The sequence below is a fragment of the Haliotis cracherodii genome, unplaced genomic scaffold (assembly GCF_022045235.1).
Source record: "Haliotis cracherodii isolate W230 unplaced genomic scaffold, xgHalCrac1.p SCAF_16, whole genome shotgun sequence".
Taxonomy (NCBI): domain Eukaryota; kingdom Metazoa; phylum Mollusca; class Gastropoda; order Lepetellida; family Haliotidae; genus Haliotis; species Haliotis cracherodii.
Genome location: NW_027266271.1, coordinates 14,168,397 through 14,240,485, shown reverse-complemented (window position 1 = coordinate 14,240,485; position 72,089 = coordinate 14,168,397). Strand labels below are relative to the sequence as shown.

Sequence of the window (72,089 nt, the reverse complement as noted above, 5' to 3'; positions counted from 1 at the left end):
TGTTTGTGTGACTGCATGTACAAGTCCAGACGAATGCCGATTTATAGTGCTAGCCCATTGACATACCATGCCGCAGTTTAACATGAATACCCCACTCAGACACAGTATACCGACTCCGAGACGACCAGTCCTTGTTGTAGCCCCTCAATGCCGAGCGCCAGGCAGGGTAACAACACGTACCATCTTTTAACGTCTTTTAGCGTCACGTGTTCGATGTGAAACTATATAGATGTGGAAACTATATGAATATACCACTGACCATTAGTGATGACGCCAGGTGTAGGCACGTCCTGCTCTACCGGCAGCACCCACCATTCACACAATTTGCAATCAAGTGATCGATGAAAAAGAAAATCCAGTGCAATTTTAAGTTAGGTTTTCTGTGTAATTCTTCTCAATAAGTACATGTTTTAAGTGTGCAACGTCGGGACTATGCTATATTTACCACCCCATGAAGTCTCTCTTTCCTTTTTATAAAGCAGCGTAAAATTCAGAAGAAAGCATATATGCAACCATAGAGGGCGTTTACAAGGGCGTCACTGCCCTGGTTCAAAATCTGAATTTAATTAGTTGAAAAGATGTTTAAGTGTCGATACTGCTGAAAGGCAGTTACTCACAGACAACAGCGCGATCTACATTGTATACAATACATGCATCTCTGTTATGCTTTCAGATCTCTTTTCATGTGAATGTGTTTTATCCCTACCAACCGCCCGTCACATCAAAGGCGTGGCCTTCACACTTTAGAATACACAGCCGGGCAAAAGTATAGACTTGAAAATTGGATTTGTTCAAGCAGCAACAAATATTATCAACACGTAACCGGGCTGAAAGCAGTCGCTTGAACACCAAGACACTGTAATACATGTATCAAACAATCTTAGTGGTAAATGAAAGTATACCGAATTTAAAATTGAAAGAACTGTTGTTAAATTAGATTTATTGTTTAAATTTATACCTAATTACTGCAACAGTTTGCAAAATGTAATCTGTGGCGTGTGTATAAAATATTTGTTCAGTGAAGTATCTGGTTAAGAGGATACCTCCACATCACCCCTACCATTTTAATTAAATTATGTTAAACAAAATAAAAACATGTCGGAGTGCCACCCCACTTCATATTTTGGATATAATATCGCTGATTGATAAATGTGTGTCGAACAAAGCTAATGTACATATTTTCAAAAATAAGATGTCAAAGATCCCATCACCAGTTGTGATTTATGTTGTTTTTTGTACAATTTTTAAATCAAATTATAGAGTAAAAAATAAACCACGTAGAAGTAGTCTTTGAGCGCTGACTAAGCGCCAGTACAGTTCATGTTTTGGATATATCGCTAATTTTCAGATATATTTTAATTGAAAATCAAACATAGTATCTAATCAACTGATAGTTTCTTTTGACCCAACATTTATATCACCATCGATTTAACTCTCGTGTGTTTCTTTTTTTCAAACATGGGTGTATACATTTTTTGCCGGGTAGTTTATATTCAAAGTCGAACTGTCCCCATAAAGCCCGTACTCAGGGTTGCCACGTGAACAGTGGGGGCGGTCGGGTAGCCTAGTGGTTAAAGCGTTCGCTCGTCACGCCGGAGACCCGGGTTCGATTCCCGACATTGATACAATGTATGAAGCCCATTTCTCGTGTCCCCCGCCGTGATATTGCTGGAATATTGCTAAAAGCGGAGTAAAACAATACTCTCACACTCACTTGAGCAGTGATTAGATGATTCCTCTGAATCCAATATATTTATTATATTTATATTCCAATGACATCTACATACAAGCTCATTGTCCTTGCCTTTTAAAGCATAATCATAATCCACAAGGTCAAGTTGGTTTTACAGAATATGTGTTAACCAACTGGTTAAGGGCATAAACCAGCATGTATGAATCTCTAAGCGAATATGTAAAGAAAATGTGTCTTGACGTTCGGCCTTGACCGTGACCCAGGTTTACTCACATGCTGGCTTGTCACACATTGCCCCAGCATGGCCTGGTTGACATCTACAGACTTCATCACCGTTATCGTTTACTATACAGGTGCCGTTAACACAGCCTGGGCAGCCACTGGACACAAGAGAGCCTGGAATATACAGCACAAGTTCATGAGTTTAAAAGATAAATTTTGCGACCGCCATCGCCATTGCCCTATGGAACTCAAAGTCTAAACAGGGTCAATTGTGACGTAGCAAGCAAATGACGTCACGAAAACATAATGACGTCATAATAAAGAAATAAACGACGAGTGGAATAAAACATTGAAGGGCGCAGCCCCGAGTGGTTTATGATCCCTTCAGTGTTTTATTTACGATAAACAACGACCACGAGTCGTTTATTTCTTATGTGAGATTTCAACATTACGTACATCATCTTTAGAATCTTAATGACATGCTATCACAATCATTAGCTATCTTATAATGTTTTATACATGTCGGCCAATCGACTAGTATGGGTTTTCATAATACGGCAGCTGGTCAATCAGGCAGCCATATTCTAGTAATGAGTCAAACTGAATTCTTGATCCCCGTTGCGGTTCCAGGGAGAATAGGTACCAAATAACCCATGTTTTTCACAAGAGCCTAAAGTCGATCAGGTGGTCAGGCTCGGCGTGTGTCCGATGAGGATGCTCATAACTTCAATCACTGGTTTACCTGGTGATAAAGTTGGGATATTGCCCTCACACACCCCTGTACGTTTTAAGCATTTTAGTCAGCATTGATGTAGAGCCATAGATACATATATGAGACCCATGAAGATCCGGGGTAGAATAGGTCTTCAGCAACCCATGCTTACCTAAAAAACCCGACTATGTTCGTCCCGAGAGGCGACTAACGGGATCGGGTGGTCAGGCTCGCTGACTTGGTTGATGCATGTCATCGAATCACAATTGCGTGGATCACTGGATTGTCTGGTCTAGACTCGATTATTACAGACCGCCGTCATAAAGCTGGAATGTTGCTGAGTACAACAAACACAGAAAACAAACAAACATTTTGAAATACAGTGGGTTATCAAGATAACGGGTCACAGTCAATGAATAACATGATATCCGAAGTTTACCCGTCTGTTGTCGATTATTTACAGACCGCCGCCATACAGTTGGAATAATGCTAAATGCGGCGTTAAACAATAAACAAACAAACACACATATATGAGTTTCATCGTACATATTATACATTGCAAGACTTACTGCTATTAATGCTACAGTCCGCAGACTGATAGTCCGGTGGACAGGCACACACGCCGGTATCAGGATCACAGATACCTTGGCTACAGTTCTGTCCCAGTCTGGCGCAGTGGTAACTCACAGGATCTGTGGAAAAATGGTACGTCAGGGTGCGAGGACACTGACAGGGTCAATTGAAATAATGCATGACTAATACTAGTTTTTAGCGCATTGGCGTTATTCTAAGGTATCCCTCCCTAAATATCTACCATCTCAACGAAAGTATTAAAAATGACGACTAGTTGTCAACTCCTAACTCTACGTCATATCTGATGTGTATTGGGGCTGTTAGGTGTTGTGGAAACATATGTTTTACCCTTACACTAATAGTACAGATTATACAGTAATGTTTACGATTGATACGTTCTAAACCTCAAGTTTGTTCCTTTTTTTTACATTTTTCAAAGGTTCCAGACCCCTGTTTTTTACAGACATATCAAAGAAAACAATTTTCTCATTTGACTCAAGTGTTTATGGACATGCCTCTTTGACATGTTATGCCTACTATGAAGCAATTCCGTCTGTGAGGATTTGAACTTATCAATCAACTCACGAATATTTACTGTGTTTACATTTCACACCATTCAACATATTGTATGGTAGACATGTGGAGGACATTTCCAAATATGACGCATCAGTGATCAAAATAATAATATCAAAATGATATCAAAATGATATCCGGTGAAAATAGTGATGTGAGATGAAATTCCCGTGTTTGTTTAGGTCAACAGTTAACTTGCCTTTGCGTGTGTTTGGGCCACTGGTGAGACCAGTGGGGCAGGAACCGCTTTTTCGCGAACACCTGTCATTGTCATTGATTGATAGTGAGTCATCAACACATGCTTATCGTAAAGAAGAATCGTATATATCTTAGGCCTTTTTCACTTATAATCAATCATGACTTAGCTATCCTCAAAGTACTTAGATTATGAAGAACCCTTACCTTCGTTATCAATGATGGAGATGGTGATATTGATAGGTTTTTCGCCAGGTGCTGAGACATGTGAAATGAAAAGGGTAAACGTCTCTCCGGGATCATAAAACTGAAATTGATCCCCAATTCTATCAATTTATAAAAAAATATACACATCATGAAGATATCGCCACTCACAGTACATGTTTATGTGGTGGTTGAACAATACAGTTAAAATTATCTTATTTAGCTTGAATGTGTTATCAATAACACAAATACCGAATTATGTACTCCTTGTACCTGATGGCCTCACACTGCAGAGTTGTGGCTTCATGTGATGAGTGAATGAGTGAGTGAGTTGGGTTTAACGACGCTTTTAACAGTATTCCAGTTTTATCGCGGCGTGTCAGCTTAATGTGGGAGGAAAGCCTGAAGTGATGTAGGTCTCAGACGTTTACCCCTTCGATGAAACCCACGAGCACGGGTATGGTGCTGACAAACCTAGAAAGAAAATCGGGGCGAACCGGGATTCGAATCCACAATCATAGGTTTCTGGTGTGCCCAAAGGATCGCAACTCTGCACATCGAATCGCGGCGCTTCAGACACTTGGGTCACCCGTGCCCCCTCGTGTGATGAGAAACACATCAATTGATGGGATAGTTAAAACATGTTGTAATACAGATCTGTGTTTTGACAATGCGAATGCGACTTACTGAATCATCTTTAATTTCTATGTCAATTGTAATAGTTTCAAGACTTGTGACATATGGTGAAGCCGTTCCAGACTGCACCAGCGTAAAGTCCGTCCCTGCCACAGCTGTCCCGTTGAGCGTCTCGTACTGGATGAAAGCGTATAAGTAAAAGCGACGAAACCCTTTCATCATAATCGTAAGAAATCTAAAAACTGTGTCAATTTTTTTAACTCATAGCAAACTGGTGCGTTTCCCGCTCCAGCGGTGGCACCCGTCGAAACCACATGCAAAGATAAGATAAACAAATGTTAACCTGACCAAACACTGGTATGTTATAGCACAAGTCAAAATAGGGAATTGCATCGGACATAATTGTTGTCATTGATGCGTCCAACTCTGAAATACCCTACATATGTCTACCTTTAAACCTTTTGATAGCTTCACGAAGACCTTGAATATTGTAGCCCTGAGCAAAACACTTTTGAGAAGAGTCACATGGTGCTATTTCAAATCTTCATAGAAATACCATGTCCAATTGTATCTAAAATATTCAGAAATGTGGACACCAAAGGCTGGAGCTGCTTGAATGTTGACACTAGACAGTCAGGTGACACGATGGAAGAAGAAAATGCAAAACAGAATTTGTTCCAATGGCCAGATTTGACCCTCCACTCCCGCCAATAAATTGTTCAGCATGTTGGTTGTCTTGAAATAAATAATGTGTTGTGAGAAAAATTAAAATGGCTCTCTCTTTTACAGTAAAAAGACATTGGGCGCTTTTGAAGCAGACTAGGAAAGAACCCTCGCCCCTTGTGAGAAATTCCTTGTATGATTCTGTCTATAAGGTAAGAAGGATCTTTGTCGTCGTTCACACACCCAAAGACTATTAATTATAGAAACTTTCTGAACCTGGGTTGTACTACGGTGAATGAAAAACAATGGTGTTATACACTGCTTGTACCTAAAGTGTTCGCCCCATCTCTCACATACATTCCTACGGGTATGCAGCAAGTGTATTAAGCCAACTGATTGTGTACAACAGTGTACGAAAAACAAAAAAAGAACAAATGGTTTTGGTACAACTGGTATGCTGTGTAGTTATTGGTAAGAAAGATTTATGCCTGCAAAATTATTATAATATTGTTTTACCAGGAACAGCCAGAGGGATGGAGGTCCTAGAGATGTGGTGACAGCAATGGTGGCGATCCCTGCGTTCTCGGGCAGTGTTGACGGACTGATAGTTAATACACCTGCAATAAAGCAGTCAGTGCTTGTAACAGACAGCTGAAGTAAGGATATTATAAATCGTCATTTGGATCATTTGTGAATATGTATTAGTCAATCTGAAATAAAAAAGAGACCAGTGGATGAACAAACACCTTTTCACCTGAAGGCCAAACTGGACGAGAGATTCATTAATACGTCTTCAAGTAATATTGTGATGTAATTGTGACAAAGCTTCTTGAAGAATATGGAAAACTAGTGGAAATGGCAAAATGAAATTAATATAATTACGGATGGACTGTGTAGTCAAGCTTATAATTAAATTCGACAACGAAAACATGTTTAATCTACATTAGTTTAACCCAAGACAGTTGTATATATCAAAGCAGACAAACATGACAAGATTGATAAACGTATGTAGGAATACATACTGTTGCGTGACATGAATCTGGTGATTGTATAATTTATGCACATAACTTGACACGCCTACAACGTCAGTGGCCAATCAACGGAGAGTAAGATCAATACAATGTCCATAGGACCTGTCAATCAAGACAAGAGGCGAGAAGCAGTGTCACACTCAGACTGTCACGAGCCGGAACAAATATGTCCGGGAGAAGGCGTCTGTTTCAAATGACATGGTCAGTTAACGCCAGATGCAAACATTACTTCCCGATTACGACAAAACACAGTTGGAAACATGCTAGTTAGAAAAGAAACCCGAAGACATGAAAGTTGTGGAACCGAGGTGAGCGGGAACAAAACCGGATGGCGAGCCTGCACTTTTGTAGGTCTCAAAGGGTTGTTTGGACAATGAATATGCAGGAATTTTGCTTAATGTCTTGTGCATGACGATACACGTCAGCAGAAAGGGAATTCCCGTGACTGTAATATTGGGATTCCCCGACAATCCGTAGTCCCCTTGGTGGGCGTGGCTTAATTTCTTTTAAAATATATTGGGAAATGAATGCAATAACACGTGACCAATTCAGCTAATCCGACTGCAGGAGTTTCAATGAACACAAGGGAAATTTATCTATTATCTAAACAAACAAAAACCAGCTGCCATGGTATTACATTATTTTTGTATCTTGTAACGACTCTGTAAAACGTATTTATCATGTCAGCAGTTTGGCATAATCTAGTTATGTGTAAGTAATGTTAGTGTCAATATATTTGTAGTAGTTTCTGTTGGCATCAAATGATTGAAATACTAGTGACAAATATCAAGTGCTGCGTGGCCGGATTGGAGCTTTCCAGAATTAGTTCGTATTAGAGTTATCCGCCCTGATTTGACCGTTCCCGAATGTGGCAGTTTTCTGAAGGCTGGCTTTACGTATAGAAGAGTAACAAGGGGGCGATTCGATATCTTTTCGAGCCGACTTGTTTCATATCTACTTGCCAAGTGGGATATAAGAAACACCGAATTTCAGCCAGCTTCCAACACCTTTCTGGATTCATGAAAGGAGACAGATCTCTTTTAAGACATTTGGCCAAATCTGTCAAATTAATTACTAATATCAATTCTAGTGCATGTCACTTCCTGCCGGGGCGGTCGGGTAGCCTACTAGTTAAAGCGTTCACTCGTCACGCCGAAGACCCGGGTTCGATTCCCGACATGGGGCCAATATGTGAAGCCCATTTCTGGTGTCCACCGCCGTGATATTGCTGGAATATTGCTAAAAGCGGCGTAAAACCATACTCACTCACTCACTCACTTCCTACCAGTTTCATTAGACGTTGTGTTGTCTTTTTTATTGTAATCCAAAAACAGTGAGTTTAAATCAGATTTTTTATTGCTTATTCTTTAATCTTGTGTGGCCATTTGCTGATTTGTGGGTTAACCTCTGCTTTTCAATTATGAAATCACCTCGTTACACTATAGATGAAATTCGTGATCAAGGCAAAGTTCACGATTCAACTTTTTCATTCCAGTGTGAATTTACGACCATTCATTCATTAACCATGACTATTGATCAAGGAGTACAATGTTCATTTGACCCACAGATTGAAATCCTCTAACTGCAATGACCACTTTAATAATATTATGTAGAGGTCGTTGTCTTGACAACATATACAATGTACAATGTGTAAAAAAATAATCCATGTGACGCCACGTAAACATAACACAGTGTTAGGAAAACGTCCTGGTATTGTGTTGATTTCAAAACTGAAAAAGGTTAGACCAAGCTACTATTATATCATGACGATAGGGTTATTCTAAGAAGAAAACCACAGTTTTTTAATCTCTCTAAATATTTCGATGTTACACGGCGTTAATCTACTCTTTGGCCCAAGTTAACAATATTTCTTTTATATATCCATCACTCTTTCTTTAATAATTCAGCTTTCCTTTGTGTGATATACAAATCTCTCGACTATTTATTATATGAGATTTGTGCGAACATGAATGTGCGTGTTTTTAACATCCAACCATCTTTGGAAGACAAAACATGGTGTCACTAAAAAATGACATTGACATACCGTGTGTTTTACCGATAAGACAAAGCAGGACACAGAGCGACGCTCCTGAAGCCATTGCTGTAGTCCACATGCGTCGTCCAACACACCAAGGTCTGCGAATACGTGAATGTGGGAATAATTTCTCACAGAGTACCAATATCAAATTACAAAAATCTTGAATTATAATTGCCAATATCATTCATATACTTAAAGTACTAATTACGTATATATAATCACAGGTGTATTCGGACAGATAGAGACAAACCTGCATCAGGATGTAACTATCAAAAAGAAACGCAACGTGTTTTGTGTACAAATTGTAACATCACTGAAAACGAGACAGTGAAGGGTTATGGAATCCAGATAGAATCCGAAAGGAATATTGAGAATTATTATGCTCAACAAAATAACAATAAATCTCGAATAATAACACAGTGTTTTTTTTAAATTATTGCTTTATGTTTTGTATTTTTGGCCGTGTGACATTTATTCTAGAAAACTGCCTGTTACGTAAACGATGCTAGGTAGAAGGTAGGTCCATGCTCAAAGCGCTAACATTATTACGCCGGTGTCGATTTTCATTCTCAGCTCCCTTGTGAATTTACAACCCAAGCTGACTTGTCAGGCGCTGGAAGGTTAACGGTCACATTACCATCAAATAAATAGTCTATGATGATATAATTTCGGGGAACATTGCGTCCGGTATTCCGTGCACGTCAAAGGTTTTTGAGGTGATTCCAAACATAAGGGTTACAAAATCATGCCTTGATTACGAACTACAAGACATTATTTAAGAATGATAATGATAAACATAGTACCTGGAGAAATCCCACAATCAGGTTCTGTTGGAAAGACACGGCGTATGTAGATAGTATCCATACAAGGAATGCATATAGATAGTATTGATAGGCAGTTACTTGGAGTATCGCAAGGGCCTATGAGTAAATCGTCATAGGGATGGTCTTGTCATCAACTTCCTAGTTGGAATTTTGCATATACTTGCCAGTTCAATAGCAATTTATTCAAGGAATCCTTTCAAACTTTCAATGTAAATACAGTTACTGTAACTATTTTATTGCAGAACATCAAGCATCAAACGCCACTATTTCAATAGTGACGGGGATGGGTTTCTTTGGCCCCAAAGAGCAATACCTTTTGGACCTTGTGCGTGCAAGCGTCTTTGTTACAGACTAATAAAGGTTTTTGAAATTATGTTTTCGACTTTATATCCACACTGTATTATCAATAGGCATTGATGCATTACAATTTTAATTTTGAAAGGCCGGTTTCTACTTCGTCGGTCGCGTTATTCCACTGCATTTACCGTATAGTGTATGGGGCGCATTCGTCACCACTCGCCCCTTTCCGTAAACTGCAAAGAAGACTCACCCCCTTTCGATGAATGTTATGATTGAATATACGACAAACCAATCAGAATGCGCGCATGATTTCAATTTCTTCTTCATAGAAGCCCTCAGAAAAAGTTTTTGATTTTAACACGTCCCATTTTAATTCTGAAAACCCAGTAGTCCAGAAACTCTACGGTCTTTGCCCAGTCTCGGACGAAGGTATTTACAAAATTGAACATGCTGCTTTCATGGGAACATACCAACGAAGAAAAAATGAAAAAAGAAATGTTCAAAAACCCAATATTTACACCATGTCGCCCATGGGCGAGAATATGTTCCTTTACTTAAAACACATGTTTTTGTTTCGCAAATACATATATGTATTTCTTTCAAGTATCATGACACAAAATTTAACTCATTTTAACTTAATTCAACAATTTTATAGCGATATTGTAATATTTCGCCCATGGGCGAGAAAAGGGTTTGGCCGAATATTTTCCTTTACTCAAAAGTCTTGTTTTTGTTTCGCAGTAAATACATGTATATCTTTTATATATCATGACAAAAAAATTAACTCATTTTAACTTAATTCAACGATTTTATTGCGATATTGAAATATTTCGCCCATAGGCGAGAAAAAGGTTTGGCCCATGGGCCTGCCCATGGGCGAGAATATGTTCCTTTACTTAAAAACCCATGCTGTTGTTTCGCAAATACATAAATGTATATCTTTCAAGTATCAGGACACAAAATTTTACTCATTCAACGATTTTATAGTGATATTGAAATATTTCGCCCATGGGCGAGAAAAAGGTTTTGCCCATGGGCAAGCCAATGGGAGAGAATATGTTCCTTTATTTAAAACTCATGTTTTTGTTTCGCAAATATATACATGCATATCTTTCAAGCATCATGACACAAAACTTAACTCATTTTAACTTAATTCAACGACTTTACAGCGATATTGAAATATTTCGCCCATGGGCAAGAATATTTTCCTTTGCTCAACAGTTTTAGTTTCGCAAATACATAAAAATGTTATAAGGATGACACATGATTCAAATCATTTTAAATTCAACTAATTTTTGGCGTTATTAAAATATTTCGCCTATGTTTTTGTCAGTCCCTTTAAAGAATCAACTAATTGTGTACAAAGTATATTGTATCATGTGAAATATACTTTATATTATATCATTACTATTTAAAAAGGGCCTTTGGTTGGATATTTCCATTGCAGAAGTTACACAAATTTCACCTTTTTTACATATTGCAACGATCTTTAATGAACCTTACCTCTCAAAACGCTTTGACAGTAACTGTTTATCATATACTGAGTCAAATTAAAAACTCCACATTTTTAAAAGTAATCCCATATATGATATACAACGGACACGTGTATCAGAGAACGTAATTTTTAATCATTAATGTCCAAAGAAGGATTTTAATTAACGGTCGTAACCATAATTTGTTCCAAGCACCTGCCATATTCGGTAGTAACATCAACAGTTTAAATCATAAGTCCCAAGCACGATAATCTGATGGCACACAAGTTCAGTGCGTTGACAACTGCCACACAACGCCTCCACATGGACCCCGTGATGCTTGTGAACACGTGATTGGGAAGACGACGCCATTGTTGCTGCAAAATGGTGCCAAGATCTTGCAAATTCTGTGGTTGGTTCTGGAGAGTACGCAGACTTCTGCCAAGAACATCCCAGACGTGTTCGATGGGATTGAGGTCGGGATACCTTAAAGGCCTGTCCATGACGTTGACTCACGCATTCTGAAGAAAGATTCCATGTCAAAATTGCTGTGTGGGGTCTGGCATTGTCGTGTTGGAAGATCAAACCGGGTCCATGTGCTGCCATAAAAGGCAGAAATTCTGGTGCCAGTGCCTGGTCGCGGTAAGCAGCAGCGTTGAGGTTGCCACGGATGACAAGAAGCCTTGAACGTGCATTGCCACAGAACCCGTCCCACACCATGACACTTCCGCCTCGAAATCTGTCAACTACCTGTACACAACACTGGGCGTAACGTTCATGACGGGGCCTCCACACCCTCGCCCTACCATCAGCAAATCGAAGATTAAATCGGGATTCATCGTAAGTTCTCAGACGGTTTCGAACAGTTTGCGCACTCAGTCTACCCCTAAAGAGTTTATTTCTGGTTGATGTAGCCGTCAAAAATCGGTTACGGAGGTGACGTAAGACAATCTGACGATCCTATGCATGTGACGTCACACTTGGTCGACCCGGCCGAAGGCGATCAGCGGTGGTTCCCGTTTGCTGTAGACGCGTCTGTAAATCATAAACAGTCCATCTACTACAACCCATCGTCCTTGCGACTTCAGCTACGGACCTTCCCGTCTGCGTTCATGTCGCACATTTGAAAGGCGAGGCATGACAAATGGCCGTAAAGACTTTTGTTTTCTTGTGTTTTTCTTTTTTTTGTTAATTACTGCTAACAAGTATGGCTGAAAACACGTGCGGTATTATGGCCACGTGACCAGTTGCACGTGAAAAAACACTTTTGCCACTATAGTGCTGTGCACATGATTTTGATCGATTCACCTGCACAAAAACGGGTGTTATCTGAAGACAATACGTGGCCATTACTGTTTAAATACACAATAAGGGCCCGCAATGATAACTGGTCAAAATGTTAAAATTTTAGGATTGTGAAGTTTTTAATCTAGTTCAGTATACGTTATGCGCGTGTACACCAATTCATTGGCGTTATTTTCCAACGAATTAAAGTTAAGTTTGTTTCTTTTTTATTTCCCATTTTATGTCTCGTTGATACATCACACTGGGAAATTAATTGACACTAGGTATGCAATATACAAGTACACATTAGTCTTTCATTGCATAACGTCTGGTTGAATATCTCACACTCTAATGAAATCTCGAAATAAGTATATAATTATATGCGGTGCGATGTTTACAGGCGATTGAGGAAAACTTGAGTGAATATTATGACACTAAAGCAACTTTTAAATGCATTGTCAATTTTGGTATGAAAATGGTAACAGTTCAGAAAATACAAAAATAGCCTTCTCATGAATTTATATTAGGAAAACACTGTATTACTCAAGTTCTGTATGTATTTTATACGTGTAAATCTTAGTCTCCACCAATTGCAAGCGCATATATGTACATACAGTAAACTACGTTTATAACGAACACGTTTACAACGAACTGACGGATATAGCGAACTTACTCTTTTGTCCCGACTATTTGCTGTAGTTATGATGTATATATGCTTATAACGAACTACGGTTATAACGACCTAAAATCAGTGGTCCCTTTGAGTTCGTTATATCCGTAGTTTACTGTAGCTATAATTTATACATAATATATTCAATAATTGCATTATATGTACCTCGACACAGACTGTGGCCTGGGTGTAATAATAACGTTCAGTTCAGTTCAGACGCTAGGGACAAAGGACAAATGATCTTCGAATATTTGCGACAATAGGTTGCACTGAATCGCATCGCAAACGATGAAAACAAAACAGTTGATTGTTTAGTGAACCAGCAAAATTAGCATGAAGCACAAGTCATAACGATTAGTAAGATATACTGAAAATATTGATAACAGTATGTGGTCGTAATCTTAAGTTATATGTCAAGTGATAACACTTCATAAATAACCAAAAAGCCACTTGCGGACTTACGAATGTCAATGCATTCAATGCGAAGTCATTGTGAAAGGTCATGTTAGTCAGAAGGTGAAAGTGAGCAATTTTACGAATTACAAATAAAAAACAACAATATATAGTCGGTTCGCTGAATGTGAATTTATTTAAACATCGTTTGTTTATTAGGTATTATCACAGGTTAACACAAAAATGCAATTATATTTATAACAAAATTAGTATATTTATAGAGATCTAGCGATGGATATGGGTCTGGGATCTGGGTTAAAAGCATTTCTGCCATGCTTGATTCTGATTTGTAAGGGGGCACGGGTAGCGCAGTCGCCTTAGGCGCACGCCAGATGCCTATGGTTGTGGGTTCAAATCCTGGTTAGCCCCGATTATGTTTCTAGGTTTGTCAGTACCATGCCCATGCTCGTGGGTTTCACCGAAGTGGTAAACGTCTGAGAGCCGCATCACTTCGAGCTTTCCTCCCACATAAAGCTGAAACGCCGCGATATAGCTGGAACACTGTTAAGAGCGGCGTTAAACCCAACTCATTCACTCGCTCTGATTTGTAAAAAGAGGTATCCTTTTTCCCATTGATACCTCTTTAAATTTAGCCGGATCATACAAAACTGTGCGTATGAAAGTATCGATCTATCGACAGCCTTTCCGAATGGCCGCCGATAACCCATTAGAATGTTTTATACGTCCGATATCAGAACAACAGCTTATCAAACATGATGGAATCTATTTCACATGCACAATTGAGTTAGGAGTGGTTGGGTAGCCTTGTGGTTAATGCGTTGGCTCGTGACGCTGAAGACCCGGGTTCGATTCCTCACAGGGTTACATTTCTGGTGTCCCCCGCCGTGATATTGCTGGAATATTGCTTAAAGCGGCGTAAAACCATACTCACTCATTCACAATTAAGTTGAACACAAACTAACCACTGTGTCAGGGCCACACCCTGATCAGACACAAATATGAGCAGTCTCTCTCGTGTCGTCGTCGGCAGCTACAAACGGCCACAGTCCAGGGTTTTTTCCGTTGGCAATTGTTGCGTCTGTAGATCCTCGCATTAATGTTGAACAAAACTACAACAGGTGGGACTGTCCTCTGGATTGATGTAATTTTTAAAAAGCACTCTACTGAGAACATCTATTTTGGCAGCCAGGGACAGCAAAGAGTAAAGTTCAGCCAGGTCGACATTCAGGGTAGGGAGTCATTTGTAATATGTATTACTGTTGGGGAGATATTTCAAACTAAATGCTACATAAGTATAACTTCAATATACCCCAAACCCTCTTATTTAATAGCGTCAGTTGGAGAAATATATTCGTTCAGCTTTTTTTAACTGTTTCTACAATCTGCCACCCCTACAACGTCAGATGTCATGTCGATTTCCGAGAAATGACTTGGTTAAATCCAAACAGTTCAAATATGCAACATGGTGCGATGAAATTAAATATATTTCTACGGATATCATCAATTCGTTTTTGAAGAACTGTGTATTTTGAAACAATTATTTTGAATTAGTCATGAATAAAAATAAAATAATCTTGAACGCGTTTTAAAAGACTACCGTATTTTTTTGTAATAGTAGAATGAATAAACATTTTGTGTTTTGACTTTTGATGTATTTCCACTGTAGATAAGATACGTCTTATTTAAAACTAAAGATCTTGGTTTCAATTCAAATACAAGATATTTAATCTACAGTGGAACTACAATAAAATCGTCATCCAAAGTAAAAAAACAGAATTTAAAAATAAAATAATGACTAAACTAGTTTACTATCACATATAGAAGTAATCCATCTCCAAGCAAAGAATTATCGTAAATAAGAAAAAAAAAGAGAAAAAAATACCCAATATATAAAATATAGAAATTGTTGACGAACCTAAAATAAACCAATTAAAAACATTACTGGTATATTGTCGTATTTCTGAAAGAAATAGCGGCACAGACCACTTAAAAATAAATACTTTCAGTATCTTCCCGAAACCATATCCGAAACTTGCAGCTGTAACTAGTTTCAAATACCACGCCTTTGAAAGGCATTTAGAAGTGATACACATAAGGAAAAGAATTTATGTATGTCATAATATAGAAAATCTCACTCGAGTGTCTTTTTGATATCAAATGTATCAACACAAGTTGATAAAATAGGGAAAACTCCGAGGCTCGCCGAGGATTTTTTCCACTTTTATCAACGAGTGTTGATATATTTGATATCAAAAGACACAAGGGTGAGATTTTATCTATCACCCAACATCATTCTTCCAACTCAGTTTGTAGACAGTAATTAGCAGTGTCTTAAGTGTAAAAAGTACTGCTTACAGCTTCAGTAGCAGAGCCATTTGTGATGGTCTGCAAAGCATTGTGATGCAATTTCTCACCTAAGCGATATCTCCTGTGGGATCCAATTTTGGACGATAAAAAGAAGTTGACTCCCATAAATTCTCTTCCTTCAAATACCACGTTTGGAACTCTCCAGGTCGGCTCGTTACTATGGCTACAAGATCATAGAATCATAGAATTATAGACAATACACAAACAATAATGCTTTCAATCAGAGTGGTAGAATTTGAAGAATGTCATTCATGTAAGAGCGTTTTGTTGTATTTGCTTTGACTTGAACTGTCTGATGGCAGTGTAGACGAGGATGATGATGACGACAGCCATAGTGATGGAGACGATGCCGAGGCCGATCATGGCGGGCATCAACCATTCTCTGGCACACGTAGTTTCCTCGGAGCTGGTGCCTGGAAACAAGACAATGGATAGCGTTTGTAAGGTGCTGAACATCACTATGACGTAATCATCTAGTGCATCTGAGTGAGTGAGTGAGTTTGGTTTTACGCCGCTTTTAGCAATATTCCAGCAATATCACGGCGGGGGACACCAGAAACGCTCGTTGATGCATGTCATCGTACCCAATGGCCAAGATCGATGCTCATGATGTCAGTCACTTGATTGTTTGGTCTAGACTCTATTATTTACAGACCGCTGTCATATAGCTGGAATATTGCTCAGCGCGGCGTTAAACAACAAACAAACACACTTTAAGTGGTATTTGCTAATGGTTCAAAATGCATTTGATTTAAAGTGCGGCGTTAAACAATAAACAAACAAAATACATAATATATCTCTACTAAAAGGCCAGTCATTGCTATAAATAAGTGTAAAAAATGTTAAACAATCTAATTAGTATTACGGAGTACGTAAAAAAACATTGTTCCTCATGGCATGTAGCTACTTAGTTCTTCGTGGTATTTAGCTACCCATCTGGGTGGGCTGTATATCATCTACTCTCGACCAGACAATGGTTGATAGTACGAGTACCACACCCTCGGGATATGATGACGAAGACCAAGCGGTGATGGAGCATAGAAAAATATCAGGTAATGCGAACGTATTCTCCACCACCACCCCCCCTCCCCCCCCCCCCCCACCCCCCTCCCCACCCCACCCCTAAAAAACTGAAAAGGTATTCAGCGTACTTGCAAGTGCCACGGGCTTGGTCAGTTGGACGATAGAGGTCAAGGTCTCGTCTTCTGATGTACCCGTCACGGAAGCGTCTCGTCGTCGGCGTCCTGTAGCGCAGGTGGGCTGCAACAGCAGGGGTTCGAGTTACACAAGATCCAGGACTTGTTGATCATGTGATTCAATAGTGAGGCTGAACAATAACAGATAAAGTGGTACTGTTAATCCTAACATACGTTTGTGTAGTTGTTTGCACTCAGCAATATCCTAGCTTCACGAAGGTGGTCTGTAAACACTCGAGTCTGGACCGGACAATCCAGTGATTGACATCATGAGAACCGATCTAAGCAGTTTGGGTGTGATGACATGGATCAACCAAGTCACCGAGCATGCCGATCCCGTTAGGCACCTATTACGACAAGCATGGGTTGCTGAACGTCAGTTCTTTACGGAGGATCTAAAAGTTGGATATACATACTATTAGGTGTATTAGCAAAATATGACACGGACACGCGGATTGTGTCGCTGGTCTGTCAGATAGAGCAGGGTAATGAAGGTTCCTTTGTTTTGATATTATGGTAGGCCATGGACTAGTGTCCAGAACGGTCAAGTCGATTATTTAGCAAGAGAGGGTTTGAACTACGTTTTGCTTGGTTTCTTTAACCAAAACTTTCTGCGATCCTTTCATATGACTGGACCTGTTCCATGCAGACGCGTTTCCACTTACTTTGGCAGCAGCGGCTTCTGTTGCGGACACTCTAACTTGTGTGACAATCCCCAGTGCTGGGTCGGACAAACCATCGTCATCACTGAATATGAACACCTCGACCTCAAAACACATGGTATGACGGGAAGCAATGGGATTCCACTCCGGACGCTCTGACAGCAAGCCGTCATCGCTCTCACACCTAGCAGAGCAAACAGAAGGGGGCAGGCGATATACGTCATGCTGGTACTAGGTATTCTTTTATCACTTATACACCTACCACAGCAAGCACTGGAGGTGAGGGTGGGGAAGGGTAGGGGTGAAACACATCATGTTTGTACTTGCACATCAACACTAAAAAACATAGACATAGAACACGTTCTATTCTGAAAGAAATGCGTCATGAACAAACAACTCTTAAGTTATGAACACCATGTTCGCATTAGGGTAGCAAAGTGAATACATATTGCAGAAGCGCACATGTATTGATTGATATATTCTTCTCTTAGATCTTTCCATGTTGTACACACACTTTAATCATAACAAGTACCTTCAATAACCTCCTTGCAAATTGGTCATAACCATAAAGTTTAAAACTGAATGTTTTCTTCCCCGGTGTAACACTGTTAAGATTGATTATTTACAAAAATGTGCTGCTGAGATAGGAATTGTATTGGCCTTGTTCACCCACCCCTCATCATACAAGATCCTTTCTCTGTAGTGTGGTTCTTCTCGAGTGTTGTTCACGGTGATCTTGTGGACAGCGATTCCATTGAAAGCATCCGCTGCCATGAGAGGACAAAGGTTTCAGCATCAGTTTGAAATTTAAAGATCTGTATTTATGCAAAATATGCATGTTTTTATACCCTAAAATCTGTATAAACATAATGTAATTGTTATAACGTTATCGGTAATGATACGACTCTGGCGTCACTCTGGAATGTTATAATGACTTCATGCGACAATAGATGACGTCGTATGAAAATTGTGCCATGATACTAGAAAAGAAGGGCAATGACCACTGGATTTCAAACTTCATTAAAGGCACAATTATCAACTCAAAGAAAAACTATTTCAAGAATATTCATGATTTATCGGCTTTGTTAGTGTATATTACTCAAAAGACGTTAAAGAGTATGACATGACAGATTAATCAGTAATATGAAAGAATCGGGTGAAAGAGATGTTAACGACTGATACGATTTTAAAAGACCTATAGGCTGTTTCGTCTGCAATTTAGACTTGAAATGTATGCTTACAGCCGTTTACTGTTACACAAGCCTTGACGTTTTCTCCAGAGGTAACCGTTCCTTGGATAGTAGTGCCATCAGGCCTGACCACCGTCTGCGAAGCGGGAATAAACAGCGCATCACCTCCGTTCTTAGTCCCCCTAGAGTGATCAGAATAGGAAATACAAGCATGACATCAGTTCTTTAGTGTTCTCATATCCATGTTCTCACATCACGTATGCACACAATTAATTCGAAATAGGTTCTTAATATCCAAATTAAAGTATTCTGTGAGTAGTCTAGCTTCTACACTCCACTAACAGATTAAGGTATCAAACACTGAAGTAGTTAGCTCAAAGGCGGACCTGTAAGCATGTCGTAACTATGGTATAGCTAGCTCCTGATTTCGAGGAAGCTCGGATATATCTGACACGTACCCGTTATCGCTGATGTTTAGTGACTGGCTGCTGAGTGCAATGGCGTCGCTGCTGTAGGTGCAGTTGAAGGTAACTGCCTCGTCAGTGACCAAGTCTATACCAGGCGAGTAGCGGACACTCAACTGCAGCTGGAAGATGCTCATTCCTCCCTGATACGAGATAAAATCGACACATTATACATCGCACTACTGCTCTGGCGAAGTTTACTTAATGCCTAAGGTAAAAAATAAACACCATGGTGTGAAACTCGGCTTATTCCGTTACCTTAAGTATACATCGGGACACAGTGGAGAAGTGATATGGCATGATTTTACTGTCAATGGAATACCTACTTATCACTCGCGGAAATTCGTACACAATAAGTGAACTTTTGGGAAGGGCCCAGATAACCCGGGGGAAGGAGGAAGAAGGCACTTGCTGGTGTTGTTTATTCAGCTTTTTTATATGCATATAGATGTGGGGGCAAAAGGGCCTAGTCGTCTAAGGCGCCGCAATTCATTGTGCAGAGTTGCGTCCCTTAGGCACGTCAGGAACCTATGATCGTCGTTTCGAATCCCCTCCAATACGTAGTCAGCTTAATACCCGGGCTCGTGGGTTCACCAAAGTGGTAAATGTCTAAGACGTACTGGCTTGCATCCCACACTCCCGCGGACACGCCGTCATAGAACTCGCATACTGTTCAAGGCGGCGTTAAACCAAACTCATTAATAGATGTGTCTATCCTTATATCAATGTGAAAAACACACCTCTGTAATTGGCCCAAGATCTCCACAGGTGCCGTTGTATTCGAATATCCCAGCATAGCCCTGACACCAGTCTGCGATGCCGTCACTAGGATCAGCTGGGTTTGGGGCGAGAGTGAGGTTACAGCTGACGGTGTTTCTGTGGTCTGTGACGTAGATCTTGCCAACGAAGGTGTCGACGGAGAAGGGAGTGATACAGACGCTGATGTTGTTGGGGTTACACTGATGGTAGTCTGTAGGTGAGCGGGACATGGAAGGATCAACATCCGTGGTCAGGGTTCTCATTATCGACATTCAAATCATGGGCGAAAAGATGGCCATGCAATCGCATGTGACGAAAAGTTACAAGAAAAGGTCAACTTCAAAGAATAATCAGTGTCGAACATCTTCCTAAACAGATTCCGTAGGGCGGATAATAATGAATGGATCACTGAGAATCAGTAATCAGAATCATGGCAACCTGGGTTCTCGAAAATGGTAAGCGTGACCTGCCCTACTGATGGCACCAACCACTGTCATGAAGTGCCCATTGGTTGTCTAACGTCTAACGCCGCACCCAGCAATACTCTTGCCGTACGCCCTACGCCTGAAAACAATTGAGTGGCAGTGAGGCGTGGGGGTGGGGATGTGGGTGCTTAGAACTGTTTCATATTTTGCTTATCCCCCATGTTGTTATGTACCCCCCCCCCCCCCCCCGCCAACCCTTCCATATAGTAGTAAATAACCAGTCTCTTAGTAAAGTATATAAACTTTTTAATACGAAAAATTAGAACATTCACTTTTTCATCTACCAAACCAACCCAACCCACAGACATGTCGTTGTGTTAATTTTGGGAGAGCACTCTCTTTCGTTGTGTAATTTTTGTCATGGCCCCCAATCAAAATTCTCACACCGGCCTGTCCCTAAATGCCAAGTTGGGTATAGCAACGTGTCATAGTTAAGACAATTATCGCTGTAAGTAGAATACTCATCCTGAAATACTCACAAGCTTTCTGATCGCACAATGTCCCCGTAAATCCAGGGTCACATATACAAGACGGTACACCGGCACTGACCACACACGTTCCCACCTGGCAAGGAAGGTCAATGCATTCTGGCCCACCGATTTCATCTGGAACAATAGGGGATGATATGCGAGTCATCATACATTGGAATCAGTCAAGTTGCACCAGGTATCCCTGGTATCATGGCATATTTAAATAAACTTAAAGGCCTTAGTAAAGCCTTCAATGTTTTATAATTACATTTTCTTTGTGTTCATTGTAATTCCTGCATTCTGATTAGCTGAATTGGTCACGTGTTATTGCATTCATTTCTGAAAATAATAGGCCACGCCAACCGAAGCGGTCTGCGCTTGTTACTACGGAATGTCGGGGAATTCCAATATTACAGTCGATGGAATTCCCTTTCTGCTCACGTGTATTGTCATGCAAGGGGCATTGAAAGAAATTCACGCATAATAATTGTCCAAACTACTTTCTGAGATCGGAGGCCGAGAAGGAATGAAACCGTGATTGCGCAGGCTCACTCGCCTGTTGCTTTTTTTTCGCTAGGCGGATTCATACAGTTTGCGCATCGGTTTTTCGATTCATACCTCAATGATCAGAAAAAATACAGAGTCAATCCTTAAATGGTAGGCATGTCGAAGATATTTCTTAATTTGACGCATCAGTTGCAAAAAAACATAAGTTCCCGTGTGTGTTTTTTTCAGGTGAACAACTGACTTGCCTTTACATGGGTTTATGACAGGTGCCACCGGTGGGGCGGGATACACCCACCTTTTCGCGAATACGTCGTATCATCATTATTTGATAGTGATTAATGAACACAAGCTTATGATATAGTCGGAATTGTACAATTGACTTTTGGTAGCAGTTACTTATGAGTATACAAATACTTTATATTTACCTAAATTAATGGCACAGTTAGGCCCATCGAAAGGGGGGTTGCAGCTACAAAGGCCAATATTAACATCGCAAGCTCCCCCATTCTGACAGAACTGTCCCTGGCGACGACAGTGAGAATTCACTGGGCCTGTAAATAACACAAAGAAAACAGTTTTTAACACCACAGTAATGAGTCTTCCTTTAGTTTGTGGAGGGTGGGGTAGCCTAGTTGCTAAAGCGTTCGTTCGTCAAGCCGAAGACTCGTGTTAGAGGTGTGGTGAGGTGAAATGGGGTTTAACGTCGCGTCCAAGATTATTGCACTTATATAGCGACGTGCATGTACGTGTGTGTGTTTGTGTGGCTGCTTGTACTAGTCCGGACTGATGCCTATTTATAGTGCTAGATCACAGTTTAACATGAATACCCCACTCAGACACAGTATACTGACCCCGAGCCGACCAGTCCTTGTTTTAGCCCCTTAATGCCGAGCGCCAGACAGGGTAACAACAAGTACCATTTTTTAACGTCTTTTGGTATGACGTGGGCGGGGATCGAACCCCAGACCTTCCACTCTCCGGGCGGACGCTCTACCACTAGACCACGGAGGCGGACACGACTCGTGTTAGATCGCCTACATGGGTACAATGTTCGAAGTCCATTTGTGGTGACCCCCGCCGTGATATACCTGGTCTCTGTAGAGACCGCCGCTTAATTTTCTAGGTGTCACAAAATATGATGATCCCTTCTTCGAACATGGTCGGTCATATTTCCTCTTGTTCGATACATGGACTTACTTTCATCGTCAAATATAAAGACGCCGATAAAGATTTCTTCAGCGATTTTGTTTCCAGTTATTTGTATCTCAAGAATCTCTATTTCTTCTGTTTCCTGAAAATGAAATTAAAGACAGTTAATGTTGATCCAAATAACCACTGGCTCTGCACGTCACTTTGCAATCATCACCTTTAAAGTTTTTTAAGTCGCATTTAGGATTATGGCACTAAATAGCGACCTTCCGCATCTCCGGCCAGACATTCTGTCCAAAAGACCACGGAAATGGTGGGATGAAGATGAGGTATGATGTAACTCCAATATTACAATTAACAATTTTAATATTGCCATTTGTTTCTTGAAAGAGGTTAGGATACTTCAGTCGTTGAATTTATTTTGTTTGACATCTTTTTATTCTTTGTCAATTTAAAAGGCTTGTAAACAAGGTCCAAGGACTGCTGAAGATCATAACCCAAACTGCCCATACTTAAGTACTACCTGCTAATCAAAGAGTTCCTTGATGTTACCTTTTCACCACGTCGAAGGATATCTTGTTTGTGTGTGAATATATATATATATATGTACAAAACAAAGCAACGTATAGATCAATATATATATATGTGTGTAAAATCATAGATAATATATTTAAGAAGTGACCTTCACTTTCTGTGAGTTCATTGGAGTATGAACCTTCATAGAGTGAGGTCCAAACTGTATGAACATCGGAGCTTGCGACATACTGAAACACTGAGACCATGATTAACGGTTCTAAATGATCAGAACGAACGCTTATGTATGTTCGCGCTGAAGAATTTCCACGGGTTTCCCCAGGAATGTGGAAGCAGTCCGTCAGTGTTGACGTCATTTCAAGAACACGGTCTCGTGAAAAACGCATCAAACGCGTCAAATTGTGTCGTCCATACACTTATGAACTTCAGTTTCGCGGCCATGTGACCGACCCGTCGTCCAATGACAAAGTCGTATATCATGTCAACCCATAGATCAATATAGATATGTACATTATAAACATATGTAAAACGAAAGAATCAAAGATATAAAATCTTTGTGTGTGTGTGTGTGTGTGTGTGTGTGTGTGTGGTGTGTGGTGTGGTGTGGTGTGGTGTGGTGTGGTGTGGTGTGGTGTGGTGTGGTGTGTGTGTGTGTGTGTGTGTGTGTGTGTGTGTACTCAGGTCAAATTTATGGTCATGCAAGTGTGGATGTGTTTGTATGGAACTGAGTAGAAGCTTACGCTGTGTCTTACAAAGCGTATTGTCTTACCGAATCATCGATGATGTGTACAAGATCAGGGATTGTCAAACTTGTCTGTCCTGCGGGAAATTCAAACTGTCTGTTTTGAATGCCGATATAGTCGTTCCCCTGGAGAGCCGTCACGGCCTCGGTGTTCACGGTAATGGTAAATGCAAACAAGCTGTCGCCTATCCGTGAGAGTGTCAAGGACGCGTTTTGCGAACCTTCCCTCACGCCAACAATGTCAGGGAAGTCTAGAAAGGCGGGGTCACCTGAAAGAGGACATCAAACATGAATAATCACGTTGGACCCGTACACAGATTCCGAGTCAATCTGTGCCCATAAACTCTATGAGAATGGATATGGTTTTACGCCGCGTTCGCTCGTTCCACCAATTCGCCACAGGAGCACTGTGTGTGAAGCCAATTTCTGGTACCCTTTCCGTGACATGGTTTGAATAATGTTTATGTCATATGATAGAGGGGGCACCAGACATTGGCTTCGCTCATTGTACTCATGTGATTCAAGCCATTCAAACATTGCACGCATGTGATTCATAGTTCATGTACAGCATAACCTAGTGCATATTTCGGTCAAACATCTTTTTGTGTTAAACCATTTAAAGTCATTGGATTTCTGATTGTAATGTGGAATGTGCGCATTCTAACAGTAAAATAATAAACACTAAGTGATTCTTATCGGTGATATGGCTTGCAACTATTGGACGGAATGTGGAAAACAGTGTCTTATGTGTATAAATGCATGCAATGCTTTTGTTTGTTTGTTTTTTCACGGAATTGGAAACTATCCACGGATAATGGGGTGAGCAAGCGAATGTGATAGATTATTGGATAGTTTTTTGTTTGTCTGGACCAGACAATCAAGTGACTGACATCATGAGCATCGATCCACGCAATTGTGATTCGATGACATGAATCAACCCAACACCCGATCACGTTAGTCGCCTCTTACGACAAGCATAGTCGCTTTTTACAGCAAGAATGGGTTTCTGAAGACCTATTCTACCCCGGATCTTCACGGGTCGGTTATAAAAGAGCAAGCAACAGATACTCACGGTCATCGTCAGCTATAGTGACTACAAAGTTCTTCAGCTGTTCGCCAGGCAATGAAATATCGAGTACTCGAATGAGGAATGTCTCATCGAGCTCGGGTTCCTGAAATAGATAAAACACTATACACATATATTGGAAGAACAACCCCTCTTTGAATATATTGAACATTAATTTGTGTTCTTTCCGTAACCATCGATTTGCAATAACAAGACAGTTTATAAAAAAACACTGCATGTTATGAGTCGCGCAATGTTTAGTGCAATTCACACTTACCTCTTAACCTGTGTGTAGTCATAAAATGCATGGTAATATATGGTATAGATTCTTACGGCGAGTTGAGTTGAGTTGATTTGATTTCTTTTGTGTTGATTTGAGTTGAGTTTAGGTAAGGATTACTGTACTTTTAAGGCAACAATCATGCACGCATGTGTATATGTGTGGCTGTGTGTACTAGCACGGAGTAATTCCGGTTTTATAGTTCCAGCCCCCCTGAGATACCAAGCCGCAGTTTAACATGGATACCCCACTCAGACACAGTCGAGCTGACCTGTCCTGGTTTTATCCCGTAAATGCGGAACGTCAGGCAGTGTAACAACAAGTACCATCATTTTGAAAAAGTATATTTGGTATGGCGCGGCCAGGGGAACGAATCGACGACTTTCCGCTCTTCTGGCACCAGGGAGGTGTAATCTTTTAATACAGTGTAAATTATACAGCATGACGTAACCCTTACAGAATAATCGTGCATGATTCTCCTCTGTGCAGCTGCAAACAGTGCCGTGTTTTAACAACACTTACCGGGTCTGATAGTATTTGCACCGCAATGGACACCTCCATAACGCCTAAAGCAAGGTTTGTATGGGAAACCGATGTCGAAACGAAGTCCACACCTGCGATGGCGCTGTCCTCAGCGGTATCAATCTGGAACAGACACGTTAGGCCTCAAAGAATTAATTATTTGTTTTTCACATTTTCTTTTTACCAAAGTTTGATTTGTTTGTTTGTTTGTTTGTTTGTTTGTTTGTTTGTTGTTTAACGCAACCAGCTTTATGACGGCGGTCTTTAAATAATCGAGTCTGGACCAGACAATCCAGTGATTGACATCATGAACATCGATCCACGCAATTGGGACACAATGACATGCATCAACCAAGTCAGAGAGCCTGACCACTCGATCCCTACGACAAGTATAGGCGCCTTTTCCAGCAAGCATGGGTTTGGAGTTTGAAAACAGGATAGATAGCATTGCTGTTAATGCTTAAGTAGTCTTCAGTTTCCAACAATTTCTCTTGGCAAATATAAAAATATATAGAGATTATCACCCGTTTTGCTTAAAGTGGAAAAATTCGGAGGCTTGCCGAGGGTTTTTTCCACTTTTATCAACGAGTGTTGATATATTTGATATCAAAAGACACGAGGGTGAGATTTTATTTATCAACCAACATCATTCTTCCAACTTTTTCAGTAGACAGTAATAAGCAGTGTCTTAAGAGTAAAAAGTTCTGCTAACAGCTTCAGTAGCAGAGCAATTAGTGATGTCATTTGATTTGTGAGGTCATGGTAACCAATGACGTTACAATGGTCTGCAAAAGCACTGGAATGCAATTTCATTGCAGCGATCTCAGCCAAGCGGTATCTCCTGTGGGAGCCAGTTTTGCATGATAAATTATATCAACTATATACTACTCAAAAGAAGTTAAACAACACTCGACTCAGTCATGACAGATTAACTATAGTAACTAGAATATAGTGTTCTTTAACTTTGGGTAGTTGATATATTAACTGAAGAGATAAAGTTGTATACTTCCTGGGTCGTTTAAACTGTTATACATATGAAATAATCATATCATCATGACGGACACAAAGGTTATTTTGATCATGAAAGGAAATATTCTCATGTAATGTTTTTCGATCAATCAGGTTGCTGTGCATGCTTATATCGAGTAGAAGTGATGATACATACAGATATGTTCCATTCCGCCCCAGGAGCCGGGGTCACGGTAAGGACGAATTCAGCCAATCCTGTTTCTTCGTCGACAATTAGTGGGGTCAAAGTCAACTCTCCTGCAAGATGAACGTCCAAGATCAGCGTCACGACAATACCCTATCTTGAGTATCTAACACAAGAAGTGTTGCATTTCGTAATCGAATTAAGCTGTTATTAATCTGACATCTGACAGGAAGGTATACTCGCATTAGAAACAAAATTGTACACAATTTATACGCATGGATGTCCCTGACCTGTATCAGAAGTGCGGTGTCAATGTGTCCATGCACCAGTTATCATTTCGATTAATATATGTGACCCGCCAAGACAAAAGGATCCTTCTGGGTGATAGGAAATAATTATTCTGTGACGTCATGAAGAAAAACGTCAACTTACTTCCCTAAAACTCGCCACGTGTGCGAACTGTAAAAAATATCTTCTTCTTTGTTGGCGTTTGTTCGTAATGTAATAAAAACATTACTTAAATGTTTTTTTTGCATACATGTCTACTTTCGATTGGTCAGACATTATATCTATAACCTGCGTCAATTATTGCATAAACATTTATTAGATCTGATAGACAATGGTCCCTACGACTGTTAGTGGACAACTAGACTATCATTCCGATTTCCTGTCTCACAGAGAGGCACGTTTGAAACCAAGTATCTGTTATAAATATGAATTGAAGCTGGTCGAGTTTATTTTTGTGTTCCTAATCTAATGTAGTTTTAAAAAATAACGAGAAGTCAAAATTTGATTTTTCACCCATAGGGTCCCTTAGCTCATGGTGGGTCACAAATTTTGGTGTCACTGGCATCATTGAAGTGTTTTGATCATTCCTATTTTTCCATGAAAACATTAACTGTTGACTAACAGTAAATAAACGAGTGAGTGAGTAAGAAATGGCCTCATATATTGTACCCATGTGGAGATTCGAACGTAGGCCGTAGGCGTGACGAGGGAGCGTTTTACCCGCAAGGATCCATCAAAATAGACTGCCAAGAATTGTATAATTTGATACTTTTCGAATATTCAACGTCAAATTTAAAGTTTACACAACACCGCAACGTTAAAACATTTCGAGGGAGTAACTCTAAAATACACTCCAATGGTGTCTATTTTGAGAGGAGCGAAGACAATATTTCCAAGAGAAATACTATTACGAAAACTGCCGGGAAAAGAATTATACACACATGTTTGATGGTGGCTAAAAATGAAACCAACAAGAAATGATTATTCGATGGTGAAGTTTTTGATACGGGTACCCTAGTTGTGCTGAGGGCCTTACTTTTGCAGTGTTTCGGCGACTGCTCAGCCTAGTGACTTTTTAATGACGTTCGTAATTTTTGGTCAGATCTAAATTTTAAGTGTTTGCTTTCTTTTGCCGGCAGTTAACACGCTCATGCAATTGTGTCAGGTAATGTCAAATGTTTATCTTGAATTTGGACATCAAAAACAAAAGTTACCTTGGATAGGCACAAGACCATAGGCGAGCAAGGCCACAAGCAGGAGGCCACACGTTGGCGCTTCACACATATTTACCTAAAATCACTGTAATCAAGAAGTATAGTTTTCTGTTATAACAATGCACTAACAACATCACCAAACATATACCTTTGCCTTTTGATGTCATCAATGTAAGTAAAGTTTTTTTGAGACATGTATGTTGTTTCTTGTTTCCATGGAGACTGTATTGCAAGGTGCAAGTACAAGTAATTGCTTGATTAAAGATATAAATGTCAGCACCGACATATCGCATCGGGGAACAAAAGATATATATCGCGTGGTGTTGTTGATACCATTTTAAAAATAATTATCGATTGAATTTTAAAAATGCATTTCTGGTTGTATTTAAATTCATTCTCGTTCATTGAGTCAATATTTGCATCAAGTACAGTGATAAATACACGTTGATAACAATGGCCTGATGTGTTCTTAAGTTGGTATATGTATGTCAGGTAGGTTAATTATCAATTAGTCACAAATCCTACAAAAGATTTGTTTGTTTGTTGTTTAACGCCGTACTCAGCAATATTCCAGCTATATGACGTCAGTCTGGACAGACAATCCACTAATTGACATCATGAGCATCGATCCACGCAACTGGGTTACAATGACATGCATCAACCAAGTCAGCGACTCTGACCACCCGATCCCGTTGTCGCCTTTTACGACAAGCACAGTCGTAAGAGGCGACTAAGAAATTAAGGTGACGTGAAATGGGGTTTAACGTCGCGTCCAAGATTGTTGCACTTATATAACGACGTGCATGCACGTGTCTGTGTGGCTGCTTGTACTTGTGCGAGCTGATGCCTATTTATAGTGCAAGCTCACTGAGGTTACCATGCCGCAGTTTAACACGAATACCCCACTCAGACACAGTATACTGACTCCCAGCCGACCAGTCCTTGTTTTAAGCCCTTAATGCCGAGCGCCAGACAGAGTAACAACAGGTACCATGTTTTAACGTCTTTTGGAATGACGCGGCCGGGGATCGAACTCCGAGCCTTCCGCTCTCCAGGCGGACGCTCTACTACTGGACCACGGAGGCGGTCCCTAAGAAGTAAGGTAACATACCTTCAGTAAGGTTGTTAAATTGTACAGCGAAAGATCCCATAAACTAGGGTATGCTTTGATCTGTGTCCTCACTGTTACGATGGTACGATAAACCCATTATTATGCATGCTGATTAATATACGATTTGTAATCGATGGAACGATTCAGAAAACATAGCACCAATCTCTTTAAAATAGCACGAGATGCTTAATTTGCTTTTATCTCAGACTAAAGAAACGAATTTGAAACGGAGGTTTTGTATGTTAATGCACATTCATGTATCATAACATTTCAATATTTTGTATTTTAAAATTAAAATGTGCTCAAATTAATGGAAAAAAACCGCATAGTGATACAAGGAAGTAGCTTGGATCTTACCGTGACACCAGTTCGAAATAGTTTCCTTTACGACTGGGAGTGTAGTCTTCAAGTGTGGCTCTAGGATGTCAGTGTCGGTCAGAGGCTAAAACCCTCATTTGAAGACTTTCCCACACGTGGGTGAATGACGAGTATGGGGTGGGAGGGGCAGAGAACAGTCAGGGAATATGACTCCACTCTCAAGTCTCTGGTATTGATTTTGTTGTGATGTAAATCGCGTGATCAAATCGCGTGTGATGTTATTTCTCGTCTAATGTTTAAGGCGTGTTGTTCAAGTGTCTTTTACAACTATCTATAAAACTACGCGTACAGATACAGAAATGTTAACAATCACAGTCGGGAGAACGATTCCTGTCAACTTTTGAGCCACCGTCGTGTTTTGATGCTGCCAATAAACGTGACACATACAAATGAATATCTTGTTGTTGATTTGTCGTCATAAGTGACTGGTAATACATTATGGGTGTGGTGGTTTTGGTCTTAAGACTGTATCATATTTTGCCGACACCCACATTTTATGTAACAATTTTTCATGAACCCATCCACCCAAAATATATGTGACACATTTTAATACCCCCCCTCCCTGTAATAAATGACCAGTTCCTAAATAATGTTCAAATATATAATGATTTATTTTTTATTTTTTATAAAATCACATTTTCTTGCCCCTTCCAAATTGTGATGATGCATTTTGGCAACCCCTTCTCATTGGCTGCGTTAGGATTCCAAGACCCATGACACACCCCTCTCCTTAATCTCACCGCCCCCTCCCTATGATAAATGACCATTGCCTAAGAAACATTTGTTTTCGACAGAGTATGATGTCAAGCACAAATGATAGATTGTTAATTACAAATGTCTTTAAAGTTGTGGTTTGATCGAATCGCGTGTGATGTTATTTGTCGTCTAATGTGGAAGGATTTTTCTGCTGGAAACAAGGCTTGTCCATGCTCAGAATGTGGAAATCAGGGAATGTAGAGGTCTGTGAATTTACCACACTCCGGCGCAGTGATGACTTAATATAACATCACTGCCACAAGCTAATTTTAGTCAGTGATCATGGAAGTCTTGGAGTGCGGTTTACAACGGCGACAGTGACGAGTGTATAGTGATAGTCTTAAACATTAACTTGTCTCAGATAATCACACTATGTCCACTGCATTATACTTGTGTTTGGGTTTCAGGAACCCTCTTGCAGATATCTACAAATTATGTAGCTTCCCGATGTGTGCCCCTGTACAACTCATTTAGTGCTTACAGTTGTTTGTTTGTTTGTTGTTTAACGCCGCACTCAGCAATATTCCGGCTATGTGACGGCGGTCTGCAATTAATCGGGCCTGAATGAGACAATCCAGTGATTGACATAATGAGCATCGATCTACGCATTATGTTGTTGTTGTTGGTTGTTTGTTGTTTACGTCGCACTCAGCAGTATTCCAGCCATCTGACGGCGGTCTGTAAATTATCGAGTCTGGACCAGATAACATCATGAGCAATCGACACAATTGGTTTGTTTGATCCGGAGAAGAATATGTCTTTAGCAACCCATGCTTGCCGTAAAAAGCGACTATGCTTGTCGTAAGAGGCGGGATCGGGTGGTCAGGCTCGCTGACTTGGTTGATGCATGTCATCGTATCCCAATTGCGTGGATCGATGCTCATGATGTCAATCAATAGATTGTCTGGTCCAGACTCGATTAATTACATACCGTCATCATATAGCTTGAATACTGCCAAGTTCGGCGTTAAACAACAAACAAACAAACAAACAAACAAACAAACAAACAAACAAACCCTTCAACTTCAACACAACGGTGTTTGACTGCAAGCTAATTTTCAATCAACGCACAATCACTTACGCATTTAGCGCCACCAAAGTTTCCTCTTTTATTTTCCACTTAATTTTGTTTCGAAAGATCTGGGCCAGTTTAAAAAATGCTTTATGGTTTTTGTTATATCTGGATCAATAAAGATTGGTTGCATAACAACCCTTTTTAGCCATGTTCAGAGATGGATGAATTATTGCTATTGCCAGCGAGATGTGGTTTGAAAGTATTACTCGGTTTTTCTTAGTAAGATTTATTACATAGAATTAGATATTACAATTGTGGACTATTTATCGTTAGTTAAGGTTCAGGTTTATAAGATTACACGATGCAGACTCCGCTGGTCTGACCATAAATTATTGTTTGAAGAAGCAGATCATGTGGTCGCTATGAAAGACTACATATATGTTAATATTGTTCCATTGATCGAGTCTGAGTGTCAGTTGGTATGGTTTGTCCTAAACTGAGGAGCAAGGGAAACTATACCGATCAGCTGATTTTATCAAATGTTTGTGTTTCAATTGAAAATATATTAAGTTAGCGATAGTATATCCGAAGAATAAACTGTACTGGTGCTTAGTCAGCACTCAAAGAATACTTCTACATGGTTTTATTTTAATAACTATAATTTGATTTTTCACATTATACACAACTGCTGATGGACATCTCCGATAACCCATCTTTGAAAATCAATAAATTTACTTTTTTCGGCACAAATTTACATTTCAAACATGTTAGCGTCAGGTGGTTGCAAATTCATTTCTTACCCAGGTCTTCAGTGAACCTATTTTACACAAAATTACCCAGCACAGATTACTTTAAAACTAGCTGTTGCAGGAATGAGTGATGGTTAAATATATAGACTAGATATAATCAAATTAAATAACAGTTCTTTGAATGTTCAATTACATTCAATACTTTATTTGGCCACTGTGGGAATTTAAGTAGTATTGTAGTAGCATTCTTCTGTGTCTGAGATACTTTATTCTTAATACTCACTTAATACTCACGTCCAGGCAGTTTTGGTGGTCTGCAAACCCTCGTGTAGTCAAACATCAATATGTTTTCCTTACAAAGAAAAGACTGTGAACTTCTTTCAGTAGTGACTGTACGTCTCTGGTGTATTGTGTACATGGTCATTCATACCATGTCGTCGTTTGATGCATTATGCTGCAATTCGGGTAACTGTCGGTGTCGCCTTTCACGGAATCTCCCTTGCGAATGTGGGATTTCATAGCCATTTTGTGTATGTAGAACATTTTTTTATTGCTATAATAACACGACTTTTGACACTGCGTACAATGGGGTGACATAGAAAATCAGCTTTTATGAAGGTGGGAAACCGCTTTTGTGGAAAGTTTTGAATATTATCTTGTTTCTTTCTATGTGGAATGAATACACGAAATGTAGGTGAGCGTTTTTTAAACCTTGGGGTACGCCTGTGCATATTGTATGGTAGAGACTCCAGCATGGCAACGATCTGGACGTCGTAAACAGACGCGTTGATGCATGTTTACCCGGGATCCGCACTGTCTCTTGCCAGCGAGTTGCGTGATGCTTATCACTATGTACATCGCGCCACAAAAAGAAAATTTATTTCGGTTAAAAGAGACTATTTAATTGCTTTTAGCCAATTGAAATATCAATGAAAAGCGTTACTACGATTACAGATCCATTGACAAATATTCCAAAGAGAACACCTGGTTTGGAGAAAAAAACCGACTTTGGGTGATTGATATGAAACAATCTGCCATTTCTTGTCTACTAATTGATACATCAATGTAAAATGAATGAACCTGTTTTGTTGAACTTGGCTCCTACCAAACGTGTGTGGCGCTCTTGGACATACATGTAGAAGGTCAGAATATGTGCCCAACGTCTGTCTTCAGAGCAGATAGATAAGGTGGGGTGAAATTGGGGTTTAATGGCGCAATTAAGATGACTGGACTTTTATAGCGACGTACATGCACGTTTTTGTGTGTGTGTTCGTGCGTGCGTTCGTGCGTGCGTGCGTGCGTGCGTGCGTGTGTGTATGTGCGATGCTTGTAATAGTCCGGACTAATGTCGGTTGTAGAGTTCTAGCCTACTGAGATACTATGCCGCATTTTAACATGGATGCCCCACTCAGACACAGTATACTGACTCCGAGCCGACTAGTCCTTGTTTTAGACTCTTATTGTCGAACCCCAGGCATGGTTACCGATTACTGAGGACAGGATGGTTGCAATGCATGACTTGTTTTGTTCATTACCATCACCAAGGTGAGCCATTTTTAACCAGTGGTTAATTTTGCCTTCTTCACATTCGATGTTTGAATTTTGTAGAATTAACAGTTGTATTTTAGACAAACTTACAGAAAATGAAACTCATTTTCAATCACATTTAAATCACATTGCTCACAAATTCTCAATTCTCTCGCTGTGTTATCCTAAGACTGTGAGAGCTGCATTTAAATTGTGCTGAGTCGTAGTGACATATTTGAAATACAGTAAAGTACGGTTATAACGAACCCAAAGGGACTACTAATTTTAGTTCGTTATAACCGTAGTTCGTTATAAGTACATATACAGCATGACTACAGCAAGAAGTCTGGACCAAAAAGTAAGTTCGTTATATCCGTCAGTTCGTTATAAGCGTGTTCGTTATAACCGTAGTTTACTGTATTGCATATGGCGTTTGAACTCAACTGAAATGAATTGCGTGAGTGTGCATTTATCTTAGATTGTAGCGGGTCCATGGTCCACGGAATGCTGATCCGTAGCTTTCGTTGTATCATTTATTTAAGCCTCAGTCACACAGACAATGCGACCGCAATGCAACTTCCTTGCAACCAACATATTTGACAATCGCATCGCAATGGGGTTCCAGGGGTCTCTGAAAGGTTTTACTGAGATCGCTACAAGGTTTCAGAGCAGTCGCAAAACCCATTCAGTCGCAAGCAGTCTTTTGAACATGCACAAAAGACTGGCTGCACCCGATTTAGTCGCTCGGAGGTTTCATTGGTCTTCCAGAGGTCCCCAAATGGTGTTATTTCAAACGCCGATTGCTTTCCCCCTACGGCGATCGGTTTCGCCTACTCGTCGACTCTTTGCAACCTATCTGGGATTGATCAGTGATGAGGCGGTGATCAAACGGCGCTTCATCGGTGACAAGTTGCAAAGAAATGATTTGATTCAGAAAAACACCCTTTTTATATGCATTATGTTTTGATCGGTGATCGATCGACAACTAGTCACCGACCAGTCCCCGTTCAGTTGCAACAAGTAACCGAAGATTCATTCAGTAACAAATAAGAAAAGACGAATGTAATATGCTCGAATTTTATTATAGGACACAAATACAACCAAAGTTAGTCTGACAGTGCGTACTTATCAGATATATGGTACAGTATGATCTTGCTGAAAGTATAGAGAAAAGCCTTTCACGATCAACGCACCGTGTCACGTTGACAGCATAAATCCATCAACTGATACGACTGCATTTGGTCCAGTTTGGTACACCTGCAGTTATTCGCATTCTTCTACCGTAAAAATAATTTTGTTACTTTCCTAAATCACATCGGTGAAATAGCAAAGTGTTACATATTCTGTTCGAAAAATCACTTTCCTACACATTTCCAGACAATGTTAATAAGCAATCAAATCCAAATGTCAGTAGAATAGTGCAAACCCCTGCAAATGGTTCACTACTCATGTCTTAAGGTGCAATATTCACCTCAAGTTGGATTTCGTAGCAGGGTCATTGGAGTCATCAACATTTTTCTACAATTGCCTGTAGTGGATATTACGATGGCAATTTAATTTTTTTAAAGTTCATCCATATTCTTTTTTTAATATATAGTTTTTATAAATGTTCTAAAATTAGTTTCTTGATTTGAAGCGTTTTTGAAAGAAATGGAGTATGTTTACAGTAACATATTGATAATGAGATGTGTTTGGTGTTACTAGCCGTGATGCTGAGTCTATGCGATTTGCTTTCCCTTGAACTGTCTGATGACAGTGTAGACGAGGACGATGATGACGACAGCCATAGTGATGGTGACGATGCCGAGGCCGATCATGGCGGGCAATAACCATTCTTTGGCACACGTAGTTTCCTGAGAACTGGTGCCTGGAAATATCAGAGTGAGTGAATAAATCATCATGAAGATAAATGTCTAAATTAATGTCACCAAAAGTGTTTTACACATTGTACAAATGAGAAGAGAGAACAATAAGGAGGCAATTAGACAATTCGCATTTGATATTTCAAAATATGATTACCCCCAAACTGCAAAAATGAATTTGTCATAATTCTGTTTTTTTCGTTTAATATGTTTTTACATGTTTCATCGATGCTATTTGCTGATATTCTAGGCCACCAAGGTGAGTAACATTATTTACAATTTTGCACTTGTATCATGAAAGGGACTGAACATATTTTGATCAATTATGAAGAAGGTTCCACGTACTTTGAAGGGTTTTGGATCTGACAAGGTAGACAACAGAGGTAAGCTCTTCCTCCTGAGAAATCCCGCTGGGCGTTGCATTTGTGCCCTCAGCGTTTCTCTTCCTTCTGCGGACACATGATGGCTGGAAACAGAATGTGTTTGATAAATGGAAAATATTAAAATAAAACAATACTGTTAATACCTATTTGCGACACCTGTGTACTGTGATACATGTACTCATTCAATGAAGCATGCATGTGACATGTTGTTTTCCTTTCTATTCAATTTTACTTTTTTTATACATTGAATCATCAAGCATATATGTTATTGTTCTCTATGCTATTGTTCTAAATGAGGCTTGGTGTTCACGACCATACCATGCCCAAATCACGTGGGAACTCCTGCTGGTATTACTGTACGTCGATAATGATTGGTAAATGCAAGTCTCTAGACAGTTGTCGAAAAGGTGTAATTTCCTTTCATGTAACAAATCTATGAGTGTGAACACACTGAATGATTTGACTCGCTTGGCAGATATATGGGTATTAATGCCCCTAGAGCTTTGACTCATGTGACAGATATATTGGTATGGATTCCTCGAAAGCTTTGACTAGTATGATGGAGATATGGGTAATAATACCCCTTGTTCTTTGACTCATGTGACACAGATAGGGATATAATCATGAATACCCCTCAGATTTTTAATTATGCGAGAGAAAGTGAGGCATGAATACTCAGAGATACAGGTAGTTAGTTATACCATGCATTCTTTGACTCATGTGACAGAAATACCGACATGAAAGCCCTGATCATTTTTTTCATATGCTCTTTTGACCCATATTCTGACTAAGCAGCGTTTGTCAAACGTAGTATATCGTTACCTGGTTGGCATCCGCAGCCAATCCAAACACTTGGACGACGCTGACAATACCCAGGGCAGGGTTGGTTAAACCATCATCGTGCTCAAAGGTGAAACTTTCCAGCATAAAACACAGTGTGTGTTTCTCAGTAGGAGGCTTGTAGGCAGGGAGTGTGGTCACTAACCCAGCACCAGATACATCGCAACTGAAAACGGTAATATAATATGAATGTTCATTATGTATCGAGTAAATAAGTATTGTAACATTACTTATATATACTCTGTACCCGCCTATTATCACCACAATCTTTATTTACTTATTTATTTGACACACACCTTTGACTCCAACTATGAAATCTGTTTCCCATACCTCCCGTTGCCTCAGTTTCCTATTTCTCCAGGACAATCCGCCCCTGTCCCAATCCTGCCCCCTGCTATCTCTGACTTATTACATTACATCATATGAGCTTCGTATCCACCCATCTGCGTGCAATACACTGATAATCTCTGTTTTCTTACCAACGTGACAATCTTTGTTGTCTGTCTCTAAAGCTACATCACTGTACCATTCACTTTTACTGCCCATCTAACTACATCACCGTGACATTCACTCTTACTGCCCATACGACTACATCACTGTGTCAATGCCTACTTCCTATATCTTTAACTACACCACTGTGACAATCCCTACTCCCTATATCTGTGACTACACCACTGTGACAATCCCTACTTCCTATATCTGTAACTACATCACTGTATTAATCCGTACTTCCTATATATGTAACTACACCACTGTGAAGATCCCTACTTCCTATATCTGTAACTACATCACAGTGACAATCCCTACTTCCTATATCTGTAACTACATCACTGTGACAATCACTACTTCCTATATCTGTAACTACATCACTGTGACAATCCCTACTCCCTATATCTGTAACTACACCACTGTGACAATCTCTCCTTCCTATATCTGTAACTACACCACTGTGACAATCCCTACATCTGTAACTACGTCACTGTGACAATCCCTACTTCTTATATCTGTAACTACATCACTGTGACAATCCCTACTCCCTATATCTGTAACTACACCACTGTGACAATCTCTCCTTCCTATATCTGTAACTACACCACTGTGACAATCCCTACATCTGTAACTACGTCACTGTGACAATCACTACTTCCTATATCTGTAACTACATCACTGTGACAATCCCTACTCCCTATATCTGTAACTACACCACTGTGACAATCTCTCCTTCCTATATCTGTAACTACACCACTGTGACAATCCCTACATCTGTAACTACGTCACTGTGACAATCCCTACTTCTTATATCTTTAACTACACCACTGTGACAATCCCTACTCCCTATATCTGTGACTACACCACTGTGACAATCCCTACTTCCTATATCTGTAACTACATCACTGTATTAATCCGTACTTCCTATATATGTAACTACACCACTGTGAAGATCCCTACTTCCTATATCTGTAACTACATCACAGTGACAATCCCTACTTCCTATATCTGTAACTACATCACTGTGACAATCACTACTTCCTATATCTGTAACTACACCACTGTGACAATCCCTACATCTGTAACTACGTCACTGTGACAATCCCTACTTCTTATATCTGTAACTACATCACTGTGACAATCCCTACTTCCTATATCTGTAACAACATCACTGTGACAATCACTACTTCCTGTGTCTATAACTACATCACTGTGTCAATCACTACTTCCTATGTCCGTAACTACACCACTGTGTCAATCTCTACTTCCTATATCTGTAAATGGTTTCCTGCCACTTACCGGGTATCGTACACCAACATTTCCCTGTAATCTGGAGCGGTCCTGTTGTTGTTGATAGTGATGTTTTTGATGACAATTCCATTGAAGTTGTCCACTGAAGTGAATCAGTCATGTAGAAATGAAAACACACTTTAAATATGTAAATGTATCAAATACCAAGAATAATATTCACTACTGTAATTGTTACACTTTGATAAGGGGTGCAAGCACACATGATGATCCTAATCTGTTTTATAATGCAGCCACAGCAATTGTATAAAATTTCGGTAGATAAAGATGCATTCGACAACTCGGCGATTCTAAAAATATTCTACATTACGCAGAGTACACAAATATTGAAAACCATTTATTCATTTTGGGACCACAGCCCCAGCAAGGATGATGATAAATGGGCGCACTTACATCCTTGCACGGTGACGCATGTTTGCAGTGGGTCTCCCGCCGTGACGGGTCCCAGGATAGCATCCCCATTAGCAGTAACGACGGTCTGCGCTGCGGGGGTGAGGGTATCACTGCCTCCATTCTTGGTTCCACCACCAGAACTATTGGTGCAATGATTACAACGATAAGAAGCAATATATCGACAGGACATCAAGACAGGTCTTCACATATTGAACATATGTGGGGATTCGAAAACCGGACTTCAGCGTTACGAACGAGCTATTCTACCCCATCGCCTCTTACTGCTGTTCATGGGCATTTAAACCGATAGATGAACTGATAAACAACTGCATTCCGCTGTCCATCTACAACTACGACTGTCGTAAGTATATGTGAAAGTATAGGGGCTACGATTGTCGCAGCTATTTTGTGCGTTTATGATTCGATACACAGAAAAACAGTTATGCCACGCCGACTAACGGACTACTGTTTCCTGATCGTCTGATAAAGGAATGGGAGGGGCTTTTGTAACGTTGCATTATTGCCCTCAGTGTTGTGTTCGTATTGTTGTCTACAGTGTTTTTGTGTTATTGACATATTTACTTATAAGAATTAACTTCAAAACGTTGTTTTTGTTTTTTTTGACGTATAAACATAAAAACCGTTGTGTACTCTTCCATAAACGCAAACGATGCTTAAGTTGGTTATCAATTGGCAATATTTCAGTTTTCACAGTTTGAAGTGTGAATGCCACAGGTCGCATGAGTTTGGTACAATCAACAGGTACGGGTTTAACACCGATAGCCCAAGGATCATATTGAGGACGAAAATGGAATTCAAACAATGAAGTCGGTTTCGATCTGAAGCGTTCTGGTAGCTGATGTACGTGTACCGAGAAGCGTTGTCTCTCTCAAGCCGCATGGACCGCCTCCGTGGTCTAGTGGGAGAGCGTCCGCCCGGAGAGCGAAAGGTCCGGGCTTCGATCCCCTGCCGCGTCATACCAAAAGACGTTTAAGGATGGCACTTGTTGTCACCCTGTCTGGCGCTCGGCATTAAGGGGCTAAAACAAGGTCTGGTCGGTTTGGAGTCAGAATACTGTGTATGACTGGGGGAATATTCATGTTAAACTGAGGGCTAGCATTATAGTACAATCAGCAACACACACGCACACGTGCATGCATGTCCTTTTGAGTGCAATAATCATGGACGCAACGTTAAACCTAATTTCACCCGAAATCCAGCAGCATCAGTCAGAGAGCATGTGTAAGAGGAAATGTTAGACGTTGTCAATGATGACTGTGGTACAATGTATTGGCTCACCTTCCCGTGTTGATAGCTTGAGCTGGGGAATCCACAACTACCTCGGCATCGTTGAAAGTACATTTGAAGGTCACTTCCTCATCAGTGGATTTCCTAATACCAGGAGAGTAGCGTACGTCCAGTTTCAACTCGTACTTCTTTAAATCACCCTGGAGAACACAGACAGTCACTGAGTGTTTGTTTGTTTGTTGTTTAACGCCGCACTCAGCAATATTCCAGCTATATGACGGCGGTCTGTAAATAATCGAGTCTGGACCAGACAACCCAGTGATTGACATCATGAACATCGATACACGCAATTGGGATACGATGACATCAACCAAGTCAGCGTGCCTGATACAAGATTACAAGATAGTCGCCTTTTGCGAGCACTATTGGTTGCTGAAGATCTATCCCGGATCTTCACGGGTGAGTTAGTTTTGAGCTTATTTGCTCATCTCTAAGATGATTACCACTTTGATGAGACCTACGAGAATAAAAATAATGCTGATAAACAAAAGATTACAATGGTGCCAATCTGTGATCTGAACTGTTGATCAGCAGAGTCGGACACAAATAAAGGATGCAACTCTGCACAATGAATCGTGGTGACTTCTAACGACTGCGCTGCTCATGTCCCTTGATGCATTTAATAACAAAAAAGTTGAAGGTCGTGGGGTCGATTAAGGGTCGCATCATACCAAAAGACGTTAAAAGATGGTACTTGCTGTTATCCTGCCTGGAGCTCGGCATTAAGGGGCCAAAACACACACACACACACACACACACACACACACACACACACAAACAAACACACACACACACACACACACACACACACACACACACACACACACACACACACACACGTCGTTTTATAAATGCAATAATCATGAACGCGAAGTTAAACCCTCATCTCAACTCCAAATGCAAAAACTACAATTGAGTCTGACAACTTCCTCATAAGACAAATGCAAGAAGCATACACACGTATTATTTGGCATGTAGTCTTTCAACATTCTTTGATGTTGGCATAAATCCATGAACATGATTTCTTCGATAAAGAAAGGGACAATCACCTCTGGAATTGGCCCAAGTTCTCCACAGGTGCCGTTGTATTCGAATATCCCAGCATAACCCTGACACCAGTCGGCGATGCCGTCACTAGGATCAGTTGTGTTTGGGGCGAGAGTGAGGTTGCAGCCGACGGTGTCTTTCATGCCCTGGACGTAGATCTTACCAACGAAGGTGTCGTGGGAGAAAGGAGTAATACAGACACTGATGTTGTTGGGGTTACACTGATGGTAGTCTGTGGTGAAAGGGGGATCAACATTAATGACATATGTTTGAAAAAGAGAACAGTAAATGCAAAAAAGTATTGCTTCATCATTATGTGATGGTGATTCATGATCATGATGGGCTCTTAATCGTGCAATGGATTCTGATGAATATGGAAAGGCTTTTATCGCCTGAATTTATTATCAAATGATATTAGGGTAAAGATACTTTACTGCTAGTCATTACGTCAAAAGACCTTCTTTCTAAGCAAAATGGGCACGTTCAACAACAGACATAATGTAGAAGCCATTGTGACATGGTTACTATGATAAGATACATTGATACACATGTGCTGTATTGGCTCATTAATGAGATGGATGTAACTCACAAGCTTTGTTGTCGCATATTGCTCCAACATATCCCGGCCGCATCATACCAAAAGACGTCAAAAGATGTTACTTGCTGTTATCCTGCCTGGAGCTCGGCATTAAGGGGCCAAAACACACACACACACACACACACACACACACACACACACACACACACACACACACACACACACACACACACACACACACACACACACACACACACACACACACACACACACACACACACACACACACACACACACACACACGTCACACAAACACACACAAACACACACACACACACATGTCGTTATATAAATGCAATAATCATGAACGCGAAGTTAAACCCTCATCTCAACACCAAATACAAAAACTACAATTGAGTCTGACCACTTCCTAATTAGACAAATGCAAAAAGCATATAACACGTGTTATTTGGCATGTAGTCTTTCAACATTCTTTGATAAAGAAGAGAACAATATAACGATGTAACTCACAAGCTTTATTGTCGCACATTGCCCCAGCATATCCCGGATTACACACACATGCTGCTGGGGATCCAGTCAGACAGATGCCATGAACACAGGTGCTATTGTCGCAGGACGTTTGCAAATCGGCTGAAACAAAACTCATAATCGTTAAAGAATAACGACATAGATATGAAATAATTTGATAAGAGTGTGTGAGTATGGTTCTACGCCGCTTTTAGCAATATTCCAGACAAACCACGGCTGGGGACACCAGAAATGGAGAATCGGGAATCGAACCCGGGTCGAACGCTTTAACCACTAGGCTACCCGACCGCCCCTGTTTGATAAGAGCAAAGACTATATGAAGATCTGGAATGACTAAAACAACATTTCGCAAATTAGCTGTTGCGAGAGAATCAAATCCCAATAAAATGAACAACAGACACAAAAGGTAGGCTTATCAAAAGGAAAAGAACCCAGCTAATATTAGTGTTAAAAGAGGCACCAAACACATAAACCAACTGCTGCTCCAGCAATAATAACACATAGTTGAGACCTTCAAATATTTATCCTCTATGCAAAGGCACCTACCTTAGACGTACCACCACACTCTGGTCCGATAATATTACTTTCAGACACATAAACTATGATTTTGCCTTTTAACAAATGTTTTGTCAATTCTACATGTATTGCTGTTGGGACAAAACTTGACCGTCCTAGTGATCTGACATATGCAAGATGAACTCGACCAAGTCATCTTGACAAATATCTCGCCCATGGATATGTAAGGTATTTTAAAATGTATCGGAAATACACATATATCACTGTCACAGAAATATTACTCAAAAATCAACTCACCTATCAAATGAGCACAGTTGGGTCCTGTACGGTCAGCGGGACAGGCGCACATCCCTGAAGTGTCGTCACACGTTCCACCATTCAGACAAGTTTGACCCTGGCGCTTACAATGAGAGTTGACAGGAGCTGAAAAAATAATATAGGTAGCCTGAGTAAATGATATATAACTTAATATTCTACTTAAACCCGAATCTCTAGAATCCCAGTCGGCCCGTCTTCATGAGAAATGTATGTAAGAGTAAACTAGTCAATACACTGACGAGGGCAGTATGGTAATTATAAGATCATGCCAAGGGAATACAATATTTTGATTGGCTACATTCACTTTACTTCTGTCGTCACAACTGTCACCACTGATATCATTATTTCCATCACAACAACGCCAACACCAACAACACTACAACAGCACAGCATCTCCTATTTACCGCACCCACAGGTGTTAATGCACATCGTAGACTACCAGGACTCACTGTCATCATCCTCGATGGTGACGACGGCAGTGTAGTTGCCCGCGAGGTCGACACTGTATATGATGATGTCGAAGGTCTCCGATGGTTCAGCCAGCTGAAAGATTAGGTCCATTATTTAGGGAATGACCTATAGCTACCAGCTGCCAGCATTACGGACTTTCTGCTCCGATTGCATTTGATTTGAATGATGGTGAACACTCTGGTGTCTACCTCTGATCGTCAGTGATCCATTCATATAAATTTTAAGCACAATTGTGCCCTTTACGCCCAATGCAATCTTTTTCGGCATATAATCAAGTCTGATTATTCTCTGGTATCTGCGTTATGTATTTGGAGTATACGCGCTTTTGGTCTAATTTTGCAAGATTAAACCAATGTGTAACCAATAACTCCAAATATTCTCCGAATTCATCAAGTCAAACAGTAAGAGTTTATCTTGTCATATGCCATTAGAGCTAATATGGTCAATCAGTTATTAATCTCATTTACCTAACACACACACAAACACACACACACGCACGCGCGCACGCACACGCACACACACACACACACACACACACACACACACACACACACACACACACACACACACACACACACACACACACACACACACACACACACACACACACTAACACACACTAACACAAACACACTAACACACACACACACTAACACACACACACTAACACTAACAAACACACTAACAAACACACTAACACACACACACACACATTTCACCTCACCTCCCTATATTAATTGATTGACGGAACACAATACAAATAAACAGTCAACTAATATCATAGTTAGCGTTAGCGTTATTTGACATTGTAAGAGAACAGTATCTGGTCTTACCGCGTCATCATTGATGTATATCAGGTCTGTAAGGGTAACGGTCGTGTCACCTGCAGAAAAGGAGACATGTTTGTCGGTGACGGTCGCGTAATCGTCTGGTGCTGTGGCTGTCCCGTCCATGGTGCCGACTGTTGCGTTGAAGTCGTAGGGGGCGGCGCTGTCCAAGGTGAGGGTCAGACTGACGTTTCCCGTTCCTTCCCGTTTAGTAATGGCTGAGGGCTGAGTGAGGTTTAGTGGGATGCCTGTAAGAAGATTGAGATGCAAGGTACAACCAGGTTGTCACAGAATAAATAGATTATACAATAATATGTAATGAAAACGGAAGTCAATCGAAACAGAAATTTTGACTCATGTTTAGAATTGATTGGTTGGTTTGTTGTTTAACGCCGCACTCAGCAATATTCCATCTATATGATGGCGGTCTGTAAATAATCGAGTCTGGACCAGACAATCCAGTGATTGAAATCAAAAGCATCGATCCACACATTTGGGATCGATGACATGCATCAACCAAGTCAGCGAGCCTGACCATCCGATCCCGTTAGTCGCCTTTTACGACAAGCATGGTCACCTTTTACGGCAAGCATGGGTTGCTGAAGACCTGTTCTACTCCGAATCTTCATGGAGGTGTAGCATCATTATACTCAAGACACGTTTGTGATAATATACATAGGAAAACACGTGAACGGGAACCTGTGTATGTCATAAAGAAGATGCATGAAGGGTACATATGGTTACCTCTTGATCATTTAATATTAACATTTGTTTGTTTGTTGTTTAACGCTGCACTCAGCAATATTCTAGCTATATGACGTCGGACTGTAATTAATCGAGTCTGGACCAGACATGCCAGTGATTGATATCATGAGCACCGATCCACACAGTTGTGATACGATGTCACAAATCAACTGAGCCTGACCAACCCTTCCCGTTAGGCATCTCTTACGACAGGCGTAGTTGACTCTTACCACAAGTATGGGTTGCTGAAGACTTGTTCCCACCCGGATATTCACGGTTTAACGTTAACAAGTGAAAGGACATATAAATACATTATCAAGGTATGAAGACACGCAATATATATATCAGAAATAGATATTGACTCAAAACCAGGTCCGATATTTCTAAACACAGCTCGGAAATCCCGACACAGGTGGCGCTGTTAGCGTTGCTGACGACACTACCATGGCGTTTTAATCTGATGTCAATTTTTCTCGCCTCGTCGATTTTACGACCGAAGAACAAAATGTTATCATGGAAAATATTGATGCAAAAACACAAAGCGCTCTACTTAAACAACGATGAAGGTTTTCGTGAGTATCTGATGCAGAAAGAGAAATCAGGGAGTTTGAAACCTTTTCTATCGATGAACTGGGCCGGATCTCTTGCTTAATTTCATCTCGAAGCTAGAACTGAATGTGTGTGTGTGTGTGTGTGTGTGTGTGTGTGTGTGTGTGTGTGTGTGTGTGTGTGTGTGTGTGTGTGTGTGTGTGTGTGTGTTTGTGTGTGTGTGTGTTTGTGTGTGTGTGTGTGTGTGTGTGTGTGTGTGTGTGTGTTTGTGTGTGTGTTTGTGTGTGTGTGTGTGTGTGTGTGTGTGGCATTTATAAGAAAGTTACGCTGTTGACCTACCGCAATCGCATACATCGGCACCTGGAGAAAACACGGATAGACATCGACATCATTCGTTGAAGTCAGTACCGGGAATCGTCGAAAACATTCAAAGCTATGGTTAAGGAACTGAAGCGGGCCGGATTGGCCGTGGTCGAGCACAACCCCTATCACCGATGCAGACTTGAAAAAAACTGTATCTCTATGTATGAATCTCTGACAACCCAGTTTTGTAACAGCACATTGTAATTCAATTTATGTTAACATGTAGATCTATGCCATATCATCAGAACTAATTTTAATTCGTTTTGGAATTTTAAAATAAATTGCTTCATTTTGGCGTCTCAAACGCAATGAGAAATTTGACATATTCAGCAGGTTCTCATCGACATCATGTGAAGTTCGGCAGAAGAGTGAGTGAGTGGGTGAGTTAGGTTAACGCCACTTTTAACAGTATTCCAGTTATATCGCGGCGTGTCAGCTTAATGTGGGAGGAAAGCCCGAAGTGATGCAGATCTCAGACGTTTACCACTTCTGTAACCCACGAGCACGGCTATGGTGCTGACAAACCTTGAAACATAATCGGGGCGAACCGGGATTCGAACCCACAATCATAGGTTTCTGGCGTGCCCAATGGACGCAACTCTGCACAGCGAATCGCGGCGCCTTAGACGACTGGGGCACCCGTGCCCCCCTTTCGGCAGATGAGGGAGGGCAAGTGATAAGTCTGAAGGTGGCCGATCTCGCTGCAGAAACCGAAGCTGAGGGTGACATGTATGTTTATATCAGCTGTGATGTACAAACAACAAAATAACCAGGACGATCGACAATGTGCCCGGGGAAAAATGTAAAGGAAAAAGGTATCGGCCGTGTAACATTATTAAAGTTAAAGAAATGGAGAAGAAATATTACACAATTTTCAGCTTTGAGCAATTTGAATCCACAATATATTGTTCTATCTTTTTCAATACATATGATAAATGATAAAACGTTGCAGCGATTACAATGCTTTTCTGTGTAGTACACGTCATTTGAAATAAAGGAAGCTACTGCTACAAAAACAAATGTTGATCGTGCTTTCACAGTTCGATTCTTTGATTGTGATTAAATTTCATTACATTTTTATGTCATTGCTGACATCATAGCCGTACCCCCGCTGGATTTATTTTATAGAAAACAGTTTTATTTGAATCATGAAAATACAAGTTGGGGACAAGTGATACTTGTACAAATATTTGCCCCCTGTCAATTTAAAGTTAACTACGGCCTTCGACATATTTTTCAGAGAGCCCTATATTCCCTGTGACGTCATTTGTAAAATACGTACGTCGATTCAAAAAGGGATCCGTCAAGCTATTTCAGCAGCCCGATACTAAGGCCGAGAAAGGATGTTCTACAACGCTGTGGCTCCCGAACCCAGACTTGGAGCCATGATGGTCAGCCTATTTCTAAAAGCAGGCGTCTCGACAAAATAGATAAAACACTCCCTACATGAGACTTTTCATTGACGTCCTAAGTGCACAGGTACCATCTCGCCATATTTTGACAATAAATGGCCACAAATCGAAATCCAGCCTGAAAACCTGCACAGGTTTTAATGACGAGAACATGTAGAAGAATATGTCGTCTACCATCAGTAAGAAGACTTGTCAAAATGCCCAGACCACTAGAATTGAACCTTCTATTGTATGTAATCAATGCTTGAGAGGTTGTGATTTTGATCAAATTATTCAATGCCAATCCCAGAAACTCCCACCAAGGTAAATTATGTAAGCACAAATGACAGTGGCAAGTTCCAAATACATGGTCCATTGATTACTGTCAGTGTTTACAATAAACTACAACAGTCGTCAGCAGTGATCAGTCAACAACAGTAAATACGTTTCATGGGTACAATAGTATGTCAACCTGACGAGCAAATGAAACGTCACTAAACTGAATTTTGACACTTTGGGTCTAAATCCCGAAAAAGTGTTTCAAAAGGGTTGAAAAACTTGTTGAGTAATGCACGTGCCACAAATACCAAGATTAGTTGAAATTGAAGTTGAAATGAAAATGTTGCTGCATACCACCCAACAAAGATACGGGTATGACAAGAACGATGTACTTTTCATTCACACCTAAACCGTTTGACAGTGAAAAAATAGCATAGTACCAAGATTAATGCTAAGAGAGAGAGAGAGAGAGAGAGAGAGAGAGAGAGAGAGAGGGAGAGAGAGAGAGAGAGAGAGGGAGAGAGAGAGGGAGAGAGAGAGAGAGAGAGAGAGGGAGAGAGAGAGAGGGAGAGAGAGAGAGAGAGAGAGAGAGAGAGAGAGGCTCATGGACGTTACATGTTGACTGGGTGGACAGGAGACAGGCCTAGGAGTCACCACCATCCCAGAAATACCGCTACTGACGTACCCTTCATCTGAGGAATCAGTTTATTAGCGGCGAGCGTCATTGGCCATCCTGTCAGTCGCTGGACAGTGTCCATATGACTGCGTTGGTAAAATACCAGAGCTGACAGACCACTACGAGGCGTAACGATGCGACACTGGCAGGACCGAAACTGGCAAAGAATCATGTCCGCAGACGAGAGAGCAGATTCAAGCTTTTCAGAGCAGATGGAAGAGTTCTTTTCTGCCACCGATGAGGAGAAGAAACGTCACGTCGTTGAGTTCAAGATGTCGAACCAAGGTGGCGGACATTTTGTTTTCAACTACAGTTCTATGTTTTCTGTCATTACGTAGCAGAAACTCATTTGTGAAAGGGGGCACGGATGGCCCAGTCATCTAAGGCGCCGCGATTCGCTGTGCATAGTTGCGTCCCTTGGGCACGCCAGAAACCTATGATTGTGGGTTCGAATCCCGGTTCGCCCCGATTATGTTTCTAGGTTTGTCAGCACCATACCCGTGCTCGTGGGTTTCACCAAAGTGGTAAACGTCTGAGACCTGCATCACTTCGGGCTTTCCTCCCACATTAAGCTGACACGCCGCGATATAACTGGAATACTGTTAAAAGCGGCGTTAAACCCAACTCACTCACTCACTCACTCATTTGTGAAAGCATACAGGTGTATGTGTAAAAGTGGAAGCGGATGTTTGAAACGTGCAATTCTAGGTGGTCAAAGCACATCCTTAGTCCTTTTTTCTGTTACCCCTTTATACCATGGGTAACATTCTAAGAAACATTATTTCTGATAAGCGAGAAATGTGGGAGCATATACGCAGAATATTTGAAAGCTTTGATAAACGGTCATGCCTGATACCAACAAGGACCTTTCTACATAGTCGTCACAGTTACAGTAAACATGCCAAAGTCTTACCCTACGCCTACATTATAATTTTAACTGTGATATTATGGGATGTTCCTCCATGTTAATCATGTAAAGACACTTGGGTCACACTTACAAGAGTCCATTAATTCACGATGATGTTAACTACAAAAAAACTTGTCATTAGTCTTCATATCTTAATCTCCCTATTTCCTATATATTACAATTAGAGGCTTTAGCCAGTTACAGTAAATCTGCTCTCGCAGACTGTGTCCTACCATTGCCCTAACATACAGTGTTTTCGCTGTACTCACGTTCATTATCAGTGATGGTTACAACAACATTCCTGTTTGGTTCTGCCCCAAAGAACGCCGTTAAAGCCACGGTGAACGTCTCGCCAGGATCGAAATCCTGCAAAGTAATAATAGAGAGTAAATATCTACTTACATGTTTTGGTTTGTTGTTTAACGCCGCACTCAGCAATATTCAAGCTATATGACGGCGGTCTGTAAATAATCGAGTCTGGACCAGACTATCCAGGGATTGATATCATGAGCATCGATCAACGCAATTGGGATCGATGACATGCATCAACCAAGTCAGCAAGCCTGACCACCCGATCCCGTCAGTCGCCTCTTACGACAAGCATAGTCGCCTTTTGCAGCAAGCATGGGTTGCTGAAGACATATTCTTCTCTGGATCTTCACGGGTCTCTACTTACAAAACATCAAATCAAATGCAGTATTGATGAAGTAACCTGACATGTAAATTGTTTTACTCAGTTTAACATGTCATCTAAAATAAAAGTGGTAATTCTATATAAGACCACGACACGTGAGTGTAGTTGTGTTGCTTACATTATCGTCCACTATGCTGATTGAGAGGTCTATGGTGTCGGTAGGCCAAATTACAATTTCATTTCGGGCAAGTACTGCTATGAAGTCCGATCCTGCAATAGCCGTACCATCGGCCGTTTCCCACTGTAATACAAGATGCATGTTCTTAAGTCAAGGTCATCAACATGTTATAATATATAATGAGGATTCATAGCAATGAGTGAGTTTGGTTTTACGCCCCTGTTAGCAATACACCAGCAATATCGCAGCGTGGAACACCAGAAATGGGCTTCACAGGATTCATACACATTATTTACAAAAGCTGTAATAATTTTTTTGCAACCATTTCGTAAATTTACATAATGTCCAAGAACGCATATAGCTGAATGAGTGAGTGAGTGAGCGAGTTGGGTTAAACGCCGCTTTTAACAGTATTCCAGTTATATCGCGGCGTGACAGCTTAATGTGGGAGAAAGCTTGAAGTAATGCAGGTCTCAGACGTTCACCACTTATGAGAAACCCACGAGCACGAGTATGGTGCTGACAAACCCAGAAACATAATTGAGGCGAACCAGGATTGGAACCCACAATCACAGGTTTCTGGCGTGCTCAAGGGACGCAACTCTGCACAGCGAATCGCGTCGCCCTAGACGACTGGGCCACCTCTGCCCCCAAACTCATATGAACGCATACATGCAGCCTTGGATAAGTATGCTTACAATATAGCTGCGGAGAGCTTGCTATGTTATGCTCTATGTTCGTGATTCCGCGACAAAGGAGAATGCTAGGGGATACTAAGGTGTCATATCTGACATAAAGGAGCGCTAATAATTGACACAATATTTATCTTGTATCAAAGAATATAAGTGGATATCTATCTTTTTTGTTTGAGTTCAACATAATATATTGTAGTAACATGTTATTTGTGTCCAAACATGATGTTTTGATGACAACATACCGTGAAGCCCCATGCCCCGGCAGGCTGTGCTAAATCGTTATGGACTGTTACTGTGGCGGTGCCGGCCTCCTCGTCAACTGTCACCGGTGACACGGTTATCGTACCTGAAACCATATCAAGATGTTAGCGATGTCAGAATGTGAACATTTACCGTATTGGTGAAACCCAGAGGCAGGGTAAGATATTGCCAGCCAGTGATGAAAAGCAGGGCGATTCAAAACCATGGGATCCTGCCATCCTCCGTCCTCCTGGGTAACCCGTGCGCCATGTTAATTTAGTAGTTAAAAGCAAAGTATCTGGTGTACATTTAACCATGAAGCCGAACAATGCTTGATTCTGATTGGTCAAAATAACATTAAATTCAAAATCGACAAGCCTTTTCACACACAAAAGTGCACGTGACTACATCGATGACATTCATTTCGATGCAAATGACAATGGTTGCCGGTAACCCATAAGACATGTATACGTTCGACATCAGAACATTTACAGATGTCTTTGTCACTCACTGGTACACTGAACAAGCGTTGGTCACAATAGCTTATCAAACAGGATGAAATCTATTTCAGAGCACATACTATTTAGTGAAATATGCACAAAACACTCACTATAATGCAGCTAAAAACGGCGGTATTCAGACATATTTCAGGCTGGTTCCGTTGACAACTGTTTTGCCAGCATGCTCATTTCCACCAGCATATTATCAGGTTATTGTTATACATATATGCAGAATACTATCGGTCCAGGGAATTTATAAATGTCACTGTTACCGTTTTAACTATTTTGGCATATATGGACTATGACGAGTAACGGAAGTTAGACAAGTACAGCCAAGTTTGAAATAATTTCACACCAACTGGTATATAAGTAACTATCTAAAATCGTGTTGTTTCATTAAATTTACTGAGAAATGCATTAACTCAGCAGTTTTTGAAACTATTTTTACAACCTATCACTCCTGTAATGGGAGGTGCCATAGTAATTTCCAATAAATGACTTAGTTGCGTTGAAGCAGTGCAATACATATCGTTATTAAATCTCTATATTTTGAAAAAAACCCACATGACCCCGTTTCGGAATGTTCTAGACAGCTAACCTATATTACCCACGTGACATTACGCGTTCCAAAAGACTACCGATTCCTTGCCGTCATGATATAATGAAAAACCCTCAGTTTCAAAGTAAGAGGTATCTTCTATGCAATGAGACGACCACCAATTTCAAAACACAGTCGGTTTATCACTTCTGTTGTATACTATATTGTATATAGATGTCTACATGTACATGTAGTACATATCTGTTGTATACTCTGTTGTATTTGATGTCTACATGTAGTGCATATCTGTTGTATACTCTGTTGTATGTAGATGTCTACATGTAGTACATATCTGTTGTATTCCTGTTGTATACAGATGTCTATATGTACATGTAGTACATATCTGTTGTATACTCTGTTGTATATATGTGTCTACATAAAGTACATATCTGCTGTATACACTGTTGTATATAGGTGTCTACATGTAGTACATATCTGTTGTATACCCTGTTGTATGTAGATGTCTACATGTAGTACATATCTGTTGTATACCCTGTTGTATATAGATGTCTATATGTAGTACATATCTGTTGTATACCCTGTTGTATATAGATGTCTACATGTCGTACATATCTGTTGTATACCCTGTTGTACATAAGTGTGTACATGTTGTACATATCTGTTGTATACCCTGTTGTATGTAGATGTCGACATGTTGTACATATCTGTTGTATTCCCTGTTGTATATATATGTCTACATGTAGTACATATCTGCTGTATACACTGTTGTATATAGATGTCTACATGTAGTACATATCTGTTGTATACCCTACTGTATATAGGTGTCTACATGTAGTACATATCTGTTGTATACCCTACTGTATATAAGTGTGTACATGTTGTACATATCTGTTGTATACCCTGTTGTATATAGATGTCTACATGTAGTACATATCTGCTGTATACACTGTTGTATATAGATGTCTACATGTCGTACATATCTGCTGTATACCCTACTGTATATAGGTGTCTACATGTAGTACATATCTGTTGTATACCCTGCTGTGTAGAGATGTCTACGTGTCGTACACATCTGCTGTATACACTGTTGTATATAGATGTCTATATGTAGTACATATCTGTTGTATACCCTGCTGTATATAGGTGTCTACATGTAGTACATATCTGTTGTATACCCTACTGTATATAGGTGTCTACATGTAGTACATATCTGTTGTATACCCTGTTGTATATAGGTGTCTACATGTAGTACATATCTGTTGTATACCCTGTTGTATATAGGTGTCTACATGTAGTACACATCTGTTGTATACCCTGTTGTATATAGGTGTCTACATGTAGTACATATCTGTTGTATACCCTGTTGTATATAGGTGTCTACATGTAGTACATATCTGTTGTATACCCTGCTGTATAGAGGTGTCTACATGTCGTACACATCTGTTGTATACCCTGTTGTATATAGGTGTCTACATGTAGTACATATCTGTTGTATACCCTGTTGTATATAGGTGTCTACATGTAGTACATATCTGTTGTATACCCTGCTGTATATAGGTGTCTACATGTAGTACACATCTGCTGTATACACTGTTGTATATAGATGTCTATATGTAGTACATATCTGTTGTATACCCTGTTGTATATAGGTGTCTACATGTAGTACATATCTGTTGTATACCCTACTGTGTATAGGTGTCTACATGTAGTACATATCTGTTGTATACCCTGTTGTATATAGGTGTCTACATGTAGTACATATCTGTTGTATACCCTGTTGTATATAGGTGTCTACATGTAGTACATATCTGTTGTATACCCTGCTGTATATAGGTGTCTACATGTAGTACATATCTGTTGTATACCCTACTGTATATAGGTGTCTACATGTAGTACATATCTGTTGTATACCCTGTTGTATATAGGTGTCTACATGTAGTACATATCCGTTGTATACCCTACTGTATATAGGTGTCTACATGTAGTACATATCTGTTGTATACCCTGTTGTATATAGGTGTCTACATGTAGTACATATCTGTTGTATACCCTGTTGTATATAGGTGTCTACATGTAGTACATATCTGCTGTATACACTGTTGTATAGAGGTGTCTACATGTCGTACATATCTGTTGTATACCCTGTTGTATATAGGTGTCTACATGTAGTACATATCTGTTGTATACCCTGTTGTATGTAGATGTCTACATGTAGTACACATCTGTTGTATACCCTGTTGTATATAGGTGTCTACATGTAGTACACATCTGTTGTATACCCTACTGTATATAGGTGTCTACATGTAGTACATATCTGTTGTATACCCTGCTGTATAGAGGTGTCTACATGTCGTACACATCTGTTGTATACCCTGTTGTATATAGGTGTCTACATGTAGTACATATCTGTTGTATACCCTGCTGTATATAGGTGTCTACATGTAGTACATATCTGTTGTATACCCTGCTGTATATAGGTGTCTACATGTAGTACATATCTGTTGTATACCCTGCTGTATATAGGTGTCTACATGTAGTACATATCTGTTGTATACCCTGCTGTATATAGGTGTCTACATGTAGTACATATCTGTTGTATACCCTGCTGTATATAGGTGTCTACATGTAGTACATATCTGTTGTATACCCTGCTGTATATAGGTGTCTACATGTAGTACATATCTGTTGTATACCCTGCTGTATATAGGTGTCTACATGTAGTACATATCTGTTGTATACCCTGCTGTATATAGGTGTCTACAAGTCATACACATTTGCTGTATACACTGTTGTGTATATGTGTCTACATGTCATACACATTTGCTGTATACACTGTTGTGTATAGGTGTCTACATGTTGTACATATCTGTTGTATACCCTTTTGTTTATAGGTGTCTACATATTGTATATATCTGTTGTATACCCTGTTGTACATAAGTGTGTACATGTTGTACATATCTGTTGTATACACTGTTGTATATAGGTGTCTACATGTTGTACATATCTGTTGTATGTCCTGTTGTACATAGGTGTCTACATGTTCTACATATCTGTTGTACTCCCTATTGTACATAGGTGTCTACATGTTCTACATATCTGTTGTATTCCTTATTGTATGTAGGTGTCTATATGTAGTAGACATCTGCTGTATACCCTGTTGTACATAGGTGTCTACATGTAGTAGATATCTGTTGTATTCCCTATTGTATATATGTTGTGTAGAGGTGGCACTGTGCTGTACATGATAAGAGGATGCCATGTTATGTATTGGTTGATATATGTGGTATATGATAGGTGTATTCCATGTTGTGTAGAGGTGACACTGTGCTGTACATGATAAGAGGATGCCATGTTATGTATTGGTTGATATATGTGGTATATGATAGGTGTATTCCATGTTGTGTAGAGGTGGCACTGTGCTGTACATGATAAGAGAATGCCATGTTATGTATTGGTTGATATATGTGGTATATGATAGGTGTATTCCATGTTGTGTAGTGAGTGACTGAGTTAGTTGGGTTTAACGATGGTTTTAACAGTATTCCAGTTATATCACGGCATGTCAGTTTAATATGGGAAGAAAGCCCTAAGTGATTCAGGATTCATACGTTTACCACTTTGGTGAAACCCACGAGCACGGGTATGGTGCTGATAAGCCTACAAACATAATCGGGGCGAACCGGGACTCGAACCCACAATCTTAGGCTTCTGGCGTCTCCAAGCTTAAGGGACGCAACTCTGCACAGCGAATCACGTCGCCTTAGACGACTGGGCCACCCGTGCCCCCATGTTGTGTAGAGGTGGCTCTTGCGATACACTGACACAGATTACAGATATTACATGTGCACCTGACATGACATCAACTGCTCGTGGTGGAATATATATAGAAGTGTACAAGCATTACAAACCTAACCGGGACGTAACCGTCAATAATCAAGTTCTTACCTTCTGCGTTGTTGATGAAAAGTGAACAGACGAATAGAGCAACGAGTAAAATACGTGCGAGCGCCATTGTGTTGGTTCCTGAAACAGAGTAATGTGATGTTTAATGACTGTTACATATTACTTTTTAAACTTCTCTGGAGAGGAATAGATATGATGTACCCTCAGTGTGGCCGTGTAAATTTGAAATCCAAGCGTTTGTTTGTCGTCGTATTGCCATACGACATTTTGGTAATGTTTAGGATCTGAGCACCATGTACCTCTGTAGTGAACGTTAATCTACATTATACGACGCCATGTCGCTGTAAGGAGCCTGAATTAATGAGATGACTGCGTCGGATAGAGATTGGCAAAATATACGTTGCCATGATGGTAGGGTAGATGTTTTCCATTTGAAATTTAACAAAACGTCTTTGACCAATCAAAGTATTTCACATGTGATCATGTTATAATAGTTCAGACACTGAACAAACTATTTACAATAAAGGACTTGGTACCGCATCTTGCCAAAATACGTGAAAAGATGGTACTTGTTGTTACCCTACCTGGCGCACGATATTAAGGACAAGGCTGGGATTCAGTTCTTTTGTCAGAGTATGGTATCCATGCTAACTCTTTCAACACCGTAGGCCGATATACCGGCCAAGAAGCATCGAGTCCACTGACACCGTAGGCTGGTTTACCGACCAAGCCGTAGTCATGTCAAAATAGTATATATTTTTGTGGACTTACCCGTAATATCATTCATTTATAAAATTCATCACATTTCACAATGTCTGAAATACGTATTCCATTTCAATTTATCATTTATTATCGATAAATTAAAAAAATATTCACTATTTCCCGCAATGTTATTGAAATAAAGTTCTCATACACACACTTCGACAACGGGTCCACATCGAACATGTCAAATAGCAAAATAAAGACGTTTTAAGCAAATCTTTAGATATATTACAAAAAGTAATAAATAAAATCAATAGTTGTCAAACTAAGATCTAAGTTATTATTTCCATCTTTTCGTGCAATCGCCTGTAATGTAAATCAAATGACATCTCGGCTTTCGTGGCCTTGAATTCTCTGCTCGGACACAATGTTTCATGCAAAAATATATGCATGAAAAATCTTTGTCACAGCTCGTAACCTAGCACGATACATTAACAATGTTCCATATTTTTAATATATATCGTGATTTCCTGCAAAAAACGTTCAGAATAACATGATTTAACAAAAATCTCTCGTCAACTTCTGAAATTTATCATAAACGAGCCATGTACCACACCTGTAATTTCATTGGCTGCCTTAGGTCACGTGATCAAATTTGACAAATCACGAACCTTGTAGCAGATTTCGGCAAGAAAACGTCATTGAAACCAATTTCAATCCAATGAAATCGCTTGTTATAACTACGAAAAAACTCCATGTTACGAGCGTGTAAATAAAGGAATAAGCTTTCTAGCGATGTGTCATATGCCAGTCTTTGACGAACGTATTATTCATACGAAGCCTTGAAAACGGGGGTATTTATTCATGTTACTGAGCGGACAGCCGCTGTTATCGGGAAATGGGTGATGAGCAGAAAGTATTTATAATTCTTTTTAAAATGATTTCCCAATTATGTAAACAATGAAAATAAAACAGAAATAGGTAAGTGGAATTTAAGGAATCTTATATTTGCCGAAAATCGTCAAGTTTTTGCTTCCTTGGTCCTTACTCTGGACGTTAACAACGTGTTAGCTTACATATTGTATTTCAAACGAACTTAATTTAGTTGTAAATGCATTATTTTAAAACAATGTGAAAAACATAACTTTCATATTTATAAACCATAGGATCAGACCTTACAAATGGTGTATAACATTTAGTAGCAAAGATCCGGACTAGAACAGGCAGACACACACACGTGCGGGCACGTCGCTATGTACGTGCAGTACGGCTTGAAACCCCATTTCACCTCGCATCACCTTAAGCGTTAACGCTGTCTGCTGTAAACTGTTCAATTCAGTGCCACTTTTCATAAATACATATTACGATCATCAAGGGGATGATGAACTTACCTTGTGCACTCACCAGAGGCGAAGTTCAAAACTCTGTTTTCGCAGTGTTGCACGTGCTTAAATAATAACCACAACCCTAACACGCATGTGCCTTGCGCAGGATGTAATTCCTTTTGCCCCGCCTAGACATTGACGTGAGTTGACTTTTCACACAAATAATCCCGAATGAATGGTGGGGGATGACCGAAGGACAATTAGACTGAGAAACCTACGGGAGTGGCTTGACAGTATTATCCGCAGCTATTTAACTTCACATTTGCATGCTTTGATCGCTATCAACACATAGAAAATTTGAAACTTTTAGACCTTTTATTTCATTGTATCTATTTTGAACCAGTTGCTTCGAAAACGCCCTTCAGAATGTGGGACGAAGAACTTAATGTGTTTTATGTGAGGAAAACTATCCACAAAGGACACTTGTGATTGACCCACAAAACTAAAATGACAAGGTTGGTTAAACTCGTGAAAAGTTATGAAGTTGATTCCAAATTCCAAATAACTGACAATGGGCAAATGCTAGCTTATTCAAGTTTCATTTTAAAAAAAAGTTGGGGATATCTGTGAAAACTTGTGGAATGTTAAGGTGAGAGACAACATTAAATACTGTGGCTCCAATGAAGGAAGATTTTCCAAAGTTCTGTGACAAACCTCTGAGCATATCTGTGACCTAAGATGAACATTTTCACACAACTACTTCACTGATGCTTCCTTCATCTCCTAAACAATCAGTGAAAAGGGAATATTGAACTGATCACTTTAAAACGCGTTACAGCCAGGTCAGACAAATCTGTTTGTTAACACTTTAGAGTGATACCATACAAACTAGTCAATTCGAAAGCGCTGATAATATCTGCGTATAACCTTGCAAATGCTAACATAGGAACTTGAATGTGTTGAAAACATGCTTACCAAACTCTCACACTGAACCTATTCACACATTTAACCCATACAACTGGACTTGATATTGCTTTTAGTCATATGAACTTTTATGGTTAATTTCAAGGGGTCAGCATAGACCCTTGTCATGCTCTGCCCTTTTTGATTGAGAAAGAGAATATATCAAGGATGTAACAAATGTTTCCGAGTTGTGCATCTTAATTGTATTTTTGTTTCAAGGAATTTGGATGAGGAAGAATGTAGCATAAATGGTTTGTTATGACCATTGAGCAGTATTGGTTCCGGGTAAAATTGGTTCCCAGCAACCAATGAGTGACAACGAAATTGAAAATTGTTTGGTCACATGGCTGACATGGCTGATTGTGCCATCGTGGCTGGGGGCATGAATGATGCTGTTACCCATGTTCATCATGTTACCCATTTGCTTGTGGGACCAAGACGTGATTAGTTAAGACCACCCTGGCTCGAAAAAGAGCTGATTTGTTGGTAAAACAACAATCAATCACTCGCTGTGATTTCTGTGAACAATACCCATTGTTAGATGATGGAGTACTTGGGTTGAGATCGGTTGAGAACAGAAATGAGTTACCCAAAACAGGGGTAAGGTGATTACCAGTAAATTAGACGCAATATGTGAATATAAAAATAGTTCTAAGCAAAAGATTGATATTCCTATCAGTTGCTGTATAACATATTTACAAAATACACGAAAATGTATGTAATTTTACACCAAACCTGCAAAAAAAATTCACTTTCTAATTCCAATGGCCCGATTGAATGACGCATGGCCGGATGATCAAATCACCTCTTCGTTATATCGAGTTGAAAAACGTGACACATTAAATGTTTAGCTTTTGAAAATTACAGAAGTGTGAGAGACGTATAGGAGGCGTAGTAACATATTGAACCATCTTGATTTGTCCACAACACAGATGTAGTTGTACGAATGTGAAATGAATGTTCTGGTTTGTTCAGGCATCATGGTGCGTGTATTGAAGTTATCTGTTTAAGCGTGTCTGAGGCTGATTTTACCCACCCGTATGTACATACTTTTGGATATTGGTGATTTTTTAAAACTATTTTCCAATGACTTCGCCCTTCACTCAATGTATTGAAACTGAATTGGTTTAGAATTCAGTATCATTGTCAAGAAGTCATAAGCCACACCCGTTGGTAACCACATTCCTGTGTCATCATTATGAAGTTGGTTGTGCCCCTAGCCATATGGATGACGTATCCTGATATTCAAGGCACACCCGCTTGGATGCACTGACAAAGTTGGTTTCCGAGACCTGTTTCCTTGTGGGCTTCTCTTAACTGACCTATTGACCCCGTTGGGGAAAGCCCGTCGTCAGTAGCCCTTTTCTGTCACAGAAATCCCGAAGCCACGACTTTGCCAGCGGAAGCCACTAAGTATTGTGGGGACCCAGGTCTCATACTGAGTTACAATGTAGAGTTTCAGATGTTGTACCTTCCGGAAAACCTGACCTTATATATCATATGTGATAATTCTTCCTCTGCAACCCGTTTCCCAAAAGTGTAGTTTTGCGGGCTGTCATACTTTAGTGTGTTGTTTTACATTTTCGTGTTTTTCCTTGGGTGACATGCTCTTTTTATGCAGGTATGCACCTCGTATATCAGTTTTCTCCATCTTCGTAGTTGCCATCACATGTAGCATTCATACCATCGGAAACAAATGAGGTTATCTGTAAGTTGGTGTTATGTCTTCCTAGAGATGACAGTGTTCATACAAGTGTCGAAGAAACCTCATATTCTACGAACCATTATCTCTGAGACCACGAACCCTCGGTAGCAACACACAGAAAACCGTTTGAGAGAACACACTGAATTTTAGCTACAGATGCAAGTAACTTGCAAGCAGAGTCAGTCCCGTACATTACCAAAAGGCTGCGTAATATCTCGGTGACGCCGTCCGAATCGAGATTCGTTTTGATTTTGATCTTTGAATTTGATTTTGGTCTGTTAGCACCATAACCGTGCTTGTCGGTGTCACAAAAGTGGTAAAAGTCTAAGACCTCCATTACTTCAGGTTTTCTGTCTACACCAAGCTGAAAGTCACTAATATGACTGAAACAATATTATTAAACAAATCCCTCAAACCCAACTTACCCACAACAATGAGTGTCTGACTAAGTCGAATGCTACCATACTACAATTCCCCTTTTGTGAATATATTGTTCTGCAAGATGAATTGACTAGCAAGTAAAACACTTTAAGACATCAGGATTATCATTTGAGCTGGTGGTTGCCAATAATGCCCACTCACTTGTCCCGGATACCAGCCATACCTTCCCCGATAGCTGTGTCTTTCTAGTGTCGTTCTTTTCTGTCGTATTAATTAGCGTATTTTCTAGCTGTGACCATTTAGGCGGAAGTAAGCAAGTGTGTTATAAATGCAATTCTACATAATTATTTCTGTAAATTAATATTTACTTTATTATAATATGTTAGAGGCATTTCATTTATGGTTGTAAATGAACTGATGATTTTACAATAGCGTAGTCTATATAGTTCTCGGTAATACAGGGGCGGTCGGGTAGCCTAGTGGTTAAAGCGTTCGCTCGTCACGAGAAGACCCGGGTTCGATTCCCGACATGGGTACAACGTGTGAAGCCCATTTCTGGTGTCCCCCGCCGTGATATTGCTGGAATATTGCTAAAAGCGGCGTAAAACCATACATCAAAATCTCGGTAATACACAATACAGGCGATAATTGTAGAAGACCGAATAATCGTATTGTTTGTGTGTGGTAGACCAGGTATTTGTTCACATGTTCGGTTTGTCTCATTATCTATTGATATTTTGGTTGAAGTCACAACATCTGCTTTTTATTAATATTATATGACATTATATGATATAACTATTAAACTGGTTATTGAAATGTTCCTATTGCCAAATTTATAAGTGGGAATCCTTGTTTAAATATTTTTAGAAGAATGTCAATATTTGTCATTCTACTATGTCTCTATTTAGATGCACATAATCTTAAATCTTTCATTTATCCATTTGCTCGTTTTCGAGGGCACACTCACGAGCGGTGTCGTCAGGTATTATTTTACCAGGTACTTTGATTCCTGGAAGTATAACACCATATTATGCAGCCCCGTTTCATTCAGAAAAAGGTACATTTTCATGGATGTTTCTTACAAATGGCTATGAAACCAAACCAAAACGTATGTCAATTTTACCATACAACACAATGTCATTTTCTGGGAAATATTATATTAGTTAAAGTATATACACTCAAAAGCAAAACTTTTGACAGTGACCAACAAAAACGCAAAGAGAATCGGTCAAAACATTTTTATTTTTTAGGATGGAATTATATCACAAAGAAAGTATAATGTTTGAAGGAGCGTGACGAGCAACAGTCGACATGACACACGCAGATGGAACACGACACCCGAGGTGGGTACGGAGGCATGTTGGTACAGTCCATAGCGAGTGTGTCAAGCGTGTGCATTGATGCAGACCTCCATAAATAATACGTTACTTACAGAGAACAGAGACATGAATAATACGTTACCTACAACGAACAGAAACATATATAATACGTTACCTACAACGAAAAGAAACATATATAATACGTTACCTACAGAGAACAGAAACATATATAATACGCTACCTACGGGGAGTAGAAACATATATAATACGTTGCCTACAGAGAACAGAAACATACATAATACTTAACCTACAGAGAACAGAAACATATACAATACGTTACCTACAACGAACAGAAACATACATAATACGTTACCTACAACGAACAGAAACATAAATGATACGTTACCTACGGGGAATAGAAACATATATAATACGTTACCTACAACGAACAGAAACATACACAATACGTTATCTATAGAGAACACAAACATATAATACGTTACCTACGGGGAGTAGAAACATATATAATACGTTACCTACAACGAACAGAAACATATATAATACGTTACCTACAGAGAACAGAAAAATATATAATACGTTTACTACAGAGAGCAGAAACATACATAATACGTTACCTACAGAGAACAGAAACATACATAATACGTTACCTACAGAGAACAGAAACATACATAATACGTTACCTACAGAGAACAGAAACATACATAATACGTTACCTACAGAGAACAGAAACATATATAATACGTTACCTACAGAGAACAGAAAAATATATAATACGTTTACTACAGAGAGCAGAAACATACATAATACGTTACCTACAGAGAACAGAAACATATATAATACGTAACCTACAGAGAACAGAAACATATATAATACGTTACCTACGGGGAGTAGAAACATATACTAGTATAAAACGTTACCTACAACGAACAGAAGCATTTATAATACGTTACCTAGGTGGAGCAGAAACAAGAATAATAGTTTACCTGCTTGGAACAGAAAAATGCATAATACACGAATCATAAGTCACCCACAACGAACAGAAACATTGAAGAACACGTTACCTACGTGGAGCAGAAACAAGAATAATAGTTTACCTGCTTGGAACAGAAAAATGTATAATACACGAATCATAAGTCACCCACAACGAACAGAAACATTGAAGAACACGTTACCTACAGGGAAGAGAACGTGAATAATACGTTACCTTTACAGAAGAAACGGTATAGGACATTATATTACACGATTTATCTTTTAAAGTAAGCTGAAAAACAAGTAGAGTTCTCTATGGAACCTAAGTTTTGGGACAGTAGTTACATAGGTTATAATGTGACGCATTAAGTTGCCCAGGATTAGAGGTTTAGAGACGTTGATAGGTTCACAATCACCAAGATTCACATTACAATCTGGTTGTAAGAGCTCACCACTTAATGAGCTCTACACGTAAGCTAGGACAGTCCTGAAGAACTGTGAAGATGTTTAATATTTTTGCTTTGTTTTAGTTATGAGGTACAATGTGACCCCATCACTCCGTTGCTAGCCGTAAGAGGAGACTACAGTCAGTTTGGCTCCAAATAAGAACGAAGAATTGCAAAATAACTCAAAATCGGAAATAGTCTTTTGAATGTCTATTCGCTTCACGGCAATATCCTGGCTACCCTGCAATATCTACTGTTTGTTTTTAGAATTCCCATCTGTGTATGGTGTATGATTTTATTCGATGTGAAGCTTAAAGAGGAAAATCATTTTATGTCTCCGAACAAGCTGTTCGGTTGGGTATTCTCTCTCTAACCCATATCAATACTAAAAGCTCCAGATTGTTAATATTCGCCATGTGCGACGACAATTGACATTACGGCCACACACAGAATTATGGATATTTCAGTAAGTACCCAAGAACCGTTTCTTTTTCTGAAGATTTCCAAAAGCGGCTACATGTTTCAAGAAGTACATTTATCATAGACAGCTGGACTCACGATCACCAGTTCTGCACCATCGATACATACCTGTCTACTTGGCTCTCTGATAATGCAATAGAGCTGCTGAGCAGATGTCCAAGCGGGAAATCTGGTGATTGTTATAATTATTAATATTATTTACAAATCAAAATACAAAAATGTAGCAAAAAAGGTTTGGGTGATCCTGGCACAGTCAGGCGGGAATTGGACTTCTCCCAGGAACCGCTGCCAAGTCCAACCCATCCAGGACTTTCATAGAATGTGATGCAGTGGTCGTTCAGATAGCCTCTCCCTGAAAAGCTGTGTCTGGGCCGAACCGATATGGCACTTCGTTTGGTTGACATTCATTTCTGTACCGTCCAGCAGTACAGAACAATCAACAAAATCAACATCGTCATTGAGATTCTGTCCCACATCTTTGACACGTTTAAGAAAACTGTGGAATTTCTTGTTTTCATCATGAGTTTGAACATGCTTCACAAGAGGTTAATCAGACAAATAAATGTGCGCAAAAGTTCGTAATACAATTCTATCATGAAGAGCCTCCACATTAAGCAAACCACGTCCTCCCATTATATTTAGTTAAATATATGTGATTGAGGGAAGATCTGAAGTTCTTGTTTTGTCCAATCAACAACACCAAAAGAATACGAAAGGACAGGCACAGTAATTTAACCTCATTGCGAGCGTTCAGCTCTGAACTCCTAATCTTTTAAGTCTACATTTGTATATCTTGACATGCTTCACAAGAGGGTCGTACAGAGAGAGCCTTCCTTTGAAGAGAGCAATTACTGCCATCTTTTGTGAAGTTCAGTGACAGTGTTCACATTAATACACTCAACTGAAGCCATGCCTTTCCCATAACTCGGTACTACATCTAATGTCACGCTATGCGCTGCATGAACTATTAATACACGGCAATCTGATTCGTGACTTAAGGAAAAGTGTCTCGACAACTGCATGAGAAACTCTTCTTTAACAGGGTAGCACAAAGGCCCTCTCGCGGGTAGGCTTTTGTATCGATCTGACGCAAGAGGGTGGATGACAATTAAGATGGTTTAAACGTTTTATTCGTCACGACGACATCAGTGGTTTAATGTCTGCATCCATTTTTAGTGTCGGGATATTACTTGGAAATCACTAAAACGGCTTAAGACCATGCTCACTCACTTAAATGTTTTGTTGTCAAATGTTTTCCCTGATTCTTTATAATTAGTTTATTCGTAACTAAGCATTCTTTCTTTTTGCGACCGCCTCTGTGGTCTAGTGGTCGAGCGTCTGCCCGGAGAGCGGGAGGTCCGGAGTTCGATCCCCTGCTGCGTCATACCAACAGACGTTAAAAGATGGTACTTGTTATTACCCTGTCTGGCGCTCGGCATTAAGGGGCTTAAACAAGGACTGGACGGCTGGGGGTTAGTATACTGTGTCTGAGTGGCGTATTCATGTTAAACTCATTCATGGTATCTCAGTGAGCTAGCACCATAAATCGGCATCAGTCCGGACTAGTACAAGCAGACACACACAGACACAGACACACACACACACACACACACACACACACACGTGCATGCACGTCGCTATATAAGTGCAATAATCTTGGACGCGACGTTAAACCCTATTTCACCTCACCTTACCTTTCTTTTTGCATGATCAAATTAAGTATGATTGTGTTCTAGTCATCAATAATGTGCGACCGGGCATACTTGACCACTGTCTACATACGTGTTTAAATGGTTATTTCAAAAGAGATTTAAAAAACCATCATTGGCAAAATCTGTCGTCATATTATGAGTGTGACAGATATACTACCCAAAACAGGTTAAAGAACAGCCACAATAGGAAGGTTGTGTTGCAATTCCCACCAGTCATGACAGATTAACATGACAGAAACATATCGGGCCTTCTTTATCTCCGCTTGAGTATCATATGTGCCAGTGGTGATGTTGATGCTCCTGCTGCTGTTGCTGTTGCTGAAAATAACGGTATTGCCATACCAGCAATAAAATGCAACACATCGGAGTGTGCGTGAATTCATAAGTGGGGTTTATCATGAATATTTACAGGGTTGGAATCCCATTTAATCAACCAAACGAATTTCTATTATTCTTCTAAAGGAATTAATTCTTGGCATCGGCGTCAGTCATTTGTTTTGGCCAATAACTTTTTTTCAAAACTCCCCGCGTCCTATGAAGCAGACTCTGCTAACCATGCTAGAGTTGTGTGAAGTTAATTATATTCCCATTATTGTTAGCTGTAAGTCTTCGTGGGCAAAAACTAAACACTGTTCCTTTATCTTCACTTATATTTTAATAAGAAAAATATGTAAATGTCCTCACTCCCTATTTTTTTGAGAGGGTGGTGGAGTGGTTAGAGCATTCCTCGTCATGCCGAAGAGCTAGGTTCGATTCCCCACGTGGGTACACGTGTTCCTGCTGTCCACCGCCGTGATAATACCGGAATATTGCTAAAAGCGGCGTAAAACCATACTCTATCCTTAATTGTTTGATCAAAAATGTGCCCGAGAAAACGATTATTTTGTATGCAGCCTTGCACACTCACATTTGATTTATGTGATATCAAAACATTGTTTTCAAACCCTTCCTTGACAGAATTGCCATGCATATATGAACTAGTATCGGCATTATATGGCGGATATATTGCTGATATGAAATATATTGACGAACCACACTCTCCTGGACAACCTGGTGAAAAACATTAAGCCTGGAATTAAAGAATTTAAAGAATTTAAGTCGCCCACTTCAAGATCAGATAAAATAAGCGGTGGGTAGCTTTGTGATTAAACCGTCCGCTCATCATGCTTAAGACGTGGTTCGCATAATCTTTACAAGGGGTGAAGCCATGCCTACATGAATACATGTGGAAATGTAACTGTGGTCATATGAATCGAACTGAAATTAATCATGGTGATGACATGGGCTGTGTGTCTTTCCGTCACTTGGTTGTCTGGTTTGTTTACAAGCCGCCGTCATATGGCAGGAGTTCTGCTGTGCCTTGTCATGCAACAAACGTATATATCTTATGCTAATTATGTGAGTGGTGAGAGCTACCGTGAGAGAAGGGCATGCTGACACCTTATGGTTCACCGGTGTCTTTTACGACCAATGACATCTGTTTCGTCGGATAATCGAGACCTGTTATGCCCTGGCGTTGATGACTTTATCGACATATATGTCCATCTTTTAACGGTGAACACCGGGATATGCATACCAGGGTAGCTAGGTGCATTTTAAAGGGCCTGTTACGACGTAAATTGTAATAAAAAGGTAAATTGTAATACTTGCAGTAAATTGTAATAATTTTGACGTAAATTGTAATAACAACGTAAATTGTAATAATTTTGACGTAAATTGTAATAACAACGTAAATTGTAATAATATTTGACGTAAATTGTAATGCGCAAATTGTAATAAAGATTGACGTAAATTGTAATAATCTCTACTTGCGGTAAAATGTAATAAATTCTTACGTAAATTTTAATAACCTTACTACCGTAGTGTCCAAGACGCGAATTGACTAGAAATGATCTTTGTCAGTTGAGCTTGCGTTTCACATGTACAATTCGAGAAATACTATGTATGATGACAAACGTACAAAACTGTTCAGTTAGGGGTGGTTGGTATAGGCTTTGTCGTACAATCGTCATTAAAGGGTGGTGTCAACATCGATAAATTTAAATGACTGAAAGATCCATCCTCGGGTTCAAAATGATGGGTTACACAACCGTATATTCGACAAATAACTTAATTGGGACATATTGTTCAATATTCTTATAAGGCTATTCAAGATGTTTTTTGCATGACTTGCTTCAATAGTACTTTGACCAGTCCGACACGACTGAACGAGTGATGACGAAGGGTACAAACACAGGCTGGTCAACCAGTGTGTCGATTTGCAGTGGAAACGCTATACGAGTTGATAAGGAGTGCATTATCCTTTTCTTGAAACAAACGAGGGAATTTAATCATATATATACAATTCATTTCATTTTGACGAAGAATTCAAATACAACAAATGAGTTGACAGATCCCGTGCATACACAAATAACATCCGGTATCTTCGGATAACTCTTGTACAGTTTCAAAGAGTATACGAATTATCATAAATTTCTTGCAATCAATTCCTGAAATATATCTGCTTGTATCCAAATAGAAAGGCAAATATGTTTGTCACTAAAGTAAATTTTCTCTTTGACCTTGAAACGTACTTGAAGATCATTAAACTCGACAATCGTTATGCTTTCAGGGGATTATTGTCCGTCTCAAATTAGTGATAAAAAATGAAAAACGTATTATCTACGAAGAATATACTTACATCTTCGTTGGACATACTTTTATCTACGTAAAAGATACGTTTATCTAATGTATTTGCTATATTTTAACTCGTATATCTACAGGTTTGTGTTTCTATTTTATCTTTTAAAATATCTTACTTTATTCATTTGTCACTTGGAACTATATGTAGAAGTGCAGTCATAGATCTTATACCAATGACATATAGAGGTCGTATTTACTGGCATACATACATACATACATACATACATACATACATACATACATACATACATACATACATACATACATACATACATACATACATACATACATACATACATACATACATACATACATACATACATACATACATACATACATACATACATACATACATACATACATACATACATACATAAACACACACACAAACACACACATACATACATATATACCTATGTGTGCATGTGTTTGTATGTATGTGTGTGTGTGTATATGTGTGTTGGTGTGTATGTGTGCATGTACATGTATGTGTGTGTGTGTGTGTGTGTGTGTGTGTGTGTGTGTGTGTGTGTGTGTGTGTGTGTGTGTGTGTGTGTGTGTGTGTGTGTGTGTGTGTATACTGATGAGGGCATAGTATCGGAGATAAATATAATTTGGTTTCTTAGTCACTATTCTTTTCATTGGAAGGTTAAGAAGGTATGCTATAATTTCATTATTTTATTACAGTGCTTGGTGGTAGCTGGAATTATTTTAATCCTCTTAAAACCCCAGAGAAGATTATCTTCTGAGGGAATTTCTGTCCGTATATAAGTCACAAATTAGTGATAACTTATGAAAAACGTAATTATCTGTTTCGTAAATTATGTACCGCATTATACGTGAGGTACCAAATTTGGTATCAAGGTTGCTTGGCGCAATCCACCGACGAATGCCGAATTTAATGATCTTAGAATACTCTTCGTATAAGGTCAAAGAGAATATTTACGTTAGTGACAAAACCCTTATCATTATAGATTATCCATCCTTTCAATTTTGATCAAAACAGATATATTTATGCAATAATTGATTGCAACAAATTTATTATACATTCTGATGCTCTTTGAAACTGAACAAGACATGACCGAAGATACCGGATATTATTTGTGTATACCTTGAATTATGATTTCGTACTGTTGTCATGATGGATTCTGTTTTTGCTTTTGGGGCAAGGAGTTATTATCCTAGCAAAAGTTGTCAGTAAGTTGTTGTTAGTTCTTCATGACATGTGAAAGGAATCCAGACAGTTACATTTATTGATTTATTTCATTAAATATAGGGAATCTATGCTGCATTTGTTGACGACTGTTTTTTTCCCTTTGACATCTGTCACTCATTTGTTGTATTTGAATTCTTCGTCAAAATATATTGTATAAATACGATTGAATTGTCTCGTTTGTTTCAAGGAAACGGTCATGTGCTCCTTATCAAACTTAGTAAACCGCCAATGCAAATCGACATGATTTCAGGGTCCGGTTGCACAGAGCTCTCTTCGGTAACTCGTAACTCAATGTTATTGCAATGGACTCCAAGCTAAGCTAAGATGAAAAATCAATTAACATATTTGTCGAATAGACGTACCCGAGGATGGATCTTTCAGTCATAAATTTGTGTACAGTTGCTAGAGTATCATTCAACAATACAGACATGACTCAAGCTGCACGTAAAATAATTGATAAAGGCAGTCCTTGCGGGTTCACATACCCACATGTACATCGCCCAGGACATTGCCATTATTTGCTTTACATCCCCCGAGCAACGTTAAAAAATTGAAACTTGATGATAATAAATTGATATTATGTATATGAACATGTTTAAATCAGCTTGCACACAGACTACTGCAGAATGACACCATGTGTCATCCATTTGCTAGTTTAGTTTAGTTTAAACATTTTTTATTCACAGAACAAAATGAGAATTGTATTGGGGACAAGTACTTGCAACTTAGTAAACCCCTCTCCGCATAAAATATGTACAAATATACAGTTGCAAAATAAATAAATTTGCTTCAGTCAGTAAAAGTCAGACTTTCCACATTTATACACATTTGTGTTAGTTTGTTACGTTATAATTATTCCATTGTGTATATTACTATCTACTTTACCAATTGAAATATGATTCCATTAGGTTAAATATGAACAATTATGATGAAAATCATGAAAAGGATATGTTACAATTAAGTACAAAAAACACAGAGTATTTCTCAAATAAATAAGAAAACTAAGTTCATTCTAGTAATTAATCCTCTTCTGGACAACCATAGAAATGAAATTCCAATGCGTTTATATATACAAAAAAAAGTCATACAATTATACAACAATGTACGATAACGACCTCAATCCTTCCCCCACACCCATACTTTAATGACGATTGTACGATAAACCCTGTACCAAACCGGACAAGGATAGGTTCTCGTCTTTTAACGCCTTTGACAGTAAACTTATAAGTTATTACATTTTACGTAAACAGTTATTACATTTTACCGCAAGTAGAGATTTTTACAATTTACGTCAATTTTTATTACAATTTGCGTATTACAATTTGCGTCCAATTTTATTACAATTTACGTTGTTATTACAATTTACGTCAAAATTATTACAATTTGCTGCAAATATTACAATTTACCTTTTTATTACAATTTACGTCGTAACAGGGCCCATGAAAAAATCCAGTTGTATCTAGTACCATGTGTGAATTTACATGGGCCAACCAGTGACTTCCTGGTCAAAAGAACATCGAGGAATATAGTCACAGGAGAAATAGATTGTGACGAGAATCTCGACTCCGAAATTTTGTGGAATAAAAAAAAGGAAGATTATCTTTCGCTTTCAA

General features: G+C 39.6%; 3 protein-coding genes and 1 pseudogene across 4 annotated transcripts in view; 1 reads left to right on the top strand and 3 right to left on the bottom strand.

The window, feature by feature from the left end:
- Positions 1 to 9,442, bottom strand: part of LOC139463406 (EGF-like domain-containing protein 2) — a 21,338-nt gene extending 11,896 nt beyond the window's left edge. The window contains exons 1-7 of one of the 2 annotated variants that reach the window (XM_071244663.1): positions 9,344 to 9,442; positions 8,547 to 8,638; positions 5,988 to 6,088; positions 4,860 to 4,985; positions 4,176 to 4,275; positions 3,197 to 3,319; positions 1,967 to 2,089 (exon numbers count right to left, since the gene is read on the bottom strand). In XM_071244663.1, coding sequence (XP_071100764.1) covers positions 1,967 to 2,089; positions 3,197 to 3,319; positions 4,176 to 4,275; positions 4,860 to 4,985; positions 5,988 to 6,088; positions 8,547 to 8,616 — 643 coding nt within the window. In that variant the 5' untranslated portion in view covers positions 8,617 to 8,638; positions 9,344 to 9,442. The remainder of the gene's footprint in view (positions 1 to 1,966; positions 2,090 to 3,196; positions 3,320 to 4,175; positions 4,276 to 4,859; positions 4,986 to 5,987; positions 6,089 to 8,546; positions 8,639 to 9,343) is intronic. The other variant, XM_071244664.1, reaches the window with a different exon arrangement.
- A 6,493-nt stretch (positions 9,443 to 15,935) lies between these two features.
- On the bottom strand, positions 15,936 to 30,038 carry LOC139463404 (EGF-like domain-containing protein 2). Its single transcript, XM_071244662.1, has 16 exons — positions 30,021 to 30,038; positions 28,553 to 28,637; positions 27,063 to 27,163; positions 25,898 to 26,020; positions 25,102 to 25,201; positions 24,057 to 24,298; positions 22,802 to 22,895; positions 22,030 to 22,155; positions 21,107 to 21,232; positions 20,124 to 20,353; positions 19,378 to 19,526; positions 18,971 to 19,101; positions 18,403 to 18,496; positions 17,733 to 17,913; positions 17,023 to 17,131; positions 15,936 to 16,284 (listed from the first exon to the last, which is right to left on the bottom strand). Exons 2-16 carry the CDS (start codon positions 28,620 to 28,622, stop codon positions 16,121 to 16,123), a joined length of 2,040 nt encoding a protein of 679 aa, XP_071100763.1. The 5' UTR covers positions 28,623 to 28,637; positions 30,021 to 30,038; the 3' UTR covers positions 15,936 to 16,120.
- A 5,113-nt stretch (positions 30,039 to 35,151) lies between these two features.
- Positions 35,152 to 58,736, bottom strand: LOC139463852 (uncharacterized). Its single transcript, XM_071245229.1, has 16 exons — positions 58,649 to 58,736; positions 56,598 to 56,675; positions 51,596 to 51,699; positions 50,659 to 50,781; positions 50,116 to 50,212; positions 44,944 to 45,185; positions 44,089 to 44,182; positions 43,619 to 43,744; positions 42,788 to 42,907; positions 41,721 to 41,950; positions 40,663 to 40,811; positions 39,364 to 39,503; positions 38,962 to 39,055; positions 37,156 to 37,339; positions 36,296 to 36,416; positions 35,152 to 35,955 (listed from the first exon to the last, which is right to left on the bottom strand). The coding sequence occupies exons 2-16, from the start codon at positions 56,662 to 56,664 to the stop codon at positions 35,807 to 35,809; spliced, it is 2,040 nt and encodes a 679-aa protein (XP_071101330.1). The 5' UTR covers positions 56,665 to 56,675; positions 58,649 to 58,736; the 3' UTR covers positions 35,152 to 35,806.
- LOC139464110 (uncharacterized) lies at positions 46,195 to 49,277 on the top strand (annotated as a pseudogene).
- Positions 58,737 to 72,089: the final 13,353 nt, after the last annotated feature.

What these genes read in the sequence shown, in the direction of transcription:
- LOC139463404 (XM_071244662.1), bottom strand. Translation starts at nt 28,622, where the DNA reads ATGTGTGAAGCGCCAACGTGTGGCCTCCTGCTTGTGGCCTTGCTCGCC. An exon ending in TGCAAATACTATCAGACCCG is followed by an intron (nt 25,202 to 25,897) that starts GTAAGTGTTGTT and finishes TATCTATTTCAG; the next exon opens with GAACCCGAGCTCGATGAGAC. An exon ending in CACTATAGCTGACGATGACC is followed by an intron (nt 24,299 to 25,101) that starts GTGAGTATCTGT and finishes GTCCTCTTTCAG; the next exon opens with GTGACCCCGCCTTTCTAGAC.
- LOC139463852 (XM_071245229.1), bottom strand. Translation starts at nt 56,664, where the DNA reads ATGGCGCTCGCACGTATTTTACTCGTTGCTCTATTCGTCTGTTCACTT. An exon ending in TCAGCATAGTGGACGATAAT is followed by an intron (nt 50,213 to 50,658) that starts GTAAGCAACACA and finishes ATTACTTTGCAG; the next exon opens with GATTTCGATCCTGGCGAGAC. An exon ending in CAACTGTGCTCATTTGATAG is followed by an intron (nt 42,908 to 43,618) that starts GTGAGTTGATTT and finishes GTTTTGTTTCAG; the next exon opens with CCGATTTGCAAACGTCCTGC.